Below are 70,155 nucleotides of genomic sequence, written 5' to 3'. Positions count from 1 at the left end.
ATCAGACTGAGAGGTCAGAGCAAGAATCAGACTGAGAGGTCAGAGTCGGAATCAGTAGGAGAGGTCAGAGCCGGAATCAGACTGAGAGGTCTGAGCCAGAATCAAACTGAGAAGTCAGAGCCGGAATCAGACTGAAAAGTCAGAGCCAGAATAAGACTGAGAGGTTAGAGCCAGAATCAGTATGACAGGTCAGAGCTGGAATCAGACTGAGAGGTCAGAGCCGGAATAAGACTGAGAGGTCAGAGTCGGAGTCAGACTGAGAGGTCAGAGCCAGAATCAGTATGAGAGGTCAGAGACGGAATCAGACTGAGAGGTCAGAGCCAGAATCAGAATGAGAGGTCAGAGCCGGAAACAGACTGAGATGTCAGAGCCAGAATAAGTCAGAGAGATCAGAGAAAGAATCAGTATAAGAGGTCAGAGCCAGAATCAGACTGAGAGGCCAAAGCCAGAATCAGAATGAGAGGTCAGAGCCAGAATCAGACTGAGAGGTCAAAACCAGAATCAGACTGAGAGGTAGGAGCTGGAATCAGACTAAGAGGTCAGAGCCAGAATCAGACTGAGAGGTCAGAGCAAGAATTAGACTGAGAGGTCAGAGCCGGAATAAGACTGAGAGGTCAGAGTCGGAGTCAGACTGAGAGGTCAGAGCAAGAATCAGACTGAGAGGTCAAAGCCGGAATCAGACTGAGAGGTCAGAGCCAGAATTAGACAGAGAGGTCAGAGAAAGAATCAGTATAAGAGGTCAGAGCCAGAATCAGACTGAGAGGTCAAAGCCAGAATCAGACTGCGAAGTCAGAGCCAGAATCAGACTGAGAGGTCAGAGCCAGAATCAGAATGAGAGGTCAGAGCGGGAATCAGACTGGGAGGTCAGAGCTGGAATTAGTAGGAGAGGTCAGAGCCGGAATCAGTAGGAGAGGTCAGAGCCGGAATCAGAAGGAGAGGTCAGAGCCGGAATCAGACTGAGAGGTCAGAGCCAGAATCAGACTGAGAGGTCAGAGCAAGAATCAGACTGAGAGGTCAGAGTCGGAATCAGTAGGAGAGGTCAGAGCCGGAATCAGACTGAGAGGTCAGAGCCGAAATCAGCCTGAGAGGTCAGAGCCGGAATCAGACTGAGAGGTCTGAGCCAGAATCAAACTGAGAAGTCAGAGCCGGAATCAGACTGAAAAGTCAGAGCCAGAATAAGACTGAGAGGTTAGAGCCAGAATCAGTATGATAGGTCAGAGCTGGAATCAGACTGAGAGGTCAGAGCCGGAATAAGACTGAGAGGTAAGAGTCGGAGTCAGACTGAGAGGTCAGAGCCAGAATCAGTATGACTGGTCAGAGCTGGAATCAGACTGAGAGGTCAGAGCCGGAATCAGACTGAGAGGTCAGAGCCAGAATAAGACTGAGAGGTCAGAGCCGGAATCAGTAGGAGAGGCCAGAACCGGAATCAGACTAAGAGGTCAGAGCCGGAATCAGACTGAGAGGTCAGAGCCGGAATAAGACTGAGAGGTCAGAGCCGGAATCAGTATGAGAGGTCAGAGCCGGAATCAGACTGAGAGGTCAGGGCTTTAATCAGACTAAGAGGTCAGAGCCAGAATCAGACTGAGAGGTCAGAGCCAGAATCAGTATGAGAGGTCAGAGCCAGAATCAGTATGAGAGGTCAGAACCAGAATCAGACTGAGAGGCCAGAGCTTGAATCAGACTGAGAAGTCAGAGCCAGAATCAGACTGAGAGGTCATAGCCAGAATCAGACTGAAAGGTCAGAGCCGGAATAAGACTGAGAGGTTAGAGCCGGAATCATTAGGAGAGGTCAGAGCCGGAATCAGACTGAGAGGTCAGAGCCGGAATCAGACTGAGAGGTCAGAGCCGGAATAAGACTGAGAGGTCAGAGCCAGAATCAGACTGAGAAGTCAGCGCAATAATCAGTCGGAGAAGTCGCAGCCAGAATCAGTATGAGAGGTCACAGCCAGAATAAGAGTGAGAGGTCAGAGCCGGAATCAGTATGAGAGGTCACAGCCAGAATCAGGCTGAGATGTCAGAGCCAAAATCAGACCGAGAGGTCAGAGCGGGAATCAGACTGGGAGGTCAGAGCTGGAATTAGTAGGAGAGGTCAGAGCCGGAATCAGTAGGAGAGGTCAGAGCCGGAATCAGAAGGAGAAGTCAGAGCCGGAATCAGACTGAGAGGTCAGAGCCAGAATCAGACTGAGAGGTCAGAGCAAGAATCAGACTGAGAGGTCAGAGTCGGAATCAGTAGGAGAGGTCAGAGCCGGAATCAGACTGAGAGGTCAGAGCCGAAATTAGACTGAGAGGTCAGAGCCGGAATCAGACTGAGAGGTCTGAGCCAGAATCAAACTGAGAAGTCAGAGCCGGAATCAGACTGAAAAGTCAGAGCCAGAATAAGACTGAGAGGTTAGAGCCAGAATCAGTATGATAGGTCAGAGCTGGAATCAGACTGAGAGGTCAGAGCCGGAATAAGACTGAGAGGTCAGAGTCAGAGTCAGACTGAGAGGTCAGAGCCAGAATCAGTATGAGAGGTCAGAGACGGAATCAGACTGAGAGGTCGGAGCCAGAATCAGACTGAGAAGTCAGAGCCAGAATCAGACTGAGAGGTTAGAGCCAGAATCAGTATGACTGGTCAGAGCTGGAATCAGACTGAGAGGTCAGAGCCGGAATCAGACTGAGAGGTCAGAGCAAGAATCAGACTGAGAGGTCAGAGTCGGAATCAGTAGGAGAGGTCAGAGCCGGAATCAGACTGAGAGGTCTGAGCCAGAATCAAACTGAGAAGTCAGAGCCGGAATCAGACTGAAAAGTCAGAGCCAGAATAAGACTGAGAGGTTAGAGCCAGAATCAGTATGACAGGTCAGAGCTGGAATCAGACTGAGAGGTCAGAGCCGGAATAAGACTGAGAGGTCAGAGTCGGAGTCAGACTGAGAGGTCAGAGCCAGAATCAGTATGAGAGGTCAGAGACGGAATCAGACTGAGAGGTCAGAGCCAGAATCAGAATGAGAGGTCAGAGCCGGAAACAGACTGAGATGTCAGAGCCAGAATAAGTCAGAGAGATCAGAGAAAGAATCAGTATAAGAGGTCAGAGCCAGAATCAGACTGAGAGGCCAAAGCCAGAATCAGAATGAGAGGTCAGAGCCAGAATCAGACTGAGAGGTCAAAACCAGAATCAGACTGAGAGGTAGGAGCTGGAATCAGACTAAGAGGTCAGAGCCAGAATCAGACTGAGAGGTCAGAGCAAGAATAAGACTGAGAGGTCAGAGCCGGAATAAGACTGAGAGGTCAGAGTCGGAGTCAGACTGAGAGGTCAGAGCAAGAATCAGACTGAGAGGTCAAAGCCGGAATCAGACTGAGAGGTCAGAGCCAGAATTAGACAGAGAGGTCAGAGAAAGAATCAGTATAAGAGGTCAGAGCCAGAATCAGACTGAGAGGTCAAAGCCAGAATCAGACTGCGAAGTCAGAGCCAGAATCAGACTGAGAGGTCAGAGCCAGAATCAGAATGAGAGGTCAGAGCGGGAATCAGACTGGGAGGTCAGAGCTGGAATTAGTAGGAGAGGTCAGAGCCGGAATCAGTAGGAGAGGTCAGAGCCGGAATCAGACTGAGAGGTCAGAGCCGGAATCAGTAGGAGAGGTCAGAGCCGGAATCAGACTGAGAGGTCAGAGCCAGAATCAGACTAAGAGGTCAGAGCCAGAATCAGACTGAGAGGTCAGAGCAAGAATCAGACTGAGAGGTCAGAGTCGGAATCAGTAGGAGAGGTCAGAGCCGGAATCAGACTGAGAGGTCAGAGCCAGAATCAGACTAAGAGGTCAGAGCCAGAATCAGACTGAGAGGTCAGAGCAAGAATCAGACTGAGAGGTCAGAGTCGGAATCAATAGGAGAGGTCAGAGCCGGAATCAGACTGAGAGGTCAGAGCCGAAATCAGATTGAGAGGTCAGAGCCGGAATCAGACTGAGAGGTCTGAGCCAGAATCAAACTGAGAAGTCAGAGCCGGAATCAGACTGAAAAGTCAGAGCCAGAATAAGACTGAGAGGTTAGAGCCAGAATCAGTATGACAGGTCAGAGCTGGAATCAGACTGAGAGGTCAGAGCCGGAATAAGACTGAGTGGTCAGAGTCGGAGTCAGACTGAGAGGTCAGAGCCAGAATCAGTATGAGAGGTCAGAGACGGAATCAGACTGAGAGGTCAGAGCCAGAATCAGAATGAGAGGTCAGAGCCGGAAACAGACTGAGATGTCAGAGCCAGAATAAGTCAGAGAGATCAGAGAAAGAATCAGTATAAGAGGTCAGAGCCAGAATCAGACTGAGAGGCCAAAGCCAGAATCAGAATGAGAGGTCAGAGCCAGAATCAGACTGAGAGGTCAAAACCAGAATCAGACTGAGAGGTAGGAGCTGGAATCAGACTAAGAGGTCAGAGCCAGAATCAGACTGAGAGGTCAGAGCAAGAATAAGACTGAGAGGTCAGAGCCGGAATAAGACTGAGAGGTCAGAGTCGGAGTCAGACTGAGAGGTCAGAGCAAGAATCAGACTGAGAGGTCAGAGCCAGAATCAGACTGAGAGGTCAAAGCCGGAATCAGACTGAGAGGTCAGAGCCAGAATAAGACAGAGAGGTCAGAGAAAGAATCAGTATAAGAGGTCAGAGCCAGAATCAGACTGAGAGGTCAAAGCCAGAATCAGACTGCGAAGTCAGAGCCAGAATCAGACTGAGAGGTCAGAGCCAGAATCAGAATGAGAGGTCAGAGCGGGAATCAGACTGGGAGGTCAGAGCTGGAATTAGTAGGAGAGGTCAGAGCCGGAATCAGTAGGAGAGGTCAGAGCCGGAATCAGAAGGAGAGGTCAGAGCCGGAATCAGACTGAGAGGTCAGAGCCAGAATCAGACTGAGAGGTCAGAGCAAGAATCAGACTGAGAGGTCAGAGTCGGAATCAGTAGGAGAGGTCAGAGCCGGAATCAGACTGAGAGGTCAGAGCCGAAATCAGACTGAGAGGTCAGAGCCGGAATCAGACTGAGAGGTCTGAGCCAGAATCAAACTGAGAAGTCAGAGCCGGAATCAGACTGAATAGTCAGAGCCAGAATAAGACTGAGCGGTTAGAGCCAGAATCAGTATGACAGGTCAGAGCTGGAATCAGACTGAGAGGTCAGAGCCGGAATAAGACTGAGAGGTCAGAGTCGAAGTCAGACTGAGAGGTCAGAGCAAGAATCAGTATGAGAGGTCAGAGACGGAATCAGACTGAGAGGTCAGAGCCAGAATCAGAATGAGAGGTCAGAGCCGGAAACAGACTGAGATGTCAGAGCCAGAATAAGTCAGAGAGATCAGAGAAAGAATCAGTATAAGAGGTCAGAGCCAGAATCAGACTGAGAGGTCAAAGCCTGAATCAGACTGAGAGGTCAGAGCCAGAATCAGACTGAGAGGTCAAAACCAGAATCAGACTGAGAGGTAGGAGCTGGAATCAGACTAAGAGGTCAGAGCCGGAATCAGACTGAGAGGTCAGAGCCGGAATCAGAAGGAGAGGTCAGAGCCGGAATCAGACTAAGAGGTCAGAGCCGGAATCAGACTGAGAGGTCAGAGCCGGAATCAGACTGAGAGGTCAGAGCCAGAATCAGACTGAGAGGGCAGAGACGGATTAAGTATGAAATATCAGAGCCGGAAAAAGACTGACAGGTCAGAGCCGGAATCAGACTGAGAGGTCAGAGCAGGAATCAGACTGAGAGGTCAGAGCCAGAATCAGACTGAGAGGTTAGAGCCAGAATCAGACTGAGAGGGCAGAGACGGATTAAGTATGAGATATCAGAGCCGGAATCAGACTGACAGGTCAGAGCCGGAATCAGACTGAGAGGTCAGAGCCAGAATCAGACTGAGAGGTCAGAGCAAGAATCAGACTGAGAGGTCAGAGTCGGAATCAGTAGGAGAGGTCAGAGCCGGAATCAGACTGAGAGGTCAGAGCCGAAATCAGCCTGAGAGGTCAGAGCCGGAATCAGACTGAGAGGTCTGAGCCAGAATCAAACTGAGAAGTCAGAGCCGGAATCAGACTGAAAAGTCAGAGCCAGAATAAGACTGAGAGGTTAGAGCCAGAATCAGTATGATAGGTCAGAGCTGGAATCAGACTGAGAGGTCAGAGCCGGAATAAGACTGAGTGGTCAGAGTCGGAGTCAGACTGAGAGGTCAGAGCCAGAATCAGTATGACTGGTCAGAGCCAGAATAAGACTGAGAGGTCAGAGCCGGAATCAGTAGGAGAGGCCAGAACCGGAATCAGACTAAGAGGTCAGAGCCGGAATCAGACTGAGAGGTCAGAGCCGGAATAAGACTGAGAGGTCAGAGCCGGAATCAGTATGAGAGGTCAGAGCCGGAATCAGACTGAGAGGTCAGGGCTTTAATCAGACTAAGAGGTCAGAGCCAGAATCAGACTGAGAGGTCAGAGCCAGAATCAGTATGAGAGGTCAGAGCCAGAATCAGTATGAGAGGTCAGAACCAGAATCAGACTGAGAGGCCAGAGCTTGAATCAGACTGAGAAGTCAGAGCCAGAATCAGACTGAGAGGTCATAGCCAGAATCAGACTGAAAGGTCAGAGCCGGAATAAGACTGAGAGGTTAGAGCCGGAATCATTAGGAGAGGTCAGAGCCGGAATCAGACTGAGAGGTCAGAGCCGGAATCAGACTGAGAGGTCAGAGCCGGAATAAGACTGAGAGGTCAGAGCCAGAATCAGACTGAGAAGTCAGCGCAATAATCAGTCGGAGAAGTCGCAGCCAGAATCAGTATGAGAGGTCACAGCCAGAATAAGAGTGAGAGGTCAGAGCCGGAATCAGTATGAGAGGTCACAGCCAGAATCAGGCTGAGATGTCAGAGCCAAAATCAGACCGAGAGGTCAGAGCCAGAATCAGACTGAGAGGTCAGAGTCGGAATCAGTAGGAGAGGTCAGAGACGGAATCAGACTGAGAGGTCAGAGCCAGAATAAGACAGAGAGGTCAGAGAAAGAATCAGTATAAGAGATCAGATCCAGAATCAGACTGAGAGGTCAAAGCCAGAATCAGACTGCGAAGTCAGAGCCAGAATCAGACTGAGAGGTCAGAGCCAGAATCAGAATGAGAGGTCAGAGCGGGAATCAGACTGGGAGGTCAGAGCTGGAATTAGTAGGAGAGGTCAGAGCCGGAATCAGTAGGAGAGGTCAGAGCCGGAATCAGACTGAGAGGTCAGAGCCGGAATCAGTAGGAGAGGTCAGAGCCGGAATCAGACTGAGAGGTCAGAGCCAGAATCAGACTAAGAGGTCAGAGCCAGAATCAGACTGAGAGGTCAGAGCAAGAATCAGACTGAGAGGTCAGAGTCGGAATCAGTAGGAGAGGTCAGAGCCGGAATCAGACTGAGAGGTCAGAGCCAGAATCAGACTAAGAGGTCAGAGCCAGAATCAGACTGAGAGGTCAGAGCAAGAATCAGACTGAGAGGTCAGAGTCGGAATCAATAGGAGAGGTCAGAGCCGGAATCAGACTGAGAGGTCAGAGCCGAAATCAGATTGAGAGGTCAGAGCCGGAATCAGACTGAGAGGTCTGAGCCAGAATCAAACTGAGAAGTCAGAGCCGGAATCAGACTGAAAAGTCAGAGCCAGAATAAGACTGAGAGGTTAGAGCCAGAATCAGTATGACAGGTCAGAGCTGGAATCAGACTGAGAGGTCAGAGCCGGAATAAGACTGAGTGGTCAGAGTCGGAGTCAGACTGAGAGGTCAGAGCCAGAATCAGTATGAGAGGTCAGAGACGGAATCAGACTGAGAGGTCAGAGCCAGAATCAGAATGAGAGGTCAGAGCCGGAAACAGACTGAGATGTCAGAGCCAGAATAAGTCAGAGAGATCAGAGAAAGAATCAGTATAAGAGGTCAGAGCCAGAATCAGACTGAGAGGCCAAAGCCAGAATCAGAATGAGAGGTCAGAGCCAGAATCAGACTGAGAGGTCAAAACCAGAATCAGACTGAGAGGTAGGAGCTGGAATCAGACTAAGAGGTCAGAGCCAGAATCAGACTGAGAGGTCAGAGCAAGAATAAGACTGAGAGGTCAGAGCCGGAATAAGACTGAGAGGTCAGAGTCGGAGTCAGACTGAGAGGTCAGAGCAAGAATCAGACTGAGAGGTCAGAGCCAGAATCAGACTGAGAGGTCAAAGCCGGAATCAGACTGAGAGGTCAGAGCCAGAATAAGACAGAGAGGTCAGAGAAAGAATCAGTATAAGAGGTCAGAGCCAGAATCAGACTGAGAGGTCAAAGCCAGAATCAGACTGCGAAGTCAGAGCCAGAATCAGACTGAGAGGTCAGAGCCAGAATCAGAATGAGAGGTCAGAGCGGGAATCAGACTGGGAGGTCAGAGCTGGAATTAGTAGGAGAGGTCAGAGCCGGAATCAGTAGGAGAGGTCAGAGCCGGAATCAGAAGGAGAGGTCAGAGCCGGAATCAGACTGAGAGGTCAGAGCCAGAATCAGACTGAGAGGTCAGAGCAAGAATCAGACTGAGAGGTCAGAGTCGGAATCAGTAGGAGAGGTCAGAGCCGGAATCAGACTGAGAGGTCAGAGCCGAAATCAGACTGAGAGGTCAGAGCCGGAATCAGACTGAGAGGTCTGAGCCAGAATCAAACTGAGAAGTCAGAGCCGGAATCAGACTGAATAGTCAGAGCCAGAATAAGACTGAGCGGTTAGAGCCAGAATCAGTATGACAGGTCAGAGCTGGAATCAGACTGAGAGGTCAGAGCCGGAATAAGACTGAGAGGTCAGAGTCGAAGTCAGACTGAGAGGTCAGAGCAAGAATCAGTATGAGAGGTCAGAGACGGAATCAGACTGAGAGGTCAGAGCCAGAATCAGAATGAGAGGTCAGAGCCGGAAACAGACTGAGATGTCAGAGCCAGAATAAGTCAGAGAGATCAGAGAAAGAATCAGTATAAGAGGTCAGAGCCAGAATCAGACTGAGAGGTCAGAGCCAGAATCAGACTGAGAGGTCAAAACCAGAATCAGACTGAGAGGTAGGAGCTGGAATCAGACTAAGAGGTCAGAGCCGGAATCAGACTGAGAGGTCAGAGCCGGAATCAGAAGGAGAGGTCAGAGCCGGAATCAGACTAAGAGGTCAGAGCCGGAATCAGACTGAGAGGTCAGAGCCGGAATCAGACTGAGAGGTCAGAGCCAGAATCAGACTGAGAGGGCAGAGACGGATTAAGTATGAAATATCAGAGCCGGAAAAAGACTGACAGGTCAGAGCCGGAATCAGACTGAGAGGTCAGAGCAGGAATCAGACTGAGAGGTCAGAGCCAGAATCAGACTGAGAGGTTAGAGCCAGAATCAGACTGAGAGGGCAGAGACGGATTAAGTATGAGATATCAGAGCCGGAATCAGACTGACAGGTCAGAGCCGGAATCAGACTGAGAGGTCAGAGCCAGAATCAGACTGAGAGGTCAGAGCAAGAATCAGACTGAGAGGTCAGAGTCGGAATCAGTAGGAGAGGTCAGAGCCGGAATCAGACTGAGAGGTCAGAGCCGAAATCAGCCTGAGAGGTCAGAGCCGGAATCAGACTGAGAGGTCTGAGCCAGAATCAAACTGAGAAGTCAGAGCCGGAATCAGACTGAAAAGTCAGAGCCAGAATAAGACTGAGAGGTTAGAGCCAGAATCAGTATGATAGGTCAGAGCTGGAATCAGACTGAGAGGTCAGAGCCGGAATAAGACTGAGTGGTCAGAGTCGGAGTCAGACTGAGAGGTCAGAGCCAGAATCAGTATGACTGGTCAGAGCCAGAATAAGACTGAGAGGTCAGAGCCGGAATCAGTAGGAGAGGCCAGAACCGGAATCAGACTAAGAGGTCAGAGCCGGAATCAGACTGAGAGGTCAGAGCCGGAATAAGACTGAGAGGTCAGAGCCGGAATCAGTATGAGAGGTCAGAGCCGGAATCAGACTGAGAGGTCAGGGCTTTAATCAGACTAAGAGGTCAGAGCCAGAATCAGACTGAGAGGTCAGAGCCAGAATCAGTATGAGAGGTCAGAGCCAGAATCAGTATGAGAGGTCAGAACCAGAATCAGACTGAGAGGCCAGAGCTTGAATCAGACTGAGAAGTCAGAGCCAGAATCAGACTGAGAGGTCATAGCCAGAATCAGACTGAAAGGTCAGAGCCGGAATAAGACTGAGAGGTTAGAGCCGGAATCATTAGGAGAGGTCAGAGCCGGAATCAGACTGAGAGGTCAGAGCCGGAATCAGACTGAGAGGTCAGAGCCGGAATAAGACTGAGAGGTCAGAGCCAGAATCAGACTGAGAAGTCAGCGCAATAATCAGTCGGAGAAGTCGCAGCCAGAATCAGTATGAGAGGTCACAGCCAGAATAAGAGTGAGAGGTCAGAGCCGGAATCAGTATGAGAGGTCACAGCCAGAATCAGGCTGAGATGTCAGAGCCAAAATCAGACCGAGAGGTCAGAGCCAGAATCAGACTGAGAGGTCAGAGTCGGAATCAGTAGGAGAGGTCAGAGACGGAATCAGACTGAGAGGTCAGAGCCAGAATAAGACAGAGAGGTCAGAGAAAGAATCAGTATAAGAGATCAGATCCAGAATCAGACTGAGAGGTCAAAGCCAGAATCAGACTGCGAAGTCAGAGCCAGAATCAGACTGAGAGGTCAGAGCCAGAATCAGAATGAGAGGTCAGAGCGGGAATCAGACTGGGAGGTCAGAGCTGGAATTAGTAGGAGAGGTCAGAGCCGGAATCAGTAGGAGAGGTCAGAGCCGGAATCAGACTGAGAGGTCAGAGCCGGAATCAGTAGGAGAGGTCAGAGCCGGAATCAGACTGAGAGGTCAGAGCCAGAATCAGACTAAGAGGTCAGAGCCAGAATCAGACTGAGAGGTCAGAGCAAGAATCAGACTGAGAGGTCAGAGTCGGAATCAGTAGGAGAGGTCAGAGCCGGAATCAGACTGAGAGGTCAGAGCCAGAATCAGACTAAGAGGTCAGAGCCAGAATCAGACTGAGAGGTCAGAGCAAGAATCAGACTGAGAGGTCAGAGTCGGAATCAATAGGAGAGGTCAGAGCCGGAATCAGACTGAGAGGTCAGAGCCGAAATCAGATTGAGAGGTCAGAGCCGGAATCAGACTGAGAGGTCTGAGCCAGAATCAAACTGAGAAGTCAGAGCCGGAATCAGACTGAAAAGTCAGAGCCAGAATAAGACTGAGAGGTTAGAGCCAGAATCAGTATGACAGGTCAGAGCTGGAATCAGACTGAGAGGTCAGAGCCGGAATAAGACTGAGTGGTCAGAGTCGGAGTCAGACTGAGAGGTCAGAGCCAGAATCAGTATGAGAGGTCAGAGACGGAATCAGACTGAGAGGTCAGAGCCAGAATCAGAATGAGAGGTCAGAGCCGGAAACAGACTGAGATGTCAGAGCCAGAATAAGTCAGAGAGATCAGAGAAAGAATCAGTATAAGAGGTCAGAGCCAGAATCAGACTGAGAGGCCAAAGCCAGAATCAGAATGAGAGGTCAGAGCCAGAATCAGACTGAGAGGTCAAAACCAGAATCAGACTGAGAGGTAGGAGCTGGAATCAGACTAAGAGGTCAGAGCCAGAATCAGACTGAGAGGTCAGAGCAAGAATAAGACTGAGAGGTCAGAGCCGGAATAAGACTGAGAGGTCAGAGTCGGAGTCAGACTGAGAGGTCAGAGCAAGAATCAGACTGAGAGGTCAGAGCCAGAATCAGACTGAGAGGTCAAAGCCGGAATCAGACTGAGAGGTCAGAGCCAGAATAAGACAGAGAGGTCAGAGAAAGAATCAGTATAAGAGGTCAGAGCCAGAATCAGACTGAGAGGTCAAAGCCAGAATCAGACTGCGAAGTCAGAGCCAGAATCAGACTGAGAGGTCAGAGCCAGAATCAGAATGAGAGGTCAGAGCGGGAATCAGACTGGGAGGTCAGAGCTGGAATTAGTAGGAGAGGTCAGAGCCGGAATCAGTAGGAGAGGTCAGAGCCGGAATCAGAAGGAGAGGTCAGAGCCGGAATCAGACTGAGAGGTCAGAGCCAGAATCAGACTGAGAGGTCAGAGCAAGAATCAGACTGAGAGGTCAGAGTCGGAATCAGTAGGAGAGGTCAGAGCCGGAATCAGACTGAGAGGTCAGAGCCGAAATCAGACTGAGAGGTCAGAGCCGGAATCAGACTGAGAGGTCTGAGCCAGAATCAAACTGAGAAGTCAGAGCCGGAATCAGACTGAATAGTCAGAGCCAGAATAAGACTGAGCGGTTAGAGCCAGAATCAGTATGACAGGTCAGAGCTGGAATCAGACTGAGAGGTCAGAGCCGGAATAAGACTGAGAGGTCAGAGTCGAAGTCAGACTGAGAGGTCAGAGCAAGAATCAGTATGAGAGGTCAGAGACGGAATCAGACTGAGAGGTCAGAGCCAGAATCAGAATGAGAGGTCAGAGCCGGAAACAGACTGAGATGTCAGAGCCAGAATAAGTCAGAGAGATCAGAGAAAGAATCAGTATAAGAGGTCAGAGCCAGAATCAGACTGAGAGGTCAAAGCCTGAATCAGACTGAGAGGTCAGAGCCAGAATCAGACTGAGAGGTCAAAACCAGAATCAGACTGAGAGGTAGGAGCTGGAATCAGACTAAGAGGTCAGAGCCGGAATCAGACTGAGAGGTCAGAGCCGGAATCAGAAGGAGAGGTCAGAGCCGGAATCAGACTAAGAGGTCAGAGCCGGAATCAGACTGAGAGGTCAGAGCCGGAATCAGACTGAGAGGTCAGAGCCAGAATCAGACTGAGAGGGCAGAGACGGATTAAGTATGAAATATCAGAGCCGGAAAAAGACTGACAGGTCAGAGCCGGAATCAGACTGAGAGGTCAGAGCAGGAATCAGACTGAGAGGTCAGAGCCAGAATCAGACTGAGAGGTTAGAGCCAGAATCAGACTGAGAGGGCAGAGACGGATTAAGTATGAGATATCAGAGCCGGAATCAGACTGACAGGTCAGAGCCGGAATCAGACTGAGAGGTCAGAGCAGGAATCAGACTGAGAGGTCAGAGCCGGAATCAGTAGGAGAGGTCAGAGCCGGAATCAGACTAAGAGGTTAGAGCCGGAATCAGTATGAGAGGTCAGAGCCGGAATCAGACTGAGAGGTCAGAGCCACAATCAGAATGAGAGGTCGGAGCCAGAATCAGACTGAGATGTCAGAGCCAGAATCAGACTGAGAGGTTAGAGCCAGAATCAGTATGACTGGTCAGAGCCAGAATCAGACTGAGAGGTCAGAGCCGGAATCAGACTGAGAGGTCAGAGCCAGAATAAGACAGAGAGGTCAGAGAAAGAATCAGTATAAGAGGTCAGAGCCAGAATCAGACTGAGAGGTCAAAGCCAGAATCAGACTGCGAAGTCAGAGCCAGAATCAGACTGAGAGGTCAGAGCCGGAATCAGAAGGAGAGGTCAGAGCTGGAATCAGACTGAGAGGTCAGAGCCAGAATCAGACTGAGAGGTCAGAGCAAGAATCAGACTGAGAGGTCAGAGTCGGAATCAGTAGGAGAGGTCAGAGCCGGAATCAGACTGAGAGGTCTGAGCCAGAATCAAACTGAGAAGTCAGAGCCGGAATCAGACTGAAAAGTCAGAGCCAGAATAAGACTGAGAGGTTAGAGCCAGAATCAGTATGACAGGTCAGAGCTGGAATCAGACTGAGAGGTCAGAGCCGGAATAAGACTGAGAGGTCAGAGTCGGAGTCAGACTGAGAGGTCAGAGCCAGAATCAGTATGAGAGGTCAGAGACGGAATCAGACTGAGAGGTCAGAGCCAGAATCAGAATGAGAGGTCAGAGCCGGAAACAGACTGAGATGTCAGAGCCAGAATAAGTCAGAGAGATCAGAGAAAGAATCAGTATAAGAGGTCAGAGCCAGAATCAGACTGAGAGGCCAAAGCCAGAATCAGAATGAGAGGTCAGAGCCAGAATCAGACTGAGAGGTCAAAACCAGAATCAGACTGAGAGGTAGGAGCTGGAATCAGACTAAGAGGTCAGAGCCAGAATCAGACTAAGAGGTCAGAGTCGGAGTCAGACTGAGAGGTCAGAGCAAGAATCAGACTGAGAGGTCAAAGCCGGAATCAGACAGAGAGGTCAGAACCAGAATAAGACAGAGAGGTCAGAGAAAGAATCAGTATAAGAGGTCAGAGCCAGAATCAGACTGAGAGGTCAAAGCCAGAATCAGACTGCAAAGTCAGAGCCAGAATCAGACTGAGAGGTCAGAGCCAGAATCAGAATGAGAGGTCAGAGCGGGAATCAGACTGGGAGGTCAGAGCTGGAATTAGTAGGAGAGGTCAGAGCCGGAATCAGTAGGAGAGGTCAGAGCCGGAATCAGAAGGAGAGGTCAGAGCCGGAATCAGACTGAGAGGTCAGAGCCAGAATCAGACTGAGAGGTCAGAGCAAGAATCAGACTGAGAGGTCAGAGTCGGAATCAGTAGGAGAGGTCAGAGCCGGAATCAGACTGAGAGGTCAGAGCCGAAATTAGACTGAGAGGTCAGAGCCGGAATCAGACTGAGAGGTCTGAGCCAGAATCAAACTGAGAAGTCAGAGCCGGAATCAGACTGAAAAGTCAGAGCCAGAATAAGACTGAGAGGTTAGAGCCAGAATCAGTATGATAGGTCAGAGCTGGAATCAGACTGAGAGGTCAGAGCCGGAATAAGACTGAGAGGTCAGAGTCGGAGTCAGACTGAGAGGTCAGAGCCAGAATCAGTATGAGAGGTCAGAGACGGAATCAGACTGAGAGGTCGGAGCCAGAATCAGACTGAGAAGTCAGAGCCAGAATCAGACTGAGAGGTTAGAGCCAGAATCAGTATGACTGGTCAGAGCTGGAATCAGACTGAGAGGTCAGAGCCGGAATCAGACTGAGAGGTCAGAGCAAGAATCAGACTGAGAGGTCAGAGTCGGAATCAGTAGGAGAGGTCAGAGCCGGAATCAGACTGAGAGGTCTGAGCCAGAATCAAACTGAGAAGTCAGAGCCGGAATCAGACTGAAAAGTCAGAGCCAGAATAAGACTGAGAGGTTAGAGCCAGAATCAGTGTGACAGGTCAGAGCTGGAATCAGACTGAGAAGTCAGAGCCGGAATAAGACTGAGAGGTCAGAGTCGGAGTCAGACTGAGAGGTCAGAGCCAGAATCAGTATGAGAGGTCAGAGACGGAATCAGACTGAGAGGTCAGAGCCAGAATCAGAATGAGAGGTCAGAGCCGGAAACAGACTGAGATGTCAGAGCCAGAATAAGTCAGAGAGATCAGAGAAAGAATCAGTATAAGAGGTCAGAGCCAGAATCAGACTGAGAGGCCAAAGCCAGAATCAGAATGAGAGGTCAGAGCCAGAATCAGACTGAGAGGTCAAAACCAGAATCAGACTGAGAGGTAGGAGCTGGAATCAGACTAAGAGGTCAGAGCCAGAATCAGACTGAGAGGTCAGAGCAAGAATCAGACTGAGAGGTCAAAGCCGGAATCAGACTGAGAGGTCAGAGCCAGAATAAGACAGAGAGGTCAGAGAAAGAATCAGTATAAGAGGTCAGAGCCAGAATCAGACTGAGAGGTCAAAGCCAGAATCAGACTGCGAAGTCAGAGCCAGAATCAGACTGAGAGGTCAGAGCCAGAATCAGAATGAGAGGTCAGAGCGGGAATCAGACTGGGAGGTCAGAGCTGGAATTAGTAGGAGAGGTCAGAGCCGGAATCAGTAGGAGAGGTCAGAGCCGGAATCAGAAGGAGAGGTCAGAGCCAGAATCAGACTGAGAGGTCAGAGCCAGAATCAGACTGAGAGGTCAGAGCAAGAATCAGACTGAGAGGTCAGAGTCGGAATCAGTAGGAGAGGTCAGAGCCGGAATCAGACTGAGAGGTCAGAGCCGAAATCAGACTGAGAGGTCAGAGCCGGAATCAGACTGAGAGGTCTGAGCCAGAATCAAACTGAGAAGTCAGAGCCGGAATCAGACTGAAAAGTCAGAGCCAGAATAAGACTGAGAGGTTAGAGCCAGAATCAGTATGATAGGTCAGAGCTGGAATCAGACTGAGAGGTCAGAGCCGGAATAAGACTGAGAGGTCAGAGTCGGAGTCAGACTGAGAGGTCAGAGCCAGAATCAGTATGACTGGTCAGAGCTGGAATCAGACTGAGAGGTCAGAGCCGGAATCAGACTGAGAGGTCAGAGCCAGAATAAGACTGAGAGGTCAGAGCCGGAATCAGTAGGAGAGGCCAGAACCGGAATCAGACTAAGAGGTCAAAGCCGGAATCAGACTGAGAGGTCAGAGCCGGAATAAGACTGAGAGGTCAGAGCCGGAATCAGTATGAGAGGTCAGAGCCGGAATCAGACTGAGAGGTCAGGGCTTTAATCAGACTAAGAGGTCAGAGCCAGAATCAGACTGAGAGGTCAGAGCCAGATTCAGTATGAGAGGTCAGAGCCAGAATCAGTATGAGAGGTCAGAACCAGAATCAGACTGAGAGGCCAGAGCTTGAATCAGACTGAGAAGTCAGAGCCAGAATCAGACTGAGAGGTCATAGCCAGAATCAGACTGAAAGGTCAGAGCCGGATTAAGACTGAGAGGTTAGAGCCGGAATCATTAGGAGAGGTCAGAGCCGGAATCAGACTGAGAGGTCAGAGCCGGAATCAGACTGAGAGGTCAGAGCCGGAATAAGACTGAGAGGTCAGAGCCAGAATCAGACTGAGAAGTCAGCGCAATAATCAGTCGGAGAAGTCGCAGCCAGAATCAGTATGAGAGGTCACAGCCAGAATTAGAGTGAGAGGTCAGAGCCGGAATCAGTATGAGAGGTCACAGCCAGAATCAGGCTGAGATGTCAGAGCCAAAATCAGACCGAGAGGTCAGAGCCAGAATCAGACTGAGAGGTCAGAGTCGGAATCAGTAGGAGAGGTCAGAGACGGAATCAGACTGAGAGGTCAGAGCCAGAATAAGACAGAGAGGTCAGAGAAAGAATCAGTATAAGAGATCAGATCCAGAATCAGACTGAGAGGTCAAAGCCAGAATCAGACTGCGAAGTCAGAGCCAGAATCAGACTGAGAGGTCAGAGCCAGAATCAGAATGAGAGGTCAGAGCGGGAATCAGACTGGGAGGTCAGAGCTGGAATTAGTAGGAGAGGTCAGAGCCGGAATCAGTAGGAGAGGTCAGAGCCGGAATCAGACTGAGAGGTCAGAGCCGGAATCAGTAGGAGAGGTTAGAGCCGGAATCAGACTGAGAGGTCAGAGCCAGAATCAGACTAAGAGGTCAGAGCCAGAATCAGACTGAGAGGTCAGAGCAAGAATCAGACTGAGAGGTCAGAGTCGGAATCAGTAGGAGAGGTCAGAGCCGGAATCAGACTGAGAGGTCAGAGCCAGAATCAGACTAAGAGGTCAGAGCCAGAATCAGACTGAGAGGTCAGAGCAAGAATCAGACTGAGAGGTCAGAGTCGGAATCAATAGGAGAGGTCAGAGCCGGAATCAGACTGAGAGGTCTGAGCCAGAATCAAACTGAGAAGTCAGAGCCGGAATCAGACTGAAAAGTCAGAGCCAGAATAAGACTGAGAGGTTAGAGCCAGAATCAGTATGACAGGTCAGAGCTGGAATCAGACTGAGAGGTCAGAGCCGGAATAAGACTGAGAGGTCAGAGTCGGAGTCAGACTGAGAGGTCAGAGCCAGAATCAGTATGAGAGGTCAGAGACGGAATCAGACTGAGAGGTCAGAGCCAGAATCAGAATGAGAGGTCAGAGCCGGAAACAGACTGAGATGTCAGAGCCAGAATAAGTCAGAGAGATCAGAGAAAGAATCAGTATAAGAGGTCAGAGCCAGAATCAGACTGAGAGGCCAAAGCCAGAATCAGAATGAGAGGTCAGAGCCAGAATCAGACTGAGAGGTCAAAACCAGAATCAGACTGAGAGGTAGGAGCTGGAATCAGACTAAGAGGTCAGAGCCAGAATCAGACTGAGAGGTCAGAGCAAGAATAAGACTGAGAGGTCAGAGCCGGAATAAGACTGAGAGGTCAGAGTCGGAGTCAGACTGAGAGGTCAGAGCAAGAATCAGACTGAGAGGTCAAAGCCGGAATCAGACTGAGAGGTCAGAGCCAGAATAAGACAGAGAGGTCAGAGAAAGAATCAGCATAAGAGGTCAGAGCCAGAATCAGACTGAGAGGTCAAAGCCAGAATCAGACTGCGAAGTCAGAGCCAGAATCAGACTGAGAGGTCAGAGCCAGAATCAGAATGAGAGGTCAGAGCGGGAATCAGACTGGGAGGTCAGAGCTGGAATTAGTAGGAGAGGTCAGAGCCGGAATCAGTAGGAGAGGTCAGACCTGGAATCAGAAGGAGAGGTCAGAGCCGGAATCAGACTGAGAGGTCAGAGCCAGAATCAGACTGAGAGGTCAGAGCCGGAATCAGACTGAGAGGTCTGAGCCAGAATCAAACTGAGAAGTCAGAGCCGGAATCAGACTGAAAAGTCAGAGCCAGAATAAGACTGAGAGGTTAGAGCCAGAATCAGTATGATAGGTCAGAGCTGGAATCAGACTGAGAGGTCAGAGCCGGAATAAGACTGAGAGGTCAGAGACGGAATCAGACTGAGAGGTCGGAGCCAGAATCAGACTGAGAAGTCAGAGCCAGAATCAGACTGAGAGGTTAGAGCCAGAATCAGTATGAGAGGTCAGAGACGGAATCAGACTGAGAGGTCGGAGCCAGAATCAGACTGAGAAGTCAGAGCCAGAATCAGACTGAGAGGTTAGAGCCAGAATCAGTATGACTGGTCAGAGCTGGAATCAGACTGAGAGGTCAGAGCCGGAATCAGACTGAGAGGTCAGAGCCAGAATAAGACTGAGAGGTCAGAGCCGGAATCAGTAGGAGAGGCCAGAACCGGAATCAGACTAAGAGGTCAGAGCTGGAATCAGACTGAGAGGTCAGAGCCGGAATCAGACTGAGAGGTCAGAGCCGGAATAAGACTGAGAGGTCAGAGCCGGAATCAGTATGAGAGGTCAGAGCCGGAATCAGACTGAGAGGTCAGGGCTTTAATCAGACTAAGAGGTCAGAGCCAGAATCAGACTGAGAGGTCAGAGCAAGAATCAGTATGAGAGGTCAGAGCCAGAATCAGTATGAGAGGTCAGAAGCCAGAATCAGACTGAGAGGCCAGAGCTTGAATCAGACTGAGAAGTCAGAGCCAGAATCAGACTGAGAGGTCATAGCCAGAATCAGACTGAAAGGTCAGAGCCGGAATAAGACTGAGAGGTTAGAGCCGGAATCAGTAGGAGAGGTCAGAGCCGCAATCAGACTGAGAGGTCAGAGCCGGAATCAGACTGAGAGGTCAGAGCCGGAATAAGACTGAGAGGTCAGAGCCAGAATCAGACTAAGAGGTCAGAGCCAGAATCAGACTGAGAGGTCAGAGCAAGAATCAGACTGAGAGGTCAGAGTCGGAATCAATAGGAGAGGTCAGAGCCGGAATCAGACTGAGAGGTCTGAGCCAGAATCAAACTGAGAAGTCAGAGCCGGAATCAGACTGAAAAGTCAGAGCCAGAATAAGACTGAGAGGTTAGAGCCAGAATCAGTATGACAGGTCAGAGCTGGAATCAGACTGAGAGGTCAGAGCCGGAATAAGACTGAGAGGTCAGAGTCGGAGTCAGACTGAGAGGTCAGAGCCAGAATCAGTATGAGAGGTCAGAGACGGAATCAGACTGAGAGGTCAGAGCCAGAATCAGAATGAGAGGTCAGAGCCGGAAACAGACTGAGATGTCAGAGCCAGAATAAGTCAGAGAGATCAGAGAAAGAATCAGTATAAGAGGTCAGAGCCAGAATCAGACTGAGAGGCCAAAGCCAGAATCAGAATGAGAGGTCAGAGCCAGAATCAGACTGAGAGGTCAAAACCAGAATCAGACTGAGAGGTAGGAGCTGGAATCAGACTAAGAGGTCAGAGCCAGAATCAGACTGAGAGGTCAGAGCAAGAATAAGACTGAGAGGTCAGAGCCGGAATAAGACTGAGAGGTCAGAGTCGGAGTCAGACTGAGAGGTCAGAGCAAGAATCAGACTGAGAGGTCAAAGCCGGAATCAGACTGAGAGGTCAGAGCCAGAATAAGACAGAGAGGTCAGAGAAAGAATCAGTATAAGAGGTCAGAGCCAGAATCAGACTGAGAGGTCAAAGCCAGAATCAGACTGCGAAGTCAGAGCCAGAATCAGACTGAGAGGTCAGAGCCAGAATCAGAATGAGAGGTCAGAGCGGGAATCAGACTGGGAGGTCAGAGCTGGAATTAGTAGGAGAGGTCAGACCTGGAATCAGAAGGAGAGGTCAGAGCCGGAATCAGACTGAGAGGTCAGAGCCAGAATCAGACTGAGAGGTCAGAGCCGGAATCAGACTGAGAGGTCTGAGCCAGAATCAAACTGAGAAGTCAGAGCCGGAATCAGACTGAAAAGTCAGAGCCAGAATAAGACTGAGAGGTTAGAGCCAGAATCAGTATGATAGGTCAGAGCTGGAATCAGACTGAGAGGTCAGAGCCGGAATAAGACTGAGAGGTCAGAGACGGAATCAGACTGAGAGGTCGGAGCCAGAATCAGACTGAGAAGTCAGAGCCAGAATCAGACTGAGAGGTTAGAGCCAGAATCAGTATGAGAGGTCAGAGACGGAATCAGACTGAGAGGTCGGAGCCAGAATCAGACTGAGAAGTCAGAGCCAGAATCAGACTGAGAGGTTAGAGCCAGAATCAGTATGACTGGTCAGAGCTGGAATCAGACTGAGAGGTCAGAGCCGGAATCAGACTGAGAGGTCAGAGCCAGAATAAGACTGAGAGGTCAGAGCCGGAATCAGTAGGAGAGGCCAGAACCGGAATCAGACTAAGAGGTCAGAGCTGGAATCAGACTGAGAGGTCAGAGCCGGAATCAGACTGAGAGGTCAGAGCCGGAATAAGACTGAGAGGTCAGAGCCGGAATCAGTATGAGAGGTCAGAGCCGGAATCAGACTGAGAGGTCAGGGCTTTAATCAGACTAAGAGGTCAGAGCCAGAATCAGACTGAGAGGTCAGAGCAAGAATCAGTATGAGAGGTCAGAGCCAGAATCAGTATGAGAGGTCAGAACCAGAATCAGACTGAGAGGCCAGAGCTTGAATCAGACTGAGAAGTCAGAGCCAGAATCAGACTGAGAGGTCATAGCCAGAATCAGACTGAAAGGTCAGAGCCGGAATAAGACTGAGAGGTTAGAGCCGGAATCAGTAGGAGAGGTCAGAGCCGCAATCAGACTGAGAGGTCAGAGCCGGAATCAGACTGAGAGGTCAGAGCCGGAATAAGACTGAGAGGTCAGAGCCAGAATCAGACTGAGAAGTCAGCGCAATAATCAGTCGGAGAAGTCGCAGCCATAATCAGTATGAGAGGTCACAGCCAGAATAAGAGTGAGAGGTCAGAGCCGGAATCAGTATGAGAGGTCAGAGCCAGAATCAGGCTGAGATGTCAGAGCCAAAATCAGACCGAGAGGTCAGAGCCAGAATCAGACTGAGAGGTCAGAGTCGGAATCAGTAGGAGAGGTCAGAGACGGAATCAGACTGAGAGGTCAGAGCCAGAATAAGACAGAGAGGTCAGAGAAAGAATCAGTATAAGAGATCAGATCCAGAATCAGACTGAGAGGTCAAAGCCAGAATCAGACTGCGAAGTCAGAGCCAGAATCAGACTGAGAGGTCAGAGCCAGAATCAGAATGAGAGGTCAGAGCGGGAATCAGACTGGGAGGTCAGAGCTGGAATTAGTAGGAGAGGTCAGAGCCGGAATCAGTAGGAGAGGTCAGAGCCGGAATCAGACTGAGAGGTCAGAGCCGGAATCAGTAGGAGAGGTCAGAGCCGGAATCAGACTGAGAGGTCAGAGCCAGAATCAGACTGAGAGGTCAGAGCAAGAATCAGACTGAGAGGTCAGAGTCGGAATCAGTAGGAGAGGTCAGAGCCAGAATCAGACTGAGAGGTCAGAGCCAGAATCAGACTAAGAGGTCAGAGCCAGAACCAGACTGAGAGGTCAGGGCAAGAATCAGACTGAGAGGTCAGAGCCGGAATCAGACTGAGAGGTCAGAGCCGAAATCAGATTGAGAGGTCAGAGCCTAAATTAGACTGAGAGGTCAGAGCCGGAATCAGACTGAGAGGTCTGAGCCAGAATCAAACTGAGAAGTCAGAGCCGGAATCAGACTGAAGAGTCAGAGCCAGAATAAGACTGAGAGGTTAGAGCCAGAATCAGTATGATAGGTCAGAGCTGGAATCAGACTGAGAGGTCAGAGCCGGAATAAGACTGAGAGGTCAGAGTCGGAGTCAGACTGAGAGGTCAGAGCCAGAATCAGTATGAGAGGTCAGAGACGGAATCAGACTGAGAGGTCGGAGCCAGAATCAGACTGAGAAGTCAGAGCCAGAATCAGACTGAGAGGTTAGAGCCAGAATCAGTATGACTGGTCAGAGCTGGAATCAGACTGAGAGGTCAGAGCCGGAATCAGACTGAGAGGTCAGAGCAAGAATCAGACTGAGAGGTCAGAGTCGGAATCAGTAGGAGAGGTCAGAGCCGGAATCAGACTGAGAGGTCTGAGCCAGAATCAAACTGAGAAGTCAGAGCCGGAATCAGACTGAAAAGTCAGAGCCAGAATAAGACTGAGAGGTTAGAGCCAGAATCAGTATGACAGGTCAGAGCTGGAATCAGACTGAGAGGTCAGAGCCGGAATAAGACTGAGAGGTCAGAGTCGGAGTCAGACTGAGAGGTCAGAGCCAGAATCAGTATGAGAGGTCAGAGACGGAATCAGACTGAGAGGTCAGAGCCAGAATCAGAATGAGAGGTCAGAGCCGGAAACAGACTGAGATGTCAGAGCCAGAATAAGTCAGAGAGATCAGAGAAAGAATCAGTATAAGAGGTCAGAGCCAGAATCAGACTGAGAGGCCAAAGCCAGAATCAGAATGAGAGGTCAGAGCCAGAATCAGACTGAGAGGTCAAAACCAGAATCAGACTGAGAGGTAGGAGCTGGAATCAGACTAAGAGGTCAGAGCCAGAATCAGACTGAGAGGTCAGAGCAAGAATAAGACTGAGAGGTCAGAGCCGGAATCAGACTGAGAGGTCAGAGCCAGAATAAGACAGAGAGGTCAAAACCAGAATCAGACTGAGAGGTAGGAGCTGGAATCAGACTAAGAGGTCAGAGCCAGAATCAGACTGAGAGGTCAGAGCAAGAATAAGACTGAGAGGTCAGAGTCGGAGTCAGACTGAGAGGTCAGAGCAAGAATCAGACTGAGAGGTCAAAGCCGGAATCAGACTGAGAGGTCAGAGCCAGAATAAGACAGAGAGGTCAGAGAAAGAATCAGTATAAGAGGTCAGAGCCAGAATCAGACTGAGAGGTCAAAGCCAGAATCAGACTGCGAAGTCAGAGCCAGAATCAGACTGAGAGGTCAGAGCCAGAATCAGAATGAGAGGTCAGAGCGGGAATCAGACTGGGAGGTCAGAGCAGGAATTAGTAGGAGAGGTCAGAGCCGGAATCAGTAGGAGAGGTCAGAGCCGGAATCAGAAGGAGAGGTCAGAGCCGGAATCAGACTGAGAGGTCAGAGCCAGAATCAGACTGAGAGGTCAGAGCAAGAATCAGACTGAGAGGTCAGAGTCGGAATCAGTAGGAGAGGTCAGAGCCGGAATCAGACTGAGAGGTCAGAGCAAGAATCAGACTGAGAGGTCAGAGTCGGAATCAGTAGGAGAGGTCAGAGCCGGAATCAGACTGAGAGGTCAGAGCCGAAATCAGACAGAGAGGTCAGAGCCGGAATCAGACTGAGAGGTCTGAGCCAGAATCAAACTGAGAAGTCAGAGCCGGAATCAGACTGAAAAGTCAGAGCCAGAATAAGACTGAGAGGTTAGAGCCAGAATCAGTATGATAGGTCAGAGCTGGAATCAGACTGAGAGGTCAGAGCCGGAATAAGACTGAGAGGTCAGAGTCGGAGTCAGACTGAGAGGTCAGAGCCAGAATCAGTATGACTGGTCAGAGCTGGAATCAGACTGAGAGGTCAGAGCCGGAATCAGACTGAGAGGTCAGAGCCAGAATAAGACTGAGAGGTCAAAGCCGGAATCAGTAGGAGAGGCCAGAACCGGAATCAGACTAAGAGGTCAGAGCCGGAATCAGACTGAGAGGTCAGAGCCGGAATAAGACTGAGAGGTCAGAGTCGGAATCAGTATGAGAGGTCAGAGCCGGAATCAGACTGAGAGGTCAGGGCTTTAATCAGACTAAGAGGTCAGAGCCAGAATCAGACTGAGAGGTCAGAGCCAGAATCAGTATGAGAGGTCAGAGCCAGAATCAGTATGAGAGGTCAGAACCAGAATCAGACTGAGAGGCCAGAGCTTGAATCAGACTGAGAAGTCAGAGCCAGAATCAGACTGAGAGGTCATAGCCAGAATCAGACTGAAAGGTCAGAGCCGGAATAAGACTGAGAGGTTAGAGCCGGAATCATTAGGAGAGGTCAGAGCCGGAATCAGACTGAGAGGTCAGAGCCGGAATCAGACTTAGAGGTCAGAGCCGGAATAAGACTGAGAGGTCAGAGCCAGAATCAGACTGAGAAGTCAGCGCAATAATCAGTCGGAGAAGTCGCAGCCAGAATCAGTATGAAAGGTCACAGCCAGAATAAGAGTGAGAGGTCAGAGCCGGAATCAGTATGAGAGGTCACAGCCAGAATCAGGCTGAGATGTCAGAGCCAAAATCAGACCGAGAGGTCAGAGCCAGAATCAGACTGAGAGGTCAGAGTCGGAATCAGTAGGAGAGGTCAGAGACGGAATCAGACTGAGAGGTCAGAGCCAGAATAAGACAGAGAGGTCAGAGAAAGAATCAGTATAAGAGATCAGATCCAGAATCAGACTGAGAGGTCAAAGCCAGAATCAGACTGCGAAGTCAGAGCCAGAATCAGACTGAGAGGTCAGAGCCAGAATCAGAATGAGAGGTCAGAGCGGGAATCAGACTGGGAGGTCAGAGCTGGAATTAGTAGGAGAGGTCAGAGCCGGAATCAGTAGGAGAGGTCAGAGCCGGAATCAGACTGAGAGGTCAGAGCCGGAATCAGTAGGAGAGGTCAGAGCCGGAATCAGACTGAGAGGTCAGAGCCAGAATCAGACTAAGAGGTCAGAGCCAGAATCAGACTGAGAGGTCAGAGCAAGAATCAGACTGAGAGGTCACAGTCGGAATCAGTAGGAGAGGTCAGAGCCGGAATCAGACTGAGAGGTCAGAGCCAGAATCAGACTAAGAGGTCAGAGCCAGAATCAGACTGAGAGGTCAGAGCAAGAATCAGACTGAGAGGTCAGAGTCGGAATCAATAGGAGAGGTCAGAGCCGGAATCAGACTGAGAGGTCAGAGCCGAAATCAGATTGAGAGGTCAGAGCCGGAATCAGACTGAGAGGTCTGAGCCAGAATCAAACTGAGAAGTCAGAGCCGGAATCAGACTGAAAAGTCAGAGCCAGAATAAGACTGAGAGGTTAGAGCCAGAATCAGTATGACAGGTCAGAGCTGGAATCAGACTGAGAGGTCAGAGCCGGAATAAGACTGAGAGGTCAGAGTCGGAGTCAGACTGAGAGGTCAGAGCCAGAATCAGTATGAGAGGTCAGAGACGGAATCAGACTGAGAGGTCAGAGCCAGAATCAGAATGAGAGGTCAGAGCCGGAAACAGACTGAGATGTCAGAGCCAGAATAAGTCAGAGAGATCAGAGAAAGAATCAGTATAAGAGGTCAGAGCCAGAATCAGACTGAGAGGCCAAAGCCAGAATCAGAATGAGAGGTCAGAGCCAGAATCAGACTGAGAGGTCAAAACCAGAATCAGACTGAGAGGTAGGAGCTGGAATCAGACTAAGAGGTCAGAGCCAGAATCAGACTGAGAGGTCAGAGCAAGAATAAGACTGAGAGGTCAGAGCCGGAATAAGACTGAGAGGTCAGAGTCGGAGTCAGACTGAGAGGTCAGAGCAAGAATCAGACTGAGAGGTCAAAGCCGGAATCAGACTGAGAGGTCAGAGCCAGAATAAGACAGAGAGGTCAGAGAAAGAATCAGTATAAGAGGTCAGAGCCAGAATCAGACTGAGAGGTCAAAGCCAGAATCAGACTGCGAAGTCAGAGCCAGAATCAGACTGAGAGGTCAGAGCCAGAATCAGAATGAGAGGTCAGAGCGGGAATCAGACTGGGAGGTCAGAGCTGGAATTAGTAGGAGAGGTCAGACCTGGAATCAGAAGGAGAGGTCAGAGCCGGAATCAGACTGAGAGGTCAGAGCCAGAATCAGACTGAGAGGTCAGAGCCGGAATCAGACTGAGAGGTCTGAGCCAGAATCAAACTGAGAAGTCAGAGCCGGAATCAGACTGAAAAGTCAGAGCCAGAATAAGACTGAGAGGTTAGAGCCAGAATCAGTATGATAGGTCAGAGCTGGAATCAGACTGAGAGGTCAGAGCCGGAATAAGACTGAGAGGTCAGAGACGGAATCAGACTGAGAGGTCGGAGCCAGAATCAGACTGAGAAGTCAGAGCCAGAATCAGACTGAGAGGTTAGAGCCAGAATCAGTATGAGAGGTCAGAGACGGAATCAGACTGAGAGGTCGGAGCCAGAATCAGACTGAGAAGTCAGAGCCAGAATCAGACTGAGAGGTTAGAGCCAGAATCAGTATGACTGGTCAGAGCTGGAATCAGACTGAGAGGTCAGAGCCGGAATCAGACTGAGAGGTCAGAGCCAGAATAAGACTGAGAGGTCAGAGCCGGAATCAGTAGGAGAGGCCAGAACCGGAATCAGACTAAGAGGTCAGAGCTGGAATCAGACTGAGAGGTCAGAGCCGGAATCAGACTGAGAGGTCAGAGCCGGAATAAGACTGAGAGGTCAGAGCCGGAATCAGTATGAGAGGTCAGAGCCGGAATCAGACTGAGAGGTCAGGGCTTTAATCAGACTAAGAGGTCAGAGCCAGAATCAGACTGAGAGGTCAGAGCAAGAATCAGTATGAGAGGTCAGAGCCAGAATCAGTATGAGAGGTCAGAACCAGAATCAGACTGAGAGGCCAGAGCTTGAATCAGACTGAGAAGTCAGAGCCAGAATCAGACTGAGAGGTCATAGCCAGAATCAGACTGAAAGGTCAGAGCCGGAATAAGACTGAGAGGTTAGAGCCGGAATCAGTAGGAGAGGTCAGAGCCGCAATCAGACTGAGAGGTCAGAGCCGGAATCAGACTGAGAGGTCAGAGCCGGAATAAGACTGAGAGGTCAGAGCCAGAATCAGACTGAGAAGTCAGCGCAATAATCAGTCGGAGAAGTCGCAGCCATAATCAGTATGAGAGGTCACAGCCAGAATAAGAGTGAGAGGTCAGAGCCGGAATCAGTATGAGAGGTCAGAGCCAGAATCAGGCTGAGATGTCAGAGCCAAAATCAGACCGAGAGGTCAGAGCCAGAATCAGACTGAGAGGTCAGAGTCGGAATCAGTAGGAGAGGTCAGAGACGGAATCAGACTGAGAGGTCAGAGCCAGAATAAGACAGAGAGGTCAGAGAAAGAATCAGTATAAGAGATCAGATCCAGAATCAGACTGAGAGGTCAAAGCCAGAATCAGACTGCGAAGTCAGAGCCAGAATCAGACTGAGAGGTCAGAGCCAGAATCAGAATGAGAGGTCAGAGCGGGAATCAGACTGGGAGGTCAGAGCTGGAATTAGTAGGAGAGGTCAGAGCCGGAATCAGTAGGAGAGGTCAGAGCCGGAATCAGACTGAGAGGTCAGAGCCGGAATCAGTAGGAGAGGTCAGAGCCGGAATCAGACTGAGAGGTCAGAGCCAGAATCAGACTGAGAGGTCAGAGCAAGAATCAGACTGAGAGGTCAGAGTCGGAATCAGTAGGAGAGGTCAGAGCCAGAATCAGACTGAGAGGTCAGAGCCAGAATCAGACTAAGAGGTCAGAGCCAGAACCAGACTGAGAGGTCAGGGCAAGAATCAGACTGAGAGGTCAGAGCCGGAATCAGACTGAGAGGTCAGAGCCGAAATCAGATTGAGAGGTCAGAGCCTAAATTAGACTGAGAGGTCAGAGCCGGAATCAGACTGAGAGGTCTGAGCCAGAATCAAACTGAGAAGTCAGAGCCGGAATCAGACTGAAGAGTCAGAGCCAGAATAAGACTGAGAGGTTAGAGCCAGAATCAGTATGATAGGTCAGAGCTGGAATCAGACTGAGAGGTCAGAGCCGGAATAAGACTGAGAGGTCAGAGTCGGAGTCAGACTGAGAGGTCAGAGCCAGAATCAGTATGAGAGGTCAGAGACGGAATCAGACTGAGAGGTCGGAGCCAGAATCAGACTGAGAAGTCAGAGCCAGAATCAGACTGAGAGGTTAGAGCCAGAATCAGTATGACTGGTCAGAGCTGGAATCAGACTGAGAGGTCAGAGCCGGAATCAGACTGAGAGGTCAGAGCAAGAATCAGACTGAGAGGTCAGAGTCGGAATCAGTAGGAGAGGTCAGAGCCGGAATCAGACTGAGAGGTCTGAGCCAGAATCAAACTGAGAAGTCAGAGCCGGAATCAGACTGAAAAGTCAGAGCCAGAATAAGACTGAGAGGTTAGAGCCAGAATCAGTATGACAGGTCAGAGCTGGAATCAGACTGAGAGGTCAGAGCCGGAATAAGACTGAGAGGTCAGAGTCGGAGTCAGACTGAGAGGTCAGAGCCAGAATCAGTATGAGAGGTCAGAGACGGAATCAGACTGAGAGGTCAGAGCCAGAATCAGAATGAGAGGTCAGAGCCGGAAACAGACTGAGATGTCAGAGCCAGAATAAGTCAGAGAGATCAGAGAAAGAATCAGTATAAGAGGTCAGAGCCAGAATCAGACTGAGAGGCCAAAGCCAGAATCAGAATGAGAGGTCAGAGCCAGAATCAGACTGAGAGGTCAAAACCAGAATCAGACTGAGAGGTAGGAGCTGGAATCAGACTAAGAGGTCAGAGCCAGAATCAGACTGAGAGGTCAGAGCAAGAATAAGACTGAGAGGTCAGAGCCGGAATCAGACTGAGAGGTCAGAGCCAGAATAAGACAGAGAGGTCAAAACCAGAATCAGACTGAGAGGTAGGAGCTGGAATCAGACTAAGAGGTCAGAGCCAGAATCAGACTGAGAGGTCAGAGCAAGAATAAGACTGAGAGGTCAGAGTCGGAGTCAGACTGAGAGGTCAGAGCAAGAATCAGACTGAGAGGTCAAAGCCGGAATCAGACTGAGAGGTCAGAGCCAGAATAAGACAGAGAGGTCAGAGAAAGAATCAGTATAAGAGGTCAGAGCCAGAATCAGACTGAGAGGTCAAAGCCAGAATCAGACTGCGAAGTCAGAGCCAGAATCAGACTGAGAGGTCAGAGCCAGAATCAGAATGAGAGGTCAGAGCGGGAATCAGACTGGGAGGTCAGAGCAGGAATTAGTAGGAGAGGTCAGAGCCGGAATCAGTAGGAGAGGTCAGAGCCGGAATCAGAAGGAGAGGTCAGAGCCGGAATCAGACTGAGAGGTCAGAGCCAGAATCAGACTGAGAGGTCAGAGCAAGAATCAGACTGAGAGGTCAGAGTCGGAATCAGTAGGAGAGGTCAGAGCCGGAATCAGACTGAGAGGTCAGAGCAAGAATCAGACTGAGAGGTCAGAGTCGGAATCAGTAGGAGAGGTCAGAGCCGGAATCAGACTGAGAGGTCAGAGCCGAAATCAGACAGAGAGGTCAGAGCCGGAATCAGACTGAGAGGTCTGAGCCAGAATCAAACTGAGAAGTCAGAGCCGGAATCAGACTGAAAAGTCAGAGCCAGAATAAGACTGAGAGGTTAGAGTCAGAATCAGTATGATAGGTCAGAGCTGGAATCAGACTGAGAGGTCAGAGCCGGAATAAGACTGAGAGGTCAGAGTCGGAGTCAGACTGAGAGGTCAGAGCCAGAATCAGTATGACTGGTCAGAGCTGGAATCAGACTGAGAGGTCAGAGCCGGAATCAGACTGAGAGGTCAGAGCCAGAATAAGACTGAGAGGTCAAAGCCGGAATCAGTAGGAGAGGCCAGAACCGGAATCAGACTAAGAGGTCAGAGCCGGAATCAGACTGAGAGGTCAGAGCCGGAATAAGACTGAGAGGTCAGAGTCGGAATCAGTATGAGAGGTCAGAGCCGGAATCAGACTGAGAGGTCAGGGCTTTAATCAGACTAAGAGGTCAGAGCCAGAATCAGACTGAGAGGTCAGAGCCAGAATCAGTATGAGAGGTCAGAGCCAGAATCAGTATGAGAGGTCAGAACCAGAATCAGACTGAGAGGCCAGAGCTTGAATCAGACTGAGAAGTCAGAGCCAGAATCAGACTGAGAGGTCATAGCCAGAATCAGACTGAAAGGTCAGAGCCGGAATAAGACTGAGAGGTTAGAGCCGGAATCATTAGGAGAGGTCAGAGCCGGAATCAGACTGAGAGGTCAGAGCCGGAATCAGACTTAGAGGTCAGAGCCGGAATAAGACTGAGAGGTCAGAGCCAGAATCAGACTGAGAAGTCAGCGCAATAATCAGTCGGAGAAGTCGCAGCCAGAATCAGTATGAAAGGTCACAGCCAGAATAAGAGTGAGAGGTCAGAGCCGGAATCAGTATGAGAGGTCACAGCCAGAATCAGGCTGAGATGTCAGAGCCAAAATCAGACCGAGAGGTCAGAGCCAGAATCAGACTGAGAGGTCAGAGTCGGAATCAGTAGGAGAGGTCAGAGACGGAATCAGACTGAGAGGTCAGAGCCAGAATAAGACAGAGAGGTCAGAGAAAGAATCAGTATAAGAGATCAGATCCAGAATCAGACTGAGAGGTCAAAGCCAGAATCAGACTGCGAAGTCAGAGCCAGAATCAGACTGAGAGGTCAGAGCCAGAATCAGAATGAGAGGTCAGAGCGGGAATCAGACTGGGAGGTCAGAGCTGGAATTAGTAGGAGAGGTCAGAGCCGGAATCAGTAGGAGAGGTCAGAGCCGGAATCAGACTGAGAGGTCAGAGCCGGAATCAGTAGGAGAGGTCAGAGCCGGAATCAGACTGAGAGGTCAGAGCCAGAATCAGACTAAGAGGTCAGAGCCAGAATCAGACTGAGAGGTCAGAGCAAGAATCAGACTGAGAGGTCAGAGTCGGAATCAGTAGGAGAGGTCAGAGCCGGAATCAGACTGAGAGGTCAGAGCCAGAATCAGACTAAGAGGTCAGAGCCAGAATCAGACTGAGAGGTCAGAGCAAGAATCAGACTGAGAGGTCAGAGTCGGAATCAATAGGAGAGGTCAGAGCCGGAATCAGACTGAGAGGTCAGAGCCGAAATCAGATTGAGAGGTCAGAGCCGGAATCAGACTGAGAGGTCTGAGCCAGAATCAAACTGAGAAGTCAGAGCCGGAATCAGACTGAAAAGTCAGAGCCAGAATAAGACTGAGAGGTTAGAGCCAGAATCAGTATGACAGGTCAGAGCTGGAATCAGACTGAGAGGTCAGAGCCGGAATAAGACTGAGAGGTCAGAGTCGGAGTCAGACTGAGAGGTCAGAGCCAGAATCAGTATGAGAGGTCAGAGACGGAATCAGACTGAGAGGTCAGAGCCAGAATCAGAATGAGAGGTCAGAGCCGGAAACAGACTGAGATGTCAGAGCCAGAATAAGTCAGAGAGATCAGAGAAAGAATCAGTATAAGAGGTCAGAGCCAGAATCAGACTGAGAGGCCAAAGCCAGAATCAGAATGAGAGGTCAGAGCCAGAATCAGACTGAGAGGTCAAAACCAGAATCAGACTGAGAGGTAGGAGCTGGAATCAGACTAAGAGGTCAGAGCCAGAATCAGACTGAGAGGTCAGAGCAAGAATAAGACTGAGAGGTCAGAGCCGGAATAAGACTGAGAGGTCAGAGTCGGAGTCAGACTGAGAGGTCAGAGCAAGAATCAGACTGAGAGGTCAAAGCCGGAATCAGACTGAGAGGTCAGAGCCAGAATAAGACAGAGAGGTCAGAGAAAGAATCAGTATAAGAGGTCAGAGCCAGAATCAGACTGAGAGGTCAAAGCCAGAATCAGACTGCGAAGTCAGAGCCAGAATCAGACTGAGAGGTCAGAGCCAGAATCAGAATGAGAGGTCAGAGCGGGAATCAGACTGGGAGGTCAGAGCTGGAATTAGTAGGAGAGGTCAGAGCCGGAATCAGTAGGAGAGGTCAGACCTGGAATCAGAAGGAGAGGTCAGAGCCGGAATCAGACTGAGAGGTCAGAGCCAGAATCAGACTGAGAGGTCAGAGCAAGAATCAGACTGAGAGGTCAGAGTCGGAATCAGTAGGAGAGGTCAGAGCCGGAATCAGACTGAGAGGTCAGAGCCGAAATCAGACTGAGAGGTCAGAGCCGGAATCAGACTGAGAGGTCTGAGCCAGAATCAAACTGAGAAGTCAGAGCCGGAATCAGACTGAAAAGTCAGAGCCAGAATAAGACTGAGAGGTTAGAGCCAGAATCAGTATGATAGGTCAGAGCTGGAATCAGACTGAGAGGTCAGAGCCGGAATAAGACTGAGAGGTCAGAGACGGAATCAGACTGAGAGGTCGGAGCCAGAATCAGACTGAGAAGTCAGAGCCAGAATCAGACTGAGAGGTTAGAGCCAGAATCAGTATGAGAGGTCAGAGACGGAATCAGACTGAGAGGTCGGAGCCAGAATCAGACTGAGAAGTCAGAGCCAGAATCAGACTGAGAGGTTAGAGCCAGAATCAGTATGACTGGTCAGAGCTGGAATCAGACTGAGAGGTCAGAGCCGGAATCAGACTGAGAGGTCAGAGCCAGAATAAGACTGAGAGGTCAGAGCCGGAATCAGTAGGAGAGGCCAGAACCGGAATCAGACTAAGAGGTCAGAGCCAGAATCAGACTGAGAGGTCGGAGCCAGAATCAGACTGAGAAGTCAGAGCAAGAATCAGACTGAGAGGTCAGAGCCGGAATAAGACTGAGAGGTCAGAGCCGGAATCAGTATGAGAGGTCAGAGCCGGAATCAGACTGAGAGGTCAGGGCTTTAATCAGACTAAGAGGTCAGAGCCAGAATCAGACTGAGAGGTCAGAGCAAGAATCAGTATGAGAGGTTAGAGCCAGAATCAGTATGAGAGGTCAGAACCAGAATCAGACTGAGAGGCCAGAGCTTGAATCAGACTGAGAAGTCAGAGCCAGAATCAGACTGAGAGGTCATAGCCAGAATCAGACTGAAAGGTCAGAGCCGGAATAAGACTGAGAGGTTAGAGCCGGAATCAGTAGGAGAGGTCAGAGCCGCAATCAGACTGAGAGGTCAGAGCCGGAATCAGACTGAGAGGTCAGAGCCGGAATAAGACTGAGAGGTCAGAGCCAGAATCAGACTGAGAAGTCAGCGCAATAATCAGTCGGAGAAGTCGCAGCCAGAATCAGTATGAGAGGTCACAGCCAGAATAAGAGTGAGAGGTCAGAGCCGGAATCAGTATGAGAGGTCAGAGCCAGAATCAGGCTGAGATGTCAGAGCCAAAATCAGACCGAGAGGTCAGAGCCAGAATCAGACTGAGAGGTCAGAGTCGGAATCAGTAGGAGAGGTCAGAGACGGAATCAGACTGAGAGGTCAGAGCCAGAATAAGACAGAGAGGTCAGAGAAAGAATCAGTATAAGAGATCAGATCCAGAATCAGACTGAGAGGTCAAAGCCAGAATCAGACTGCGAAGTCAGAGCCAGAATCAGACTGAGAGGTCAGAGCCAGAATCAGAATGAGAGGTCAGAGCGGGAATCAGACTGGGAGGTCAGAGCTGGAATTAGTAGGAGAGGTCAGAGCCGGAATCAGTAGGAGAGGTCAGAGCCGGAATCAGACTGAGAGGTCAGAGCCGGAATCAGTAGGAGAGGTCAGAGCCGGAATCAGACTGAGAGGTCAGAGCCAGAATCAGACTGAGAGGTCAGAGCAAGAATCAGACTGAGAGGTCAGAGTCGGAATCAGTAGGAGAGGTCAGAGCCAGAATCAGACTGAGAGGTCAGAGCCAGAATCAGACTAAGAGGTCAGAGCCAGAATCAGACTGAGAGGTCAGGGCAAGAATCAGACTGAGAGGTCAGAGTCGGAATCAGTAGGAGAGGTCAGAGCCGGAATCAGACTGAGAGGTCAGAGCCGAAATCAGATTGAGAGGTCAGAGCCGGAATCAGACTGAGAGGTCTGAGCCAGAATCAAACTGAGAAGTCAGAGCCGGAATCAGACTGAAAAGTCAGAGCCAGAATAAGACTGAGAGGTTAGAGCCAGAATCAGTATGACAGGTCAGAGCTGGAATCAGACTGAGAGGTCAGAGCCGGAATAAGACTGAGAGGTCAGAGTCGGAGTCAGACTGAGAGGTCAGAGCCAGAATCAGTATGAGAGGTCAGAGACGGAATCAGACTGAGAAGTCAGAGCCAGAATCAGAATGAGAGGTCAGAGCCGGAAACAGACTGAGATGTCAGAGCCAGAATAAGTCAGATAGGTCAGAGAAAGAATCAGTATAAGAGGTCAGAGCCAGAATCAGACTGAGAGGTCAAAGCCAGAATCAGACTGAGAGGTCAGAGCCAGAATCAGACTGAGAGGTCAAAACCAGAATCAGACTGAGAGGTAGGAGCTGGAATCAGACTACGAGGTCAGAGCCGGAATCAGACTGAGAGGTCAGAGCCGGAATCAGTAGGAGAGGTCAGAGCCGGAATCAGACTAAGAGGTCAGAGCCGGAATCAGACTGAGAGGTCAGAGCCAGAATCAGACTGAGAGGGCAGAGACGGATTAAGTATGAAATATCAGAGCCGGAAAAAGACTGACAGGTCAGAGCCGGAATCAGACTAAGAGGTCAGAGCCGGAATCAGACTGAGAGGTCAGAACCGGAATCAGACTGAGAGGTCGGAGCCAGAATCAGACTGAGAAGTCAGAGCCAGAATCAGACTGAGAGGTTAGAGCCAGAATCAGTATGAGAGGTCAGAGACGGAATCAGACTGAGAGGTCGGAGCCAGAATCAGACTGAGAAGTCAGAGCCAGAATCAGACTGAGAGGTTAGAGCCAGAATCAGTATGACTGGTCAGAGCTGGAATCAGACTGAGAGGTCAGAGCCGGAATCAGACTGAGAGGTCAGAGACAGAATAAGACTGAGAGGTCAGAGCCGGAATCAGTAGGAGAGGCCAGAACCGGAATCAGACTGAGAGGTCAGGGCCAGAATCAGACTGAGAGGTCGGAGCCAGAATCAGACTGAGATGTCAGAGCAAGAATCAGACTGAGAGGTCAGAGCCGGAATAAGACTGAGAGTTTAGAGCCGGAATCAGTATGAGAGGTCAGAGCCGGAATCAGACTGAGAGGTCAGGGCTTTAATCAGACTAAGAGGTCAGAGCCAGAATCAGACTGAGAGGTCAGAGCAAGAATCAGTATGAGAGGTCAGAGCCAGAATCAGTATGAGAGGTCAGAACCAGAATCAGACTGAGAGGCCAGAGCTTGAATCAGACTGAGAAGTCAGAGCCAGAATCAGACTGAGAGGTCATAGCCAGAATCAGACTGAAAGGTCAGAGCCGGAATAAGACTGAGAGGTTAGAGCCGGAATCAGTAGGAGAGGTCAGAGCCGCAATCAGACTGAGAGGTCAGAGCCGGAATCAGACTGAGAGGTCAGAGCCGGAATAAGACTGAGAGGTCAGAGCCAGAATCAGACTGAGAAGTCAGCGCAATAATCAGTCGGAGAAGTCGCAGCCAGAATCAGTATGAGAGGTCACAGCCAGAATAAGAGTGAGAGGTCAGAGCCGGAATCAGTATGAGAGGTCAGAGCCAGAATCAGGCTGAGATGTCAGAGCCAAAATCAGACCGAGAGGTCAGAGCCAGAATCAGACTGAGAGGTCAGAGTCGGAATCAGTAGGAGAGGTCAGAGACTGAATCAGACTGAGAGGTCAGAGCCAGAATAAGACAGAGAGGTCAGAGAAAGAATCAGTATAAGAGATCAGATCCAGAATCAGACTGAGAGGTCAAAGCCAGAATCAGACTGCGAAGTCAGAGCCAGAATCAGACTGAGAGGTCAGAGCCAGAATCAGAATGAGAGGTCAGAGCGGGAATCAGACTGGGAGGTCAGAGCTGGAATTAGTAGGAGAGGTCAGAGCCGGAATCAGTAGGAGAGGTCAGAGCCGGAATCAGACTGAGAGGTCAGAGCCGGAATCAGTAGGAGAGGTCAGAGCCGGAATCAGACTGAGAGGTCAGAGCCAGAATCAGACTGAGAGGTCAGAGCAAGAATCAGACTGAGAGGTCAGAGTCGGAATCAGTAGGAGAGGTCAGAGCCAGAATCAGACTGAGAGGTCAGAGCCAGAATCAGACTAAGAGGTCAGAGCCAGAATCAGACTGAGAGGTCAGGGCAAGAATCAGACTGAGAGGTCAGAGTCGGAATCAGTAGGAGAGGTCAGAGCCGGAATCAGACTGAGAGGTCAGAGCCGAAATCAGATTGAGAGGTCAGAGCCGGAATCAGACTGAGAGGTCTGAGCCGGAATCAGACTGAGAGGTCAGAACCGGAATCAGACTGAGAGGTCAGAGCCAGAATCAGACTGAGAGGGCAGAGACGGATTAAGTATGAAATATCAGAGCCGGAAAAAGACTGACAGGTCAGAGCCGGAATCAGACTGAGAGGTCAGAGCAGGAATCAGACTGAGAGGTCAGAGCCAGAATCAGACTGAGAGGTCAGAGCCAGAATCAGACTGAGAGGGCAGAGACGGATTAAGTATGAGATATCAGAGCCGAAATCAGACTGACAGGTCAGAGCCGGAATCAGACTGAGAGGTCAGAGCAGGAATCAGATTGAGAGGTCAGAGCCGGAATCAGTAGGAGAGGTCAGAGCCGGAATCAGACTAAGAGGTTAGAGCCGGAATCAGACTGAGAGGTCAGAGCCAGAATCAGACTGAGAGGTCGGAGCCAGAATCAGACTGAGAAGTCAGAGCCAGAATCAGACTGAGAGGTTAGAGCCAGAATCAGTATGACTGGTCAGAGCCAGAATCAGACTGAGAGGTCAGAGCCGGAATCAGACTGAGAGGTCAGAGCCAGAATAAGACAGAGAGGTCAGAGAAAGAATCAGTATAAGAGGTCAGAGCCAGAATCAGACTGAGAGGTCAAAGCCAGAAACAGACTGCGAAGTCAGAGCCAGAATCAGACTGAGAGGTCAGAGCCAGAATCAGAATGAGAGGTCAGATCGGGAATCAGACTGGGAGGTCAGAGCTGGAATTAGTAGGAGAGGTCAGAGCCGGAATCAGTAGGAGAGGTCAGAGCCGGAATCAGACTGAGAGGTCAGAGCCGGAATCAGAAGGAGAGGTCAGAGCCGGAATCAGACTGAGAGGTCAGAGCCAGAATCAGACTGAGAGGTCAGAGCAAGAATCAAACTGAGAAGTCAGAGCCGGAATCAGACTGAAAAGTCAGAGCCAGAATAAGACTGAGAGGTTAGAGCCAGAATCAGTATGACAGGTCAGAGCTGGAATCAGACTGAGAGGTCAGAGCCGGAATAAGACTGAGAGGTCAGAGTCGGAGTCAGACTGAGAGGTCAGAGCCAGAATCAGTATGAGAGGTCAGAGACGGAATCAGACTGAGAGGTCAGAGCCAGAATCAGAATGAGAGGTCAGAGCCGGAAACAGACTGAGATGTCAGAGCCAGAATAAGTCAGAGAGATCAGAGAAAGAATCAGTATAAGAGGTCAGAGCCAGAATCAGACTGAGAGGTCAAAGCCAGAATCAGAATGAGAGGTCAGAGCCAGAATCAGACTGAGAGGTCAAAACCAGAATCAGACTGAGAGGTAGGAGCTGGAATCAGACTAAGAGGTCAGAGCCAGAATCAGACTGAGAGGTCAGAGCAAGAATAAGACTGAGAGGTCAGAGCCGGAATAAGACTGAGAGGTCAGAGTCGGAGTCAGACTGAGAGGTCAGAGCAAGAATCAGACTGAGAGGTCAGAGCCAGAATCAGACTGAGAGGGCAGAGACGGATTAAGTATGAAATATCAGAGCCGGAAAAAGACTGAAAAGGTCAGAGCCGGAATCAGACTGAGAGGTCAGAGCAGGAATCAGACTGAGAGGTCAGAGCCAGAATCAGACTGAGAGGGCAGAGACGGATTAAGTATGAGATATCATAGCCGGAATCAGACTGACAGGTCAGAGCCGGAATCAGACTGAGAGTTCAGAGCAGGAATCAGACTGAGAGGTCAGAGCCAGAATCAGTAGGAGAGGTCAGAGCAGGAATCAGACTAAGAGGTTAGAGCCGGAATCAGACTGAGAGGTCAGAGCCGGAATCAGACTGAGAGGTCAGAGCCAGAATCAGACTGAGAGGTCGGAGACAGAATCAGACTGAGAAGTCAGAGCCAGAATCAGACTGAGAGGTTAGAGCCAGAATCAGTATGACTGGTCAGAGCCAGAATCAGACTGAGAGGTCAGAGCCGGAATCAGACTGAGAGGTCAGAGCCAGAATAAGACAGAGACGTCAGAGAAAGAATCAGTATAAGAGGTCAGAGCCAGAATCAGACTGAGAGGTCAAAGCCAGAATCAGACTGCGAAGTCAGAGCCAGAATCAGACTGAGAGGTCAGAGCCAGAATCAGAATGAGAGGTCAGAGCGGGAATCAGACTGGGAGGTCAGAGCTGGAATTAGTAGGAGAGGTCAGAGCCGGAATCAGTAGGAGAGGTCAGAGCCGGAATCAGAAGGAGAGGTCAGAGCCGGAATCAGACTGAAAAGTCAAAGCCAGAATAAGACTGAGAGGTTAGAGCCAGAATCAGTATGATAGGTCAGAGCCGGAATAAGACTGAGAGGTCAGAGTCGGAGTCAGACTGAGAGGTCAGAGCCAGAATCAGTATGAGAGGTCAGAGACGGAATCAGACTGAGAGGTCGGAGCCAGAATCAGACTGAGAAGTCAGAGCCAGAATCAGACTGAGAGGTTAGAGCCAGAATCAGTATGACTGGTCAGAGCTGGAATCAGACTGAGAGGTCAGAGCCGGAATCAGACTGAGAGGTCAGAGCCAGAATAAGACTGAGAGGTCAGAGCCGGAATCAGTAGGAGAGGCCAGAACCGGAATCAGACTAAGAGGTCAGAGCTGGAATCAGACTGAGAGGTCAGAGCCGGAATCAGACTGAGAGGTCAGAGCCGGAATAAGACTGAGAGGTCAGAGCCGGAATCAGTATGAGAGGTCAGAGCCGGAATCAGACTGAGAGGTCAGGGCTTTAATCAGACTAAGAGGTCAGAGCCAGAATCAGACTGAGAGGTCAGAGCAAGAATCAGTATGAGAGGTCAGAGCCAGAATCAGTATGAGAGGTCAGAACCAGAATCAGACTGAGAGGCCAGAGCTTGAATCAGACTGAGAAGTCAAAGCCAGAATCAGACTGAGAGGTCATAGCCGGAATCAGACTGAGAGGTCAGAGCCGGAATAAGACTGAGAGGTTAGAGCCGGAATCAGTAGGAGAGGTCAGAGCCGGAATCAGACTGAGAGGTCAGAGCCGGAATCAGACTGAGAGGTCAGAGCCGGGATAAGACTGAGAGGTCAGAGCCAGAATCAGCCTGAGAAGTCAGCGCAAAAATCAGTCGGAGAAGTCGCAGCCAGAATCAGTATGAGAGGTCACAGCCAGAATAAGAGTGAGAGGTCAGAGCCGGAATCAGTATGAGAGGTCAGAGCCAGAATCAGGCTGAGATGTCAGAGCCGAAATCAGACCGAGAGGTCAGAGCCAGAATCAGACTGAGAGGTCAGAGTCGGAATCAGTAGGAGAGGTCAGAGACGGAATCAGACTGAGAGGTCAGAGCCAGAATAAGACAGAGAGGTCAGAGAAAGAATCAGTATAAGAGATCAGATCCAGAATCAGACTGAGAGGTCAAAGCCAGAATCAGACTGCGAAGTCAGAGCCAGAATCAGACTGAGAGGTCAGAGCCAGAATCAGAATGAGAGGTCAGAGCGGGAATCAGACTGGGAGGTCAGAGCTGGAATTAGTAGGAGAGGTCAGAGCCGGAATCAGTAGGAGAGGTCAGAGCCGGAATCAGACTGAGAGGTCAGAGCCGGAATCAGTAGGAGAGGTCAGAGCCGGAATCAGACTAAGAGGTCAGAGCCAGAATCAGACTTAGAGGTCAGAGCAAAAATCAGACTGAGAGGTCAGAGTCGGAATTAGTAGGAGAGGTCAGAGCCGGAATCAGACTGAGAGGTCAGAGCCGAAATCAGACTGAGAGGTCAGAGCAAGAATCAGACTGAGAGGTCAGAGTCGGAATCAGTAGGAGAGGTCAGAGACGGAATCAGACTGAGAGGTCAGAGCCGAAATCAGACTGAGATGTCAGAGCCAGAATCAAACTGAGAAGTCACAGCCGGAATCAGACTGAAAAGTCAGAGCCAGAATAAGGCTGAGAGGTTAGAGCCAGAATCAGTATGACTGGTCAGAGCCAGAATCAGACTGAGAGGTCAAAGCCGGAATCAGACTGAGAGGTCAGAGCCAGAATAAGATAGAGAGGTCAGAGAAAGAATCAGTATAAGAGGTCAGAGCCAGAATCAGACTGAGAGGTCAAAGCCAGAATCAGACTGTGAAGTCAGAGCCAGAATCAGACTGAGAGGTCAGAGCCAGAATCAGAATGAGAGGTCAGAGCGGGAATCAGACTGGGAGGTCAGAGCTGGAATTAGTAGGGGAGGTAAGAGCCGGAATCAGTAGGAGAGGTCAGAGCCGGAATCAGACTGAGAGGTCAGAGCCGGAATCAGAAGGAGAGGTCAGAGCCGGAATCAGACTGAGAGGTCAGAGCCAGAATCAGGCTGAGAGGTCAGAGCAAGAATCAGACTGAGAGGTCAGAGTCGGAATCAGTAGGAGAGGTCAGAGCCGGAATCAGACTGAGAGGTCAGAGCCGAAATCAGACTGAGAGGTCAGAGCCAGAATCAAACTGAGAAGTCACAGCCGGAATCAGACTGAAAAGTCAGAGCCAGAATAAGACTGAGAGGTTAGAGCCAGAATCAGTATGACAGGTCAGAGCTGGAATCAGACTGAGAGGTCAGAGCCGGAATAAGACTGAGAGGTCAGAGTCGGAGTCAGACTGAAAGGTCAGAGCCAGAATCAGTATGAGAGGTCAGAGACGGAATCAGACTGAGAGGTCAGAGCCAGAATCAGAATGAGAGGTCAGAGCCGGAAACAGACTGAGATGTCAGAGCCAGAATAAGTCAGAGAGGTCAGAGAAAGAATCAGTATAAGAGGTCAGAGCCAGAATCAGACTGAGAGGTCAAAGCCAGAATCAGACTGAGATGTCAGAGCCAGAATCAGACTGAGAGGTCAAAACCAGAATCAGACTGAGAGGTAGGAGCTGGAATCAGACTAAGAGGTCAGAGCCGGAATCAGACTGAGAGGTCAGAGCCAGAATCAGACTAAGAGGTCAGAGCCAGAATCAGACTGAGAGGTCAGAGCCAGAATCAGACTGAGAGGTCAGAGCCAGAATCAGACTGAGAGGTCAGAGCCGGAATCAGTAGGAGAGGTCAGAGCCGGAATCAGACTAAGAGGATAGAGCCGGAATCAGACTGAGAGGTCAGAGCCAGAATAAGACAGAGAGGTCAGAGAAAGAATCAGTATAAGAGGTCAGAGCCAGAATCAGACTGAGAGGTCAAAGCCAGAATCAGACTGCGAAGTCAGAGCCAGAATCAGACTGAGAGGTCAGAGCCAGAATCAGAATGAGAGGTCAGAGCGGGAATCAGACTGGGAGGTCAGAGCTGGAATTAGTAGGAGAGGTCAGAGCCGGAATCAGACTGAGAGGTCAGAGCCGAAATCAGACTGAGAGGTCAGAGCCGGAATCAGACTGAGAGGTCTGAGCCAGAATCAAACTGAGAAGTCAGAGCCGGAATAAGACTGAAAAGTCAGAGCCAGAATAAGACTGAGAGGTTAGAGCCAGAATCAGTATGATAGGTCAGAGCTGGAATCAGACTGAGAGGTCAGAGCCGGAATAAGACTGAGAGGTCAGAGTCGGAGTCAGACTGAGAGGTCAGAGCCAGAATCAGTATGAGAGGTCAGAGACGGAATCAGACTGAGAGGTCGGAGCCAGAATCAGACTGAGAAGTCAGAGCCAGAATCAGACTGAGAGGTTAGAGCCAGAATCAGTATGACTGGTCAGAGCTGGAATCAGACTGAGAGGTCAGAGCCGGAATCAGACTGAGAGGTCAGAGCCAGAATAAGACTGAGAGGTCAGAGCCGGAATCAGTAGGAGAGGCCAGAACCGGAATCAGACTAAGAGGTCAGAGCTGGAATCAGACTGAGAGGTCAGAGCCGGAATCAGACTGAGAGGTCAGAGCCGGAATAAGACTGAGAGGTCAGAGCCGGAATCAGTATGAGAGGTCAGAGCCGGAATCAGACTGAGAGGTCAGGGCTTTAATCAGACTAAGAGGTCAGAGCCAGAATCAGACTGAGAGGTCAGAGCAAGAATCAGTATGAGAGGTCAGAGCCAGAATCAGTATGAGAGGTCAGAACCAGAATCAGACTGAGAGGCCATAGCTTGAATCAGACTGAGAAGTCAGAGCCAGAATCAGACTGAGAGGTCATAGCCGGAATCAGACTGAGAGGTCAGAGCCGGAATAAGACTGAGAGGTTAGAGCCGGAATCAGTAGGAGAGGTCAGAGCCGGAATCAGACTGAGAGGTCAGAGCCGGAATCAGACTGAGAGGTCAGAGCCGGAATCAGACTGAGAGGTCAGAGCCGGAATAAGACTGAGAGGTCAGAGCCAGAATCAGACTAAGAAGTCAGCGCAATAATCAGTCGGAGAAGTCGCAGCCAGAATCAGTATGAGAGGTCACAGCCAGAATAAGAGTGAGAGGTCAGAGCCGGAATCAGTATGAGAGGTCAGAGCCAGAATCAGGCTGAGATGTCAGAGCCGAAATCAGACCGAGAGGTCAGAGCCAGAATCAGACTGAGAGGTCAGAGTCGGAATCAGTAGGAGAGGTCAGAGACGGAATCAGACTGAGAGGTCAGAGCCAGAATAAGACAGAGAGGTCAGAGAAAGAATCAGTATAAGAGATCAGATCCAGAATCAGACTGAGAGGTCAAAGCCAGAATCAGACTGCTAAGTCAGAGCCAGAATCAGACTGAGAGGTCAGAGCCAGAATCAGAATGAGAGGTCAGAGCGGGAATCAGACTGGGAGGTCAGAGCTGGAATTAGTAGGAGAGGTCAGAGCCGGAATCAGTAGGAGAGGTCAGAGCCGGAATCAGACTGAGAGGTCAGAGCCGGAATCAGTAGGAGAGGTCAGAGCCGGAATCAGACTGAGAGGTCAGAGCCAGAATCAGACTAAGAGGTCAGAGCCAGAATCAGACTTAGAGGTCAGAGCAAAAATCAGACTGAGAGGTCAGAGTCGGAATTAGTAGGAGAGGTCAGAGCCGGAATCAGACTGAGAGGTCAGAGCCGAAATCAGACTGAGAGGTCAGAGCAAGAATCAGACTGAGAGGTCAGAGTCGGAATCAGTAGGAGAGGTCAGAGCCGGAATCAGACTGAGAGGTCAGAGCCGAAATCAGACTGAGAGGTCAGAGCCAGAATCAAACTGAGAAGTCACAGCCGGAATCAGACTGAAAAATCAGAGCCAGAATAAGGCTGAGAGGTTAGAGCCAGAATCAGTATGACTGGTCAGAGCCAGAATCAGATTGAGAGGTCAAAACCGGAATCAGACTGAGAGGTCAGAGCCAGAATAAGATAGAGAGGTCAGAGAAAGAATCAGTATAAGAGGTCAGAGCCAGAATCAGAATGAGAGGTCAGAGCCGGAAACAGACTGAGATGTCAGAGCCAGAATAAGTCAGAGAGGTCAGAGAAAGAATCAGTATAAGAGGTCAGAGCCATAATCAGACTGAGAGGTCAAAGCCAGAATCAGACTGAGATGTCAGAGCCAGAATCAGACTGAGAGGTCAAAACCAGAATCAGACTGAGAGGTAGGAGCTGGAATCAGACTAAGAGGTCAGAGCCGGAATCAGACTGAGAGGTCAGAGCCAGAATCAGACTAAGAGGTCAGAGCCAGAATCAGACTGAGAGGTCAGAGCCAGAATCAGACTGAGAGGTCAGAGCCAGAATCAGACTGAGAGTTCAGAGCCGGAATCAGTAGGAGAGGTCAGAGCCGGAATCAGACTAAGAGGATAGAGCCGGAATCAGACTGAGAGGTCAGAGCCAGAATAAGACAGAGAGGTCAGAGAAAGAATCAGTATAAGAGGTCAGAGCCAGAATCAGACTGAGAGGTCAAAGCCAGAATCAGACTGCGAAGTCAGAGCCAGAATCAGACTGAGAGGTCAGAGCCAGAATCAGAATGAGAGGTCAGAGCGGGAATCAGACTGGCAGGTCAGAGCTGGAATTAGTAGGAGAGGTCAGAGCCGGAATCAGTAGGAGAGGTCAGAGCCGGAATCAGACTGAGAGGTCAGAGCCGAAATCAGACTGAGAGGTCAGAGCCGGAATCAGACTGAGAGGTCTGAGCCAGAATCAAACTGAGAAGTCAGAGCCGGAATCAGACTGAAAAGTCAGAGCCAGAATAAGACTGAGAGGTTAGAGCCAGAATCAGTATGATAGGTCAGAGCTGGAATCAGACTGAGAGGTCAGAGCCGGAATAAGACTGAGAGGACAGAGTCGGAGTCAGACTGAGAGGTCAGAGCCAGAATCAGTATGAGAGGTCAGAGCCGGAATCAGACTGAGAGGTCAGAGCCAGAATCAGACTAAGAGGTCAGAGCCAGAATCAGACTGAGAGGTCAGAGCCAGAATCAGACTGAGAGGTCAGAGCCAGAATCAGACTGAGAGGTCAGAGCCGGAATCAGTAGGAGAGGTCAGAGCCGGAATCAGACTAAGAGGATAGAGCCGGAATCAGACTGAGAGGTCAGAGCCAGAATAAGACAGAGAGGTCAGAGAAAGAATCAGTATAAGAGGTCAGAGCCAGAATCAGACTGAGAGGTCAAAGCCAGAATCAGACTGCGAAGTCAGAGCCAGAATCAGACTGAGAGGTCAGAGCCAGAATCAGAATGAGAGGTCAGAGCGGGAATCAGACTGGGAGGTCAGAGCTGGAATTAGAAGGAGAGGTCAGAGCCGGAATCAGTAGGAGAGGTCAGAGCCGGAATCAGACTGAGAGGTCAGAGCCGAAATCAGACTGAGAGGTCAGAGCCGGAATCAGACTGAGAGGTCTGAGCCAGAATCAAACTGAGAAGTCAGAGCCGGAATCAGACTGAAAAGTCAGAGCCAGAATAAGACTGAGAGGTTAGAGCCAGAATCAGTATGATAGGTCAGAGCTGGAATCAGACTGAGAGGTCAGAGCCGGAATAAGACTGAGAGGTCAGAGTCGGAGTCAGACTGAGAGGTCAGAGCCAGAATCAGTATGAGAGGTCAGAGACGGAATCAGACTGAGAGGTCAGAGCCAGAATAAGACTGAGAGGTCAGAGCCGGAATCAGTAGGAGAGGCCAGAACCGGAATCAGACTAAGAGGTCAGAGCTGGAATCAGACTGAGAGGTCAGAGCCGGAATCAGACTGAGAGGTCAGAGCCGGAATAAGACTGAGAGGTCAGAGCCGGAATCAGTATGAGAGGTCAGAGCCGGAATCAGACTGAGAGGTCAGGGCTTTAATCAGACTAAGAGGTCAGAGCCAGAATCAGACTGAGAGGTCAGAGCAAGAATCAGTATGAGAGGTCAGAGCCAGAATCAGTATGAGAGGTCAGAACCAGAATCAGACTGAGAGGCCATAGCTTGAATCAGACTGAGAAGTCAGAGCCAGAATCAGACTGAGAGGTCATAGCCGGAATCAGACTGAGAGGTCAGAGCCGGAATAAGACTGAGAGGTTAGAGCCGGAATCAGTAGGAGAGGTCAGAGCCGGAATCAGACTGAGAGGTCAGAGCAGGAATCAGACTGAGAGGTCAGAGCTGGAATAAGACTGAGAGGTCAGAGCCAGAATCAGACTGAGAAGTCAGCGCAATAATCAGTCGGAGAAGTCGCAGCCAGAATCAGTATGAGAGGTCACAGCCAGAATAAGAGTGAGAGGTCAGAGCCGGAATCAGTATGAGAGGTCAGAGCCAGAATCAGGCTGAGATGTCAGAGCCGAAATCAGACCGAGAGGTCAGAGCCAGAATCAGACTGAGAGGTCAGAGTCGGAATCAGTAGGAGAGGTCAAAGACGGAATCAGACTGAGAGGTCAGAGCCGGAATCAGTAGGAGAGGTCAGAGCCGGAATCAGACTGAGAGGTCAGAGCCAGAATCAGAATGAGATGTCAGAGCCAGAATAAGTCAGAGAGGTCAGAGAAAGAATCAGTATAAGAGGTCAGAGCCAGGATCAGACTGAGAGGTCAAAGCCAGAATCAGACTGCGAAGTCAGAGCCAGAATCAGACTGAGAGGTCAGAGCCAGAATCAGAATGAGAGGTCAGAGCGGGAATCAGACTGGGAGGTCAGAGCTGGAATTAGTAGGAGAGGTCAGAGCCGGAATCAGTAGGAGAGGTCAGAGCCGGAATCAGACTGAGAGGTCAGAGCCGGAATCAGTAGGAGAGGTCAGAGCCGGAATCAGACTGAGAGGTCAGAGCCAGAATCAGACTAAGAGGTCAGAGCCAGAATCAGACTTAGAGGTCAGAGCAAAAATCAGACTGAGAGGTCAGAGTCGGAATTAGTAGGAGAGGTCAGAGCCGGAATCAGACTGAGAGGTCAGAGCCGAAATCAGACTGAGAGGTCAGAGCAAGAATCAGACTGAGAGGTCAGAGTCGGAATCAGTAGGAGAGGTCAGAGCCGGAATCAGACTGAGAGGTCAGAGCCGAAATCAGACTTAGAGGTCAGAGCCAGAATCAAACTGAGAAGTCACAGCCGGAATCAGACTGAAAAATCAGAGCCAGAATAAGGCTGAGAGGTTAGAGCCAGAATCAGTATGACTGGTCAGAGCCAGAATCAGACTGAGAGGTCAAAACCGGAATCAGACTGAGAGGTCAAAGCCAGAATCAGACTGTGAAGTCAGAGCCAGAATCAGACTGAGAGGTCAGAGCCAGAATCAGAATGAGAGGTCAGAGCGGGAATCAGACTGGGAGGTCAGAGCTGGAATTAGTAGGGGAGGTAAGAGCCGGAATCAGTAGGAGAGGTCAGAGCCGGAATCAGACTGAGAGGTCAGAGCCGAAATCAGACTGAGAGGTCAGAGCCAGAATCAAACTGAGAAGTCACAGCCGGAATCAGACTGAAAAGTCAGAGCCAGAATAAGACTGAGAGGTTAGAGCCAGAATCAGTATGACAGGTCAGAGCTGGAATCAGACTGAGAGGTCAGAGCCGGAATAAGACTGAGAGGTCAGAGTCGGAGTCAGACTGAGAGGTCAGAGCCAGAATAAGTCAGAGAGGTCAGAGAAAGAATCAGTATAAGAGGTCAGAGCCAGAATCAGACTGAGAGGTCAAAGCCGGAATAAGACTGAGAGGTCAGAGTCGGAGTCAGACTGAGAGGTCAGAGCCAGAATCAGTATGAGAGGTCAGAGACGGAATCAGACTGAGAGGTCAGAGCCAGAATCAGAATGAGAGGTCAGAGCCGGAAACAGACTGAGATGTCAGAGCCAGAATAAGTCAGAGAGGTCAGAGAAAGAATCAGTATAAGAGGTCAGAGCCAGAATCAGACTGAGATGTCAGAGCCAGAATCAGACTGAGAGGTCAAAACCAGAATCAGACTGAGAGGTAGGAGCTGGAATCAGACTAAGAGGTCAGAGCCGGAATCAGACTGAGAGGTCAGAGCCAGAATCAGACTAAGAGGTCAGAGCCAGAATCAGACTGAGAGGTCAGAGCCAGAATCAGACTGAGAGGTCAGAGCCAGAATCAGACTGAGAGGTCAGAGCCAGAATCAGACTGAGAGGTCAGAGTCGGAATCAGTAGGAGAGGTCAGAGACGGAATCAGACTGAGAGGTCAGAGCCAGAATAAGACAGAGAGGTCAGAGAAAGAATCAGTATAAGAGATCAGATCCAGAATCAGACTGAGAGGTCAAAGCCAGAATCAGACTGCTAAGTCAGAGCCAGAATCAGACTGAGAGGTCAGAGCCAGAATCAGAATGAGAGGTCAGAGCGGGAATCAGACTGGGAGGTCAGAGCTGGAATTAGTAGGAGAGGTCAGAGCCGGAATCAGTAGGAGAGGTCAGAGCCGGAATCAGACTGAGAGGTCAGAGCCGGAATCAGTAGGAGAGGTCAGAGCCGGAATCAGACTGAGAGGTCAGAGCCAGAATCAGACTAAGAGGTCAGAGCCAGAATCAGACTTAGAGGTCAGAGCAAAAATCAGACTGAGAGGTCAGAGTCGGAATTAGTAGGAGAGGTCAGAGCCGGAATCAGACTGAGAGGTCAGAGCCGAAATCAGACTGAGAGGTCAGAGCAAGAATCAGACTGAGAGGTCAGAGTCGGAATCAGTAGGAGAGGTCAGAGCCGGAATCAGACTGAGAGGTCAGAGCCGAAATCAGACTGAGAGGTCAGAGCCAGAATCAAACTGAGAAGTCACAGCCGGAATCAGACTGAAAAATCAGAGCCAGAATAAGGCTGAGAGGTTAGAGCCAGAATCAGTATGACTGGTCAGAGCCAGAATCAGATTGAGAGGTCAAAACCGGAATCAGACTGAGAGGTCAGAGCCAGAATAAGATAGAGAGGTCAGAGAAAGAATCAGTATAAGAGGTCAGAGCCAGAATCAGAATGAGAGGTCAGAGCCGGAAACAGACTGAGATGTCAGAGCCAGAATAAGTCAGAGAGGTCAGAGAAAGAATCAGTATAAGAGGTCAGAGCCATAATCAGACTGAGAGGTCAAAGCCAGAATCAGACTGAGATGTCAGAGCCAGAATCAGACTGAGAGGTCAAAACCAGAATCAGACTGAGAGGTAGGAGCTGGAATCAGACTAAGAGGTCAGAGCCGGAATCAGACTGAGAGGTCAGAGCCAGAATCAGACTAAGAGGTCAGAGCCAGAATCAGACTGAGAGGTCAGAGCCAGAATCAGACTGAGAGTTCAGAGCCGGAATCAGTAGGAGAGGTCAGAGCCGGAATCAGACTAAGAGGATAGAGCCGGAATCAGACTGAGAGGTCAGAGCCAGAATAAGACAGAGAGGTCAGAGAAAGAATCAGTATAAGAGGTCAGAGCCAGAATCAGACTGAGAGGTCAAAGCCAGAATCAGACTGCGAAGTCAGAGCCAGAATCAGACTGAGAGGTCAGAGCCAGAATCAGAATGAGAGGTCAGAGCGGGAATCAGACTGGGAGGTCAGAGCTGGAATTAGTAGGAGAGGTCAGAGCCGGAATCAGTAGGAGAGGTCAGAGCCGGAATCAGACTGAGAGGTCAGAGCCGAAATCAGACTGAGAGGTCAGAGCCGGAATCAGACTGAGAGGTCTGAGCCAGAATCAAACTGAGAAGTCAGAGCCGGAATCAGACTGAAAAGTCAGAGCCAGAATAAGACTGAGAGGTTAGAGCCAGAATCAGTATGATAGGTCAGAGCTGGAATCAGACTGAGAGGTCAGAGCCGGAATAAGACTGAGAGGACAGAGTCGGAGTCAGACTGAGAGGTCAGAGCCAGAATCAGTATGAGAGGTCAGAGACGGAATCAGACTGAGAGGTCGGAGCCAGAATCAGACTGAGAAGTCAGAGCCAGAATCAGACTGAGAGGTTAGAGCCAGAATCAGTATGACTGGTCAGAGCTGGAATCAGACTGAGAGGTCAGAGCCGGAATCAGACTGAGAGGTCAGAGCCAGAATAAGACTGAGAGGTCAGAGCCGGAATCAGTAGGAGAGGCCAGAACCGGAATCAGACTAAGAGGTCAGAGCTGGAATCAGACTGAGAGGTCAGAGCCGGAATCAGACTGAGAGGTCAGAGCCGGAATAAGACTGAGAGGTCAGAGCCGGAATCAGTATGAGAGGTCAGAGCCGGAATCAGACTGAGAGGTCAGGGCTTTAATCAGACTAAGAGGTCAGAGCCAGAATCAGTATGAGAGGTCAGAGCCAGAATCAGTATGAGAGGTCAGAACCAGAATCAGACTGAGAGGCCATAGCTTGAATCAGACTGAGAAGTCAGAGCCAGAATCAGACTGAGAGGTCATAGCCGGAATCAGACTGAGAGGTCAGAGCCGGAATAAGACTGAGAGGTTAGAGCCGGAATCAGTAGGAGAGGTCAGAGCCGGAATCAGACTGAGAGGTCAGAGCCGGAATCAGACTGAAAGGTCAGAGGCGGAATAAGACTGAGAGGTCAGAGCCAGAATCAGACTGAGAAGTCAGCGCAATAATCAGTCGGAGAAGTCGCAGCCAGAATCAGTATGAGAGGTCACAGCCAGAATAAGAGTGAGAGGTCAGAGCCGGAATCAGTATGAGAGGTCAGAGCCAGAATCAGGCTGAGATGTCAGAGCCGAAATCAGACCGAGAGGTCAGAGCCAGAATCAGACTGAGAGGTCAGAGTCGGAATCAGTAGGAGAGGTCAGAGACGGAATCAGACTGAGAGGTCAGAGCCAGAATAAGACAGAGAGGTCAGAGAAAGAATCAGTATAAGAGATCAGATCCAGAATCAGACTGAGAGGTCAAAGCCAGAATCAGACTGCTAAGTCAGAGCCAGAATCAGACTGAGAGATCAGAGCCAGAATCAGAATGAGAGGTCAGAGCGGGAATCAGACTGGGAGGTCAGAGCCGGAATTAGTAGGAGAGGTCAGAGCCGGAATCAGTAGGAGAGGTCAGAGCCGGAATCAGACTGAGAGGTCAGAGCCAGAATCAGACTAAGAGGTCAGAGCCAGAATCAGACTTAGAGGTCAGAGCAAAAATCAGACTGAGAGGTCAGAGTCGGAATTAGTAGGAGAGGTCAGAGCCGGAATCAGACTGAGAGGTCAGAGCCGAAATCAGACTGAGAGGTCAGAGCAAGAATCAGACTGAGAGGTCAGAGTCGGAATCAGTAGGAGAGGTCAGAGCCGGAATCAGACTGAGAGGTCAGAGCCGAAATCAGACTGAGAGGTCAGAGCCAGAATCAAACTGAGAAGTCACAGCCGGAATCAGACTGAAAAATCAGAGCCAGAATAAGGCTGAGAGGTTAGAGCCAGAATCAGTATGACTGGTCAGAGCCAGAATCAGATTGAGAGGTCAAAACCGGAATCAGACTGAGAGGTCAGAGCTAGAATAAGATAGAGAGGTCAGAGAAAGAATCAGTATAAGAGGTCAGAGCCAGAATCAGAATGAGAGGTCAGAGCCGGAAACAGACTGAGATGTCAGAGCCAGAATCAGACTGAGATGTCAGAGCCAGAATCAGACTGAGAGGTCAAAACCAGAATCAGACTGAGATGTCAGAGCCAGAATCAGACTGAGAGGTCAAAACCAGAATCAGACTGAGAGGTAGGAGCTGGAATCAGACTAAGAGGTCAGAGCCGGAATCAGACTGAGAGGTCAGAGCCAGAATCAGACTAAGAGGTCAGAGCCAGAATCAGACTGAGAGGTCAGAGCCAGAATCAGACTGAGAGGTCAGAGCCAGAATCAGACTGAGAGGTCAGAGCCGGAATCAGTAGGAGAGGTCAGAGCCGGAATCAGACTAAGAGGATAGAGCCGGAATCAGACTGAGAGGTCAGAGCCAGAATAAGACAGAGAGGTCAGAGAAAGAATCAGTATAAGAGGTCAGAGCCAGAATCAGACTGAGAGGTCAAAGCCAGAATCAGACTGCGAAGTCAGAGCCAGAATCAGACTGAGAGGTCAGAGCCAGAATCAGAATGAGAGGTCAGAGCGGGAATCAGACTGGGAGGTCAGAGCTGGAATTAGAAGGAGAGGTCAGAGCCGGAATCAGTAGGAGAGGTCAGAGCCGGAATCAGACTGAGAGGTCAGAGCCGAAATCAGACTGAGAGGTCAGAGCCGGAATCAGACTGAGAGGTCTGAGCCAGAATCAAACTGAGAAGTCAGAGCCGGAATCAGACTGAAAAGTCAGAGCCAGAATAAGACTGAGAGGTTAGAGCCAGAATCAGTATGATAGGTCAGAGCTGGAATCAGACTGAGAGGTCAGAGCCGGAATAAGACTGAGAGGTCAGAGTCGGAGTCAGACTGAGAGGTCAGAGCCAGAATCAGTATGAGAGGTCAGAGACGGAATCAGACTGAGAGGTCAGAGCCAGAATAAGACTGAGAGGTCAGAGCCGGAATCAGTAGGAGAGGCCAGAACCGGAATCAGACTAAGAGGTCAGAGCTGGAATCAGACTGAGAGGTCAGAGCCGGAATCAGACTGAGAGGTCAGAGCCGGAATAAGACTGAGAGGTCAGAGCCGGAATCAGTATGAGAGGTCAGAGCCGGAATCAGACTGAGAGGTCAGGGCTTTAATCAGACTAAGAGGTCAGAGCCAGAATCAGACTGAGAGGTCAGAGCAAGAATCAGTATGAGAGGTCAGAGCCAGAATCAGTATGAGAGGTCAGAACCAGAATCAGACTGAGAGGCCATAGCTTGAATCAGACTGAGAAGTCAGAGCCAGAATCAGACTGAGAGGTCATAGCCGGAATCAGACTGAGAGGTCAGAGCCGGAGTAAGACTGAGAGGTTAGAGCCGGAATCAGTAGGAGAGGTCAGAGCCGGAATCAGACTGAGAGGTCAGAGCAGGAATCAGACTGAGAGGTCAGAGCTGGAATAAGACTGAGAGGTCAGAGCCAGAATCAGACTGAGAAGTCAGCGCAATAATCAGTCGGAGAAGTCGCAGCCAGAATCAGTATGAGAGGTCACAGCCAGAATAAGAGTGAGAGGTCAGAGCCGGAATCAGTATGAGAGGTCAGAGCCAGAATCAGGCTGAGATGTCAGAGCCGAAATCAGACCGAGAGGTCAGAGCCAGAATCAGACTGAGAGGTCAGAGTCGGAATCAGTAGGAGAGGTCAAAGACGGAATCAGACTGAGAGGTCAGAGCCGGAATCAGTAGGAGAGGTCAGAGCCGGAATCAGACTGAGAGGTCAGAGCCAGAATCAGAATGAGATGTCAGAGCCAGAATAAGTCAGAGAGGTCAGAGAAAGAATCAGTATAAGAGGTCAGAGCCAGGATCAGACTGAGAGGTCAAAGCCAGAATCAGACTGCAAAGTCAGAGCCAGAATCAGACTGAGAGGTCAGAGCCAGAATCAGAATGAGAGGTCAGAGCGGGAATCAGACTGGGAGGTCAGAGCTGGAATTAGTAGGAGAGGTCAGAGCCGGAATCAGTAGGAGAGGTCAGAGCCGGAATAAGACTGAGAGGTCAGAGCCGGAATCAGTAGGAGAGGTCGGAGCCGGAATCAGACTGAGAGGTCAGAGCCAGAATCAGACTAAGAGGTCAGAGCCAGAATCAGACTTAGAGGTCAGAGCAAAAATCAGACTGAGAGGTCAGAGTCGGAATTAGTAGGAGAGGTCAGAGCCGGAATCAGACTGAGAGGTCAGAGCCGAAATCAGACTGAGAGGTCAGAGCAAGAATCAGACTGAGAGGTCAGAGTCGGAATCAGTAGGAGAGGTCAGAGCCGGAATCAGACTGAGAGGTCAGAGCCGAAATCAGACTGAGAGGTCAGAGCCAGAATCAAACTGAGAAGTCACAGCCGGAATCAGACTGAAAAATCAGAGCCAGAATAAGGCTGAGAGGTTAGAGCCAGAATCAGTATGACTGGTCAGAGCCAGAATCAGACTGAGAGGCCAAACCTGGAATCAGACTGAGAGGTCAAAGCCAGAATCAGACTGTGAAGTCAGAGCCAGAATCAGACTGAGAGGTCAGAGCCAGAATCAGAATGAGAGGTCAGAGCGGGAATCAGACTGGGAGGTCAGAGCTGGAATTAGTAGGGGAGGTAAGAGCCGGAATCAGTAGGAGAGGTCAGAGCCGGAATCAGACTGAGAGGTCAGAGCCGAAATCAGACTGAGAGGTCAGAGCCAGAATCAAACTGAGAAGTCACAGCCGGAATCAGACTGAAAAGTCAGAGCCAGAATAAGACTGAGAGGTTAGAGCCAGAATCAGTATGACAGGTCAGAGCTGGAATCAGACTGAGAGGTCAGAGCCGGAATAAGACTGAGAGGTCAGAGTCGGAGTCAGACTGAGAGGTCAGAGCCAGAATAAGTCAGAGAGGTCAGAGAAAGAATCAGTATAAGAGGTCAGAGCCAGAATCAGACTGAGAGGTCAAAGCCGGAATAAGACTGAGAGGTCAGAGTCGGAGTCAGACTGAGAGGTCAGAGCCAGAATCAGTATGAGAGGTCAGAGACGGAATCAGACTGAGAGGTCAGAGCCAGAATCAGAATGAGAGGTCAGAGCCGGAAACAGACTGAGATGTCAGAGCCAGAATAAGTCAGAGAGGTCAGAGAAAGAATCAGTATAAGAGGTCAGAGCCAGAATCAGACTGAGAGGTCAAAGCCAGAATCAGACTGAGATGTCAGAGCCAGAATCAGACTGAGAGGTCAAAACCAGAATCAGACTGAGAGGTAGGAGCTGGAATCAGACTAAGAGGTCAGAGCCGGAATCAGACTGAGAGGTCAGAGCCAGAATCAGACTAAGAGGTCAGAGCCAGAATCAGACTGAGAGGTCAGAGCCAGAATCAGACTGAGAGGTCAGAGCCAGAATCAGACTGAGAGGTCAGAGCCGGAATCAGTAGGAGAGGTCAGAGCCGGAATCAGACTGAGAGGTCAGAGCCAGAATAAGACAGAGAGGTCAGAGAAAGAATCAGTATAAGAGGTCAGAGCCAGAATCAGACTGAGAGGTCAAAGCCAGAATTAGACTGTGAAGTCAGAGCCAGAATCAGACTGAGAGGTCAGAGCCAGAATCAGAATGAGAGGTCAGAGCGGGAATCAGACTGGGAGGTCAGAGCTGGAATTAGTAGGGGAGGTAAGAGCCAGAATCAGTAGGAGAGGTCAGAGCCGGAATCAGACTGAGAGGTCAGAGCCGGAATCAGAAGGAGAGGTCAGAGCCGGAATCAGACTGAGAGGTCAGAGCCAGAATAAGACTGAGAGGTCAGAGCAAGAATCAGACTGAGAGGTCAGAGTCGGAATCAGTAGGAGAGGTCAGAGCCGGAATCAGACTGAGAGGTCAGAGCCGGAATCAGACTGAGAGGTCAGAGCCGAAATCAGACTGAGAGGTCAGAGCCAGAATCAAACTGAGAAGTCACAGCCGGAATCAGACTGAAAAGTCAGAGCCAGAATAAGACTGAGAGGTTAGAGAAAGAATCAGTATAAGAGGTCAGAGCCTGAATCAGACTGAGAGGTCAAAGCCAGAATCAGACTGAGATGTCAGAGCCAGAATCAGACTGAGAGGTCAAAACCAGAATCAGACTGAGAGGTAGGAGCTGGAATCAGACTAAGAGGTCAGAGCCGGAATCAGACTGAGAGGTCAGAGTCAGAATCAGACTAAGAGGTCAGAGCCAGAATCAGACTGAGAGGTCAGAGCCAGAATCAGACTGAGAGGTCAGAGCCAGAATCAGACTGAGAGGTCAGAGCCGGAATCAGTAGGAGAGGTCAGAGCCGGAATCAGACTGAGAGGTCAGAGCCAGAATAAGACAGAGAGGTCAGAGAAAGAATCAGTATAAGAGGTCAGAGCCAGGATCAGACTGAGAGGTCAAAGCCAGAATCAGACTGCGAAGTCAGAGCCAGAATCAGACTGAGAGGTCAGAGCCAGAATCAGAATGAGAGGTCAGAGCGGGAATCAGACTGGGAAGTCAGAGCTGGAATTAGTAGGAGAGGTCAGAGCCGGAATCAGTAGGAGAGGTCAGAGCCGGAATCAGACTGAGAGGTCAGAGCCGAAATCAGACTGAGAGGTCAGAGCCGGAATCAGACTGAGAGGTCTGAGCCAGAATCAAACTGAGAAGTCAGAGCCGGAATCAGACTGAAAAGTCAGAGCCAGAATAAGACTGAGAGGTTAGAGCCAGAATCAGTATGATAGGTCAGAGCTGGAATCAGACTGAGAGGTCAGAGTCGGAGTCAGACTGAGAGGTCAGAGCCAGAATCAGTATGAGAGGTCAGAGACGGAATCAGACTGAGAGGTCGGAGCCAGAATCAGACTGAGAAGTCAGAGCCAGAATCAGACTGAGAGGTTAGAGCCAGAATCAGTATGACTGGTCAGAGCTGGAATCAGACTGAGAGGTCAGAGCCGGAATCAGACTGAGAGGTCAGAGCCAGAATAAGACTGAGAGGTCAGAGCCGGAATCAGTAGAAGAGGCCAGAACCGGAATCAGACTAAAAGGTCAGAGCTGGAATCAGACTGAGAGGTCAGAGCCGGAATCAGACTGAGAGGTCAGAGCCGGAATAAGACTGAGAGGTCAGAGCCGGAATCAGTATGAGAGGTCAGAGCCGGAATCAGACTGAGAGGTCAGAGCTTTAATCAGACTAAGAGGTCAGAGCCAGAATCAGACTGAGAGGTCAGAGCAAGAATCAGTATGAGAGGTCAGAGCCAGAATCAGTATGAGAGGTCAGAACCAGAATCAGACTGAGAGGCCAGAGCTTGAATCAGACTGAGAAGTCAGAGCCAGAATCAGACTGAGAGGTCATAGCCGGAATCAGACTGAGAGGTCAGAGCCGGAATAAGACTGAGAGGTTAGAGCCGGAATCAGTAGGAGAGGTCAGAGCCGGAATCAGACTGAGAGGTCAGAGCCGGAATCAGACTGAGAGGTCAGAGCCGGAATAAGACTGAGAGGTCAGAGCCAGAATCAGACTGAGAAGTCAGCGCAATAATCAGTCGGAGAAGTCGCAGCCAGAATCAGTATGAGAGGTCACAGCCAGAATAAGAGTGAGAGGTCAGAGCCGGAATCAGTATGAGAGGTCAGAGCCAGAATCAGGCTGAGATGTCAGAGCCGAAATCAGACCGAGAGGTCAGAGCCAGAATCAGACTGAGAGGTCAGAGTCGGAATCAGTAGGAGAGGTCAGAGACGGAATCAGACTGAGAGGTCAGAGCCAGAATAAGACAGAGAGGTCAGAGAAAGAATCAGTATAAGAGATCAGATCCAGAATCAGACTGAGAGGTCAAAGCCAAAATCAGACTGCGAAGTCAAAGCCAGAATCAGACTGAGAGGTCAGAGCCAGAATCAGAATGAGAGGTCAGAGCGGGAATCAGACTGAGAGGTCAGAGCAGGAATCAGATTGAGAGGTCAGAGCCGGAATCAGTAGGAGAGGTCAGAGCCGGAATCAGACTAAGAGGTTAGAGCCGGAATCAGACTGAGAGGTCAGAGCCAGAATCAGACTGAGAGGTCGGAGCCAGAATCAGACTGAGAGGTTAGAGCCAGAATCAGTATGACTGGTCAGAGCCAGAATCAGACTGAGAGGTCAGAGCCGGAATCAGACTGAGAGGTCAGAGCCAGAATAAGACAGAGAGGTCAGAGAAAGAATCAGTATAAGAGGTCAGAGCCAGAATCAGACTGAGAGGTCAAAGCCAGAATCAGACTGCGAAGTCAGAGCCAGAATCAGACTGAGAGGTCAGAGCCAGAATCAGAATGAGAGGTCAGATCGGGAATCAGACTGGGAGGTCAGAGCTGGAATTAGTAGGAGAGGTCAGAGCCGGAATCAGTAGGAGAGGTCAGAGCCGGAATCAGACTGAGAGGTCAGAGCCGGAATCAGACTGAGAGGTCAGAGCCAGAATAAGACAGAGAGGTCAGAGAAAGAATCAGTATAAGAGGTCAGAGCCAGAATCAGACTGAGAGGTCAAAGCCAGAATCAGACTGCGAAGTCAGAGCCAGAATCAGACTGAGAGGTCAGAGCCAGAATCAGAATGAGAGGTCAGATCGGGAATCAGTCTGGGAGGTCAGAGCTGGAATTAGTAGGAGAGGTCAGAGCCGGAATCAGTAGGAGAGGTCAGAGCCGGAATCAGACTGAGAGGTCAGAGCCGGAATCAGAAGGAGAGGTCAGAGCCGGAATCAGACTGAGAGGTCAGAGCCAGAATCAGACTGAGAGGTCAGAGCAAGAATCAAACTGAGAAGTCAGAGCCGGAATCAGACTGAAAAGTCAGAGCCAGAATAAGACTGAGAGGTTAGAGCCAGAATCAGTATGACAGGTCAGAGCTGGAATCAGACTGAGAGGTCAGAGCCAGAATCAGAATGAGAGGTCAGAGCCAGAATCAGACAGAGAGGTCAAAACCAGAATCAGACTGAGAGGTAGGAGCTGGAATCAGACTAAGAGGTCAGAGCCAGAATCAGACTGAGAGGTCAGAGCAAGAATAAGACTGAGAGGTCAGAGCCGGAATAAGACTGAGAGGTCAGAGTCGGAGTCAGACTGAGAGGTCAGAGCAAGAATCAGACTGAGAGGTCAGAGCCAGAATCAGACTGAGAGGGCAGAGACGGGTTAAGTATGAAATATCAGAGCCGGAAAAAGACTGACAGGTCAGAGCCGGCATCAGACTGAGAGGTCAGAGCAGGAATCAGACTGAGAGGTCAGAGCCAGAATCAGACTGAGAGGTCAGAGCCAGAATCAGACTGAGAGGGCAGAGACGGATTAAGTATGAGATATCATAGCCGGAATCAGACTGACAGGTCAGAGCCGGAATCAGACTGAGAGTTCAGAGCAGGAATCAGACTGAGAGGTCAGAGCCGGAATCAGTAGGAGAGGTCAGAGCAGGAATCAGACTAAGAGGTTAGAGCCGGAATCAGACTGAGAGGTCAGAGCCGGAATCAGACTGAGAGGTCAGAGCCAGAATCAGACTGAGAGGTCGGAGACAGAATCAGACTGAGAAGTCAGAGCCAGAATCAGACTGAGAGGTTAGAGCCAGAATCAGTATGACTGGTCAGAGCCAGAATCAGACTGAGAGGTCAGAGCCAGAATAAGACAGAGAGGTCAGAGAAAGAATCAGTATAAGAGGTCAGAGCCAGAATCAGACTGAGAGGTCAAAGCCAGAATCAGACTGAGAAGTCAGCGCAATAATCAGTCGGAGAAGTCGCAGCCAGAATCAGTATGAGAGGTCACAGCCAGAATAAGAGTGAGAGGTCAGAGCCGGAATCAGTATGAGAGGTCAGAGCCAGAATCAGGCTGAGATGTCAGAGCCGAAATCAGACCGAGAGGTCAGAGCCAGAATCAGACTGAGAGGTCAGAGTCGGAATCAGTAGGAGAGGTCAGAGACGGAATCAGACTGAGAGGTCAGAGCCAGAATAAGACAGAGGGGTCAGAGAAAGAATCAGTATAAGAGATCAGATCCAGAATCAGACTGAGAGGTCAAAGCCAAAATCAGACTGCGAAGTCAAAGCCAGAATCAGACTGAGAGGTCAGAGCCAGAATCAGAATGAGAGGTCAGAGCGGGAATCAGACTGAGAGGTCAGAGCAGGAATCAGATTGAGAGGTCAGAGCCGGAATCAGTAGGAGAGGTCAGAGCCGGAATCAGACTAAGAGGTTAGAGCCGGAATCAGACTGAGAGGTCAGAGCCAGAATCAGACTGAGAGGTCGGAGCCAGAATCAGACTGAGAGGTTAGAGCCAGAATCAGTATGACTGGTCAGAGCCAGAATCAGACTGAGAGGTCAGAGCCGGAATCAGACTGAGAGGTCAGAGCCAGAATAAGACAGAGAGGTCAGAGAAAGAATCAGTATAAGAGGTCAGAGCCAGAATCAGACTGAGAGGTCAAAGCCAGAATCAGACTGCGAAGTCAGAGCCAGAATCAGACTGAGAGGTCAGAGCCAGAATCAGAATGAGAGGTCAGATCGGGAATCAGACTGGGAGGTCAGAGCAGGAATTAGTAGGAGAGGTCAGAGCCGGAATCAGTAGGAGAGGTCAGAGCCGGAATCAGACTGAGAGGTCAGAGCCGGAATCAGACTGAGAGGTCAGAGCCAGAATAAGACAGAGAGGTCAGAGAAAGAATCAGTATAAGAGGTCAGAGCCAGAATCAGACTGAGAGGTCAAAGCCAGAATCAGACTGCGAAGTCAGAGCCAGAATCAGACTGAGAGGTCAGAGCCAGAATCAGAATGAGAGGTCAGATCGGGAATCAGTCTGGGAGGTCAGAGCTGGAATTAGTAGGAGAGGTCAGAGCCGGAATCAGTAGGAGAGGTCAGAGCCGAAATCAGACTGAGAGGTCAGAGCCGGAATCAGAAGGAGAGGTCAGAGCCGGAATCAGACTGAGAGGTCAGAGCCAGAATCAGACTGAGAGGTCAGAGCAAGAATCAAACTGAGAAGTCAGAGCCGGAATCAGACTGAAAAGTCAGAGCCAGAATAAGACTGAGAGGTTAGAGCCAGAATCAGTATGACAGGTCAGAGCTGGAATCAGACTGAGAGGTCAGAGCCAGAATCAGAATGAGAGGTCAGAGCCAGAATCAGACAGAGAGGTCAAAACCAGAATCAGACTGAGAGGTAGGAGCTGGAATCAGACTAAGAGGTCAGAGCCAGAATCAGACTGAGAGGTCAGAGCAAGAATAAGACTGAGAGGTCAGAGCCGGAATAAGACTGAGAGGTCAGAGTCGGAGTCAGACTGAGAGGTCAGAGCAAGAATCAGACTGAGAGGTCAGAGCCAGAATCAGACTGAGAGGGCAGAGACGGGTTAAGTATGAAATATCAGAGCCGTAAAAAGACTGACAGGTCAGAGCCGGAATCAGACTGAGAGGTCAGAGCAGGAATCAGACTGAGAGGTCAGAGCCAGAATCAGACTGAGAGGTCAGAGCCAGAATCAGACTGAGAGGGCAGAGACGGATTAAGTATGAGATATCATAGCCGGAATCAGACTGACAGGTCAGAGCCGGAATCAGACTGAGAGTTCAGAGCAGGAATCAGACTGAGAGGTCAGAGCCGGAATCAGTAGGAGAGGTCAGAGCAGGAATCAGACTAAGAGGTTAGAGCCGGAATCAGACTGAGAGGTCAGAGCCGGAATCAGACTGAGAGGTCAGAGCCAGAATCAGACTGAGAGGTCGGAGACAGAATCAGACTGAGAAGTCAGAGCCAGAATCAGACTGAGAGGTTAGAGCCAGAATCAGTATGACTGGTCAGAGCCAGAATCAGACTGAGAGGTCAGAGCCAGAATAAGACAGAGAGGTCAGAGAAAGAATCAGTATAAGAGGTCAGAGCCAGAATCAGACTGAGAGGTCAAAGCCAGAATCAGACTGCGAAGTCAGAGCCAGAATCAGACTGAGAGGTCAGAGCCAGAATCAGAATGAGAGGTCAGAGCGGGAATCAGACTGGGAGGTCAGAGCTGGAATTAGTAGGAGAGGTCAGAGCCGGAATCAGTAGGAGAGGTCAGAGCCGGAATCAGAAGGAGAGGTCAGAGCCGGAATCAGAATGAGAGGTCAGAGCCAGAATCAGACTGAGAGGTCAGAGCAAGAATCAGACTGAGAGGTCAGAGTCGGAATCAGTAGGAGAGGTCAGAGCCGGAATCAGACTGAGAGGTCAGAGCCGAAATCAGACTGAGAGGTCAGAGCCGGAATCAGACTGAGAGGTCTGAGCCAGAATCAAACTGAGAAGTCAGAGCCGGAATCAGACTGAAAAGTCAGAGCCAGAATAAGACTGAGAGGTTAGAGCCAGAATCAGTATGATAGGTCAGAGCTGGAATCAGACTGAGAGGTCAGAGCCGGAATAAGACTGAGAGGTCAGAGTCGGAGTCAGACTGAGAGGTCAGAGCCAGAATCAGTATGAGAGGTCAGAGACGGAATCAGACTGAGAGGTCGGAGCCAGAATCAGACTGAGAAGTCAGAGCCAGAATCAGACTGAGAGGTTAGAGCCAGAATCAGTATGACTGGTCAGAGCTGGAATCAGACTGAGAGGTCAGAGCCGGAATCAGACTGAGAGGTCAGAGCCAGAATAAGACTGAGAGGTCAGAGCCGGAATCAGTAGGAGAGGCCAGAACCGGAATCAGACTAAGAGGTCAGAGCTGGAATCAGACTGAGAGGTCAGAGCCGGAATCAGACTGAGAGGTCAGAGCCGGAATAAGACTGAGAGGTCAGAGCCGGAATCAGTATGAGAGGTCAGAGCCGGAATCAGACTGAGAGGTCAGGGCTTTAATCAGACTAAGAGGTCAGAGCCAGAATCAGACTGAGAGGTCAGAGCAAGAATCAGTATGAGAGGTCAGAGCCAGAATCAGTATGAGAGGTCAGAACCAGAATCAGACTGAGAGGCCAGAGCTTGAATCAGACTGAGAAGTCAGAGCCAGAATCAGACTGAGAGGTCATAGCCGGAATCAGACTGAGAGGTCATAGCCGGAATCAGACTGAGAGGTCAGAGCCATAATCAGACTGAGAAGTCAGCGCAATAATCAGTCGGAGAAGTCGCAGCCAGAATCAGTATGAGAGGTCACAGCCAGAATAAGAGTGAGAGGTCAAAGCCAGAATCAGACTGCGAAGTCAGAGCCAGAATCAGACTGAGAGGTCAGAGCCAGAATCAGAATGAGAGGTCAGAGCGGGAATCAGACTGGGAGATCAGAGCTGGAATTAGTAGGAGAGGTCAGAGCCGGAATCAGTAGGAGAGGTCAGAGCCGGAATCAGACTGAGAGGTCAGAGCCGGAATCAGTAGGAGAGGTCAGAGCCGGAATCAGACTGAGAGGTCAGAGCCAGAATCAGACTAAGAGGTCAGAGCCAGAATCAGACTTAGAGGTCAGAGCAAAAATCAGACTGAGAGGTCAGAGTCGGAATTAGTAGGAGAGGTCAGAGCCGGAATCAGACTGAGAGGTCAGAGCCGAAATCAGACTGAGAGGTCAGAGCAAGAATCAGACTGAGAGGTCAGAGTCGGAATCAGTAGGAGAGGTCAGAGCCGGAATCAGACTGAGAGGTCAGAGCCGAAATCAGACTGAGAGGTCAGAGCCGGAATAAGACTGAGAGGTCAGAGCCAGAATCAGACTGAGAAGTCAGCGCAAGAATCAGTCGGAGAAGTCGCAGCAAGAATCAGTATGAGAGGTCACAACCAGAATAAGAGTGAGAGGTCAGAGCCGGAATCAGTATGAGAGGTCAGAGCCAGAATCAGGCTGAGATGTCAGAGCTGAAATCAGACCGAGAGGTCAGAGCCAGAATCAGACTGAGAGGTCAGAGTCGGAATCAGTAGGAGAGATCAGAGACGGAATCAGACTGAGAGGTCAGAGCCAGAATAAGACAGAGAGGTCAGAGAAAGAATCAGTATAAGAGGTCAGAAGCAGAATCAGACTGAGAGGTTAAAGTCAGAATCAGACTGCGAAGTCAGAGCCAGAATCAGACTGAGAGGTCAGAGCCAGAATCAGAATGAGAGGTCAGAGCGGGAATCAGACTGGGAGTTCAGAGCTGGAATTAGTAGGAGAGGTCAGAGCCGGAATCAGTAGAAGAGGTCAGAGCCGGAATCAGACTGAGAGGTCAGAGCCTGAATCAGACTGAGAGGTCAGAGCCAGAATCAGACTAAGAGGTCAGAGCCAGAATCAGACTGAGAGGTCAGAGCAAGAATCAGACTGAGAGGTCAGAGTCGGAATCAGTAGGAGAGGTCAGACCCGGAATCAGACTGAGAGGTCAGAGCCGAAATCAGACTGAGAGGTCAGAGCCGGAATCAGACTGAGAGGTCTGAGCCAGAATCAAACTGAGAAGTCAGAGCCGGAATCAGACTGAGAGGTCAGAGCCGAATTCAGACTGAGAGGTCAGTTCTTGAATAAGACTGAGAGGTTAGAGCAAGAATCAGTATGACAGGTCAGAGCTGGAATCAGACTGAGAGGTCAGAGCCGGAATCAGACTGAGAGGTCAGTTCTTGAATAAGACTGAGAGGTTAGAGCAAGAATCAGTATGACAGGTCAGAGCTGGAATCAGACTGAGAGGTCAAAGCCGGAATAAGACTGAGAGGTCAGAGTCGGAGTCAGACTGAGAGGTCAGAGCCAGAATCAGTATGAGAGGTCAGAGACGGAATCAGACTGAGAAGTCAGAGCCAGAATCAGACTGGGAGGTCAGAGCTGGAATCAGTAGGAGAGGTCAGAGCCGGAATCAGACTGAGAGGTCAGAGCCAGAATCAGACTAAGAGGTCAGAGCCAGAATCAGACTGAGATTTCAGAGCCGGAATCAGACTGAGAGGTCAGAGCCGGAATCAGACTGAGAGGTCAGAGCCAGAATCAGACTCAGAGGTCGGAGCCAGAATCAGACTGAGAAGTCAGAGCAAGAATCAGACTGAGAGGTTAGAGCCAGAATCAGTATGACTGGTCAGAGCTGGAATCAGACTGAGAGGTCAGAGCCGGAATCAGACTGAGAGGTCAGAGCCAGAATAAGACTGAGAGGTCAGAGCCGGAATCAGTAGGAGAGGCCAGAGCCGGAATCAGACTAAGAGGTCAGAGCTGGAATCAGACTGAGAGGTAAGAGCCGGAATCAGACTGAGAGGTCAGAGCCGGAATCAGACTGAGAGGTCAGAGCAGGAATCAGTATGAGAGGTCAGAGCCGGAATCAGACTGAGAGGTCAGAGCCGGAATCAGACTGAGAAGTCAGAGCCAGAATCAGACTGAGAGGTCAGAGACAGAATCAGAATGAGAGGTCTGAGCCGGAATCAGACTGGGAGGTCAGAGCTGGAATCAGTAGGAGAGGTCAGAACCGGAATCAGTAGGAGAGGTCAGAGCCAGAATCAGACTGAGAGGACAGAGCCGGAATCAGACTGAGAGGTCAGAGCCGGAATCAGACTGAGAGGTCAGAGCCAGAATCAGACTGAGAGGTCAGAGCAAGAATCAGACTGAGAGGTCAGAGTCGGAATCAGTAGGAGAGGTCAGAGCCGGAATCAGACAGAGAGGTCAGAGCCGAAATCAGACTGAGAGGTCAGAGCCGGAATCAGACTGAGAGGTCTAAACCAGAATCAAACTGAGAAGTCAGAGCCGGAATCAGAATGAAAAGTCAGAGCCAGAATAAGACTGAGAGGTTAGAGCCAGAATCAGTATGACAGGTCAGAGCTGGAATCGGACTGAGAGGTCAGAGCCGGAATAAGACTGAGAGGTCAGAGCCAGAATCAGTATGAGAGGTTAAAGACGGAATCAGACTGAGAGGTCAGAGCCAGAATCAGAATGAGAGGTCAGAGCTGGAATCAGACTGAGAGGTCAGAGCCGGAATCAGACTGAGAGGTCAGAGCCAGAATCAGACTGAGAGGTCGGAGCCAGAATCAGACTGAGAAGTCAGAGCAAGAATCAGACTGAGAGGTTAGAGCCAGAATCAGTATGACTGGTCAGAGCTGGAATCAGACTGAGAGGTCAGAGCCGGAATCAGACTGAGAGGTCAGAGCCAGAATAAGACTGAGAGGTCAGAGCCGGAATTAGTAGGAGAGGCCAGAGCCGGAATCAGACTAAGAGGTCAGAGCTGGAATCAGACTGAGAGGTCAGAGCCGGAATCAGACTGAGAGGTCAGAGCCGGAATAAGACTGAGAGGTCAGAGCCGGAATTAGTATGAGAGGTCAGAGCCGGAATCAGACTGAGAGGTCAGGGCTTTAATCAGACTAAGAGGTCAGAGCCAGAATCAGACTGAGAGGTCAGAGCAAGAATCAGTATGAGAGGTCAGAACCAGAATCAGACTGAGAGGCCAGAGCTTGAATCAGACTGAGAAGTCAGAGCCAGAATCAGACTGAGAGGTCATAGCCGGAATCAGACTGAGAAGTCAGAGCCAGAATCAGACTGAGAGGTCAGAGCCAGAATCAGAATGAGAGGTCTGAGCCGGAATCAGACTGGGAGGTCAGAGCTGGAATTAGTAGGAGAGGTCAGAGCCGGAATCAGTAGGAGAGGTCAGAGCCGGAATCAGACTGAGAGGTCAGAGCCGGAATCAGTAGGAGAGCTCAGAGCCGGAATCAGACTGAGAGGTCAGAGCCGGAATCAGTAGGAGAGGTCAGAGCCGGAATCAGACTGAGAGGTTAGAGCCGGAATCAGACTGAGAGGTCAGAGCCGGAATAAGACTGAGAGGTCAGAGCCAGAATCAGACTGAGAAGTCAGCGCAAGAATCAGTCGGAGAAGTCGCAGCAAGAATCAGTATGAGAGGTCACAACCAGAATAAGAGTGAGAGGTCAGAGCCGGAATCAGTATGAGAGGTCAGAGCCAGAATCAGGCTGAGATGTCAGAGCCGAAATCAGACCGAGAGGTCAGAGCCAGAATCAGACTGAGAGGTCAGAGTCGGAATCAGTAGGAGAGGTCAGAGACGGAATCAGACTGAGAGGTCAGAGCCAGAATAAGACAGAGAGGTCAGAGAAAGAATCAGTATAAGAGGTCAGAAGCAGAATCAGACTGAGAAGTCAGCGCAAGAATCAGTCGGAGAAGTCGCAGCCAGAATCAGTATGAGAGGTCACAACCAGAATAAGAGTGAGAGGTCAGAGCCGGAATCAGTATGAGAGGTCAGAGCCAGAATCAGGCTGAGATGTCAGAGCCGAAAACAGACCGAGAGGTCAGAGCCAGAATCAGACTGAGAGGTCAGAGTCGGAATCAGTAGGAGAGGTCAGAGACGGAATCAGACTGAGAGGTCAGAGCCAGAATAAGACAGAGAGGTCAGAGAAAGAATCAGTATAAGAGGTCAGAGCCAGAATCAGACTGAGAGGTCAAAGCCAGAATCAGACTGCGAAGTCAGAGCCAGAATCAGACTGAGAGGTCAGAGCCAGAATCAGAATGAGAGGTCTGAGCCGGAATCAGACTGGGAGGTCAGAGCTGGAATCAGTAGGAGAGGTCAGAGCCGGAATCAGTAGGAGAGTTCAGAGCCGGAATCAGACTGAGAGGTCAGAGCCGGAATCAGACTGAGAGGTCAGAGCCGGAATCAGACTGAGAGGACAGAGCCAGAATCAGACTGAGAGGTCAGAGCAAGAATCAGACTGAGAGGTCAGAGTCGGAATCAGTAGGAGAGGTCAGAGCCGGAATCAGACAGAGAGGTCAGAGCCGAAATCAGACTGAGAGGTCAGAGCCGGAATCAGACTGAGAGGTCTAAACCAGAATCAAACTGAGAAGTCAGAGCCGGAATCAGACTGAAAAGTCAGAGCCAGAATAAGACTGAGAGGTTAGAGCCAGAATCAGTATGACAGGTCAGAGCTGGAATCAGACTGAGAGGTCAGAGCCGGAATAAGACTGAGAGGTCAGAGCCAGAATCAGTATGAGAGGTTAAAGACGGAATCAGACTGAGAGGTCAGAGCCAGAATCAGAATGAGAGGTCAGAGCCGGAATCAGACTGAGAGGTCAGAGCCAGAATCAGACTCAGAGGTCGGAGCCAGAATCAGACTGAGAAGTCAGAGCAAGAATCAGACTGAGAGGTTAGAGCCAGAATCAGTATGACTGGTCAGAGCTGGAATCAGACTGAGAGGTCAGAGCCGGAATCAGACTGAGAGGTCAGAGCAAGAATAAGACTGAGAGGTCAGAGCCGGAATTAGTAGGAGAGGCCAGAGCCGGAATCAGACTAAGAGGTCAGAGCTGGAATCAGACTGAGAGGTCAGAGCCGGAATCAGACTGAGAGGTCAGAGCCGGAATAAGACTGAGAGGTCAGAGCCGGAATCAGTATGAGAGGTCAGAGCCGGAATCAGACTGAGAGGTCAGGGCTTTAATCAGACTAAGAGGTCAGAGCCAGAATCAGACTGAGAGGTCAGAGCAAGAATCAGTATGAGAGGTCAGAACCAGAATCAGACTGAGAGGCCAGAGCTTGAATCAGACTGAGAAGTCAGAGCCAGAATTAGACTGAGAGGTCATAGCCGGAATCAGACTGAGAAGTCAGAGCCAGAATCAGACTGAGAGGTCAGAGCCAGAATCAGAATGAGAGGTCTGAGCCGGAATCAGACTGGGAGGTCAGAGCTGGAATTAGTAGGAGAGGTCAGAGCCGGAATCAGTAGGAGAGGTCAGAGCCGGAATCAGACTGAGAGGTCAGAGCCGGAATCAGTAGGAGAGCTCAGAGCCGGAATCAGACTGAGAGGTCAGAGCCGGAATCAGTAGGAGAGGTCAGAGCCGGAATCAGACTGAGAGGTCAGAGCCGGAATCAGACTGAGAGGTCAGAGCCGGAATAAGACTGAGAGGTCAGAGCCAGAATCAGACTGAGAGGGCAGAGACGGATTAAGTATGAAATATCAGAGCCGGAAAAAGACTGATAGGTCAGAGCCGGAATCAGACTAAGAGGTTAGAGCCGGAATCAGACTGAGAGGTCAGAGCCGGAATCAGACTGAGAGGTCAGAGCCAGAATCAGACTGAGAGGGCAGAAACGGATTAAGTATGAAATATCAGAGCCGGAAAAAGACTGACAGGTCAGAGCCGGAATCAGACTGAGAGGTCAGAGCAGGAATCAGACTGAGAGGTCAGAGCCAGAATCAGTATGAGAGGTTAAAGACGGAATCAGACTGAGAGGTCAGAGCCAGAATCAGAATGAGAGGTCAGAGCTGGAATCAGACTGAGAGGTCAGAGCCGGAATCAGACTGAGAGGTCAGAGCCAGAATCAGACTGAGAGGTCGGAGCCAGAATCAGACTGAGAAGTCAGAGCAAGAATCAGACTGAGAGGTTAGAGCCAGAATCAGTATGACTGGTCAGAGCTGGAATCAGACTGAGAGGTCAGAGCCGGAATCAGACTGAGAGGTCAGAGCCAGAATAAGACTGAGAGGTCAGAGCCGGAATTAGTAGGAGAGGCCAGAGCCGGAATCAGACTAAGAGGTCAGAGCTGGAATCAGACTGAGAGGTCAGAGCCGGAATCAGACTGAGAGGTCAGAGCCGGAATAAGACTGAGAGGTCAGAGCCGGAATCAGTATGAGAGGTCAGAGCCGGAATCAGACTGAGAGGTCAGGGCTTTAATCAGACTAAGAGGTCAGAGCCAGAATCAGACTGAGAGGTCAGAGCAAGAATCAGTATGAGAGGTCAGAACCAGAATCAGACTGAGAGGCCAGAGCTTGAATCAGACTGAGAAGTCAGAGCCAGAATCAGACTGAGAGGTCATAGCCGGAATCAGACTGAGAAGTCAGAGCCAGAATCAGACTGAGAGGTCAGAGCCAGAATCAGAATGAGAGGTCTGAGCCGGAATCAGACTGGGAGGTCAGAGCTGGAATTAGTAGGAGAGGTCAGAGCCGGAATCAGTAGGAGAGGTCAGAGCCGGAATCAGACTGAGAGGTCAGAGCCGGAATCAGTAGGAGAGCTCAGAGCCGGAATCAGACTGAGAGGTCAGAGCCGGAATCAGTAGGAGAGGTCAGAGCCGGAATCAGACTGAGAGGTCAGAGCCGGAATCAGACTGAGAGGTCAGAGCCGGAATAAGACTGAGAGGTCAGAGCCAGAATCAGACTGAGAAGTCAGCGCAAGAATCAGTCGGAGAAGTCGCAGCAAGAATCAGTATGAGAGGTCACAACCAGAATAAGAGTGAGAGGTCAGAGCCGGAATCAGTATGAGAGGTCAGAGCCAGAATCAGGCTGAGATGTCAGAGCCGAAATCAGACCGAGAGGTCAGAGCCAGAATCAGACTGAGAGGTCAGAGTCGGAATCAGTAGGAGAGGTCAGAGACGGAATCAGACTGAGAGGTCAGAGCCAGAATAAGACAGAGAGGTCAGAGAAAGAATCAGTATAAGAGGTCAGAAGCAGAATCAGACTGAGAAGTCAGCGCAAGAATCAGTCGGAGAAGTCGCAGCCAGAATCAGTATGAGAGGTCACAACCAGAATAAGAGTGAGAGGTCAGAGCCGGAATCAGTATGAGAGGTCAGAGCCAGAATCAGGCTGAGATGTCAGAGCCGAAAACAGACCGAGAGGTCAGAGCCAGAATCAGACTGAGAAGTCAGAGTCGGAATCAGTAGGAGAGGTCAGAGACGGAATCAGACTGAGAGGTCAGAGCCAGAATAAGACAGAGAGGTCAGAGAAAGAATCAGTATAAGAGGTCAGAGCCAGAATCAGACTGAGAGGTCAAAGCCAGAATCAGACTGCGAAGTCAGAGCCAGAATCAGACTGAGAGGTCAGAGCCAGAATCAGAATGAGAGGTCTGAGCCGGAATCAGACTGGGAGGTCAGAGCTGGAATCAGTAGGAGAGGTCAGAGCCGGAATCAGTAGGAGAGTTCAGAGCCGGAATCAGACTGAGAGGTCAGAGCCGGAATCAGACTGAGAGGTCAGAGCCGGAATCAGACTGAGAGGTCAGAGCCAGAATCAGACTGAGAGGTCAGAGCAAGAATCAGACTGAGAGGTCAGAGTCGGAATCAGTAGGAGAGGTCAGAGCCGGAATCAGACAGAGAGGTCAGAGCCGAAATCAGACTGAGAGGTCAGAGCCGGAATCAGACTGAGAGGTCTAAACCAGAATCAAACTGAGAAGTCAGAGCCGGAATCAGACTGAAAAGTCAGAGCCAGAATAAGACTGAGAGGTTAGAGCCAGAATCAGTATGACAGGTCAGAGCTGGAATCAGACTGAGAGGTCAGAGCCGGAATAAGACTGAGAGGTCAGAGCCAGAATCAGTATGAGAGGTTAAAGACGGAATCAGACTGAGAGGTCAGAGCCAGAATCAGAATGAGAGGTCAGAGCCGGAATCAGACTGAGAGGTCAGAGCCGGAATCAGACTGAGAGGTCAGAGCCAGAATCAGACTGAGAGGTCGGAGCCAGAATCAGACTGAGAAGTCAGAGCAAGAATCAGACTGAGAGGTTAGAGCCAGAATCAGTATGACTGGTCAGAGCTGGAATCAGACTGAGAGGTCAGAGCCGGAATCAGTATGAGAGGTCAGAGCCGGAATC

This window comes from Leptodactylus fuscus, chromosome 10 (assembly GCF_031893055.1).
Source record: "Leptodactylus fuscus isolate aLepFus1 chromosome 10, aLepFus1.hap2, whole genome shotgun sequence".
In the NCBI taxonomy this organism is placed as follows: domain Eukaryota; kingdom Metazoa; phylum Chordata; class Amphibia; order Anura; family Leptodactylidae; genus Leptodactylus; species Leptodactylus fuscus.
Note: the sequence above shows the minus strand (reverse complement) of the source record.